At 47.8% G+C, this 70,981-nt stretch overlaps 3 protein-coding genes and 1 long non-coding RNA gene across 8 annotated transcripts; 1 reads left to right on the top strand and 3 right to left on the bottom strand.

Annotated features, from left to right (window-relative positions):
- Positions 1–18,807: 18,807 nt before the first annotated feature.
- Positions 18,808–37,825, bottom strand: LOC120692205 (insulin-degrading enzyme-like 1, peroxisomal). The gene is made up of 26 exons (XM_039975450.1): positions 37,451–37,825; positions 37,277–37,352; positions 35,058–35,125; positions 34,052–34,143; positions 33,895–33,968; positions 33,769–33,812; positions 33,607–33,658; positions 32,932–33,054; positions 32,724–32,836; positions 32,479–32,641; positions 31,601–31,693; positions 31,433–31,518; positions 30,781–30,867; positions 30,197–30,300; positions 29,965–30,067; positions 29,793–29,888; positions 29,530–29,719; positions 23,307–23,368; positions 22,522–22,626; positions 21,433–21,634; positions 21,073–21,281; positions 20,585–20,709; positions 20,424–20,475; positions 20,208–20,294; positions 19,281–19,403; positions 18,808–19,218 (listed from the first exon to the last, which is right to left on the bottom strand). Exons 1-26 carry the CDS (start codon positions 37,649–37,651, stop codon positions 18,967–18,969), a joined length of 2,982 nt encoding a protein of 993 aa, XP_039831384.1. The 5' UTR covers positions 37,652–37,825; the 3' UTR covers positions 18,808–18,966.
- Positions 37,826–40,191: 2,366 nt separating this feature from the next.
- On the bottom strand, positions 40,192–45,106 carry LOC120692212 (mavicyanin-like). Its single transcript, XM_039975456.1, has 2 exons — positions 44,749–45,106; positions 40,192–40,806 (listed from the first exon to the last, which is right to left on the bottom strand). The coding sequence occupies exons 1-2, from the start codon at positions 44,924–44,926 to the stop codon at positions 40,412–40,414; spliced, it is 573 nt and encodes a 190-aa protein (XP_039831390.1). The 5' UTR covers positions 44,927–45,106; the 3' UTR covers positions 40,192–40,411.
- A 12,026-nt stretch (positions 45,107–57,132) lies between these two features.
- Positions 57,133–67,771, bottom strand: LOC120692223. Of its 5 annotated transcripts, none has more exons than XR_005682556.1 (5): positions 67,604–67,771; positions 66,577–66,684; positions 62,271–62,318; positions 57,788–57,879; positions 57,133–57,313 (listed from the first exon to the last, which is right to left on the bottom strand). It is a non-coding gene; the product is annotated as an uncharacterized LOC120692223 (long non-coding RNA). The 5 variants fall into 5 exon arrangements; XR_005682541.1 differs by having other exon boundaries at positions 66,907–67,769; XR_005682542.1 differs by lacking the exon at positions 67,604–67,771 and adding an exon at positions 66,907–67,597 and having other exon boundaries at positions 66,577–66,723.
- Positions 59,016–62,115, top strand: LOC120692221 (zinc finger MYM-type protein 1-like). The gene is made up of 4 exons (XM_039975469.1): positions 59,016–59,163; positions 59,346–60,259; positions 60,352–61,825; positions 61,906–62,115. Exons 2-4 carry the CDS (start codon positions 59,355–59,357, stop codon positions 61,927–61,929), a joined length of 2,403 nt encoding a protein of 800 aa, XP_039831403.1. The 5' UTR covers positions 59,016–59,163; positions 59,346–59,354; the 3' UTR covers positions 61,930–62,115.
- Positions 67,772–70,981: the final 3,210 nt, after the last annotated feature.

Genomic DNA, 70,981 nt, shown 5'->3' on the forward strand with positions numbered 1-70,981 from the left:
GGTTTCGTGTAAAGATTCCTTCAGGATTATAATGGCATTGGTGGCACATTATGACTTAGAGTTACATCAGATGGATGTAAAGACGACATTCCTTAACGGGGATTTGTATGAAAATGTTTACATGTCACAACCAAAAGGATTTGTCGTGAAAGGAAAAGAACATATGGGGTGTCGCTTAAAGAAATCCATTTATGGATTAAAGCAAGCCTCTAGTCAGTGGTATTTAAAGTTTGATGAAACCATAAGAAAATTTGGGTTTAAAGAAAATGAGGAGGACAATTGCATTTATGCAAAGTTCAGAAGTGGAAAATTTATTTTCCTGATTCTATATGTGGATGACATTCTACTTGCTAGTAGTGATGTTGGTCTGCTACTAGAGACAGAAATTCTTGTCCTCAAACTTTGATATGAAAGATCTTGGTGAAGCTTCATTTGTTTTGGGAATTGAAATTCACCGAGATAGAACAAAGGGGGTATTAGGACTGTCACAAAAGGCATACTTAGAAAAAGTTCTAAAGAAATACAGTATGCATATGTGCAAGCCTTCACCTGCTCCAATAGTCAAGGGCGATAGATTTGGGAAGTTTCAATGTCCCAGGAACCAGTATGAGATCGATCAAATGAAAGCGGTTCCATATGCTTCAGCTGTCGGAAGCCTACAGTATGCTCAAGTTTGTACACGCCCTGACTTAGCATTTGTTACCGGGATACTTGGTAGATATCAAAGTAATCCAGGACAGGCACACTGGATCATGGTAAAGAAAGCATTACGTTATGTGCAAGGCACAAAAGGCCTCATGCTAATATACAGAAAATCCGATTCCCTAGAGATAGAAGGGTACTCAGATGCGGATTTTGCGGGGGGCATCTGTTGTCGGTCGAAACCCACCGGCGAGCAGCGACGGGCAACACGAAGAGCCGGGAGGTTGCTGGGGCGCTGGCAGGCACTGCTCCCTCGTCGACGTCCCGCAAATCCGTCACGCGCCCGGAGGTTTTGTGGAAAACCGGGCGTGCCACCTGACCTATACCCGATCAGGAGGGTGTAGACATGCTCCGAACAGTTTCCTGCATACAAAGACACGTGTAAACGTAAGTCCGAGCTGTGGTCGGCTCCCCGGGACGACTCTTGCATCGGCTTTAAAGAGCCGATCGAGTCCCGGTGTCAGATTGGATCTGTAACCATCCAGATGTCGACGAATAAAGCGAATGATTGTAAAGCTGCTTCAATTAAATCTAGCTAATCTAATCCACGATGGTAAAAGCTTCACTGCTAGATCGGAACATCCTACATGTGACTAGGCCTAATAAACGTAACAGATAACTAAACCATAACCCAAAACAGAGGCCTAAGAACTAGCAAGAGCCGATTCCCGGAACAATCCCCATCAAGGTCAAGATAAAGCATCTACTGCGCCACCGGATCGTCCAATCCGTTTGCAAGGCCTAACCTAGCAGATATTACGCCAACTCCTAAGATAAGAGCAAACCATAACAGATCGGATCTACTAAACATAAAAGAAGCAGGGTGTTGCCTCTGTGCGACTAATTCTATGCGACAAGAACTAGCATAAGATTGAAACGTGACTGCACAGAGACAACATGATATTCGTAGATGATAAGCAACGAAGCATAACGGATCTACTAAAAGTCATGCTACGAACATCAGGATAACTAGCACTACTCGCCATAAAAAACGCTTCAGTACGAGTAATACCAAGGTAAAAGCAAGAACTACGCTGCCCTGATCGCAGGAAGCGATCAGGGCAGCATGGCACTTACTTGGATGAAATCCTAGGATTAGGGGTGGCGATGCGCCGAGAGTTGTTGTTGTGAGACGTGATGACGCTCTCCTTCATGAATAACAAAGGATACATATTTATAGTCCGGAGACTTGGGAAACAATCTAAACTAATCTTGTCCCAATTGGACTCTATCTCTAATCTTAAACTAAATCTAAGGATACACGGCCAATGTGGCCCATATGCTCACGCAGGAGCCGATTTAGAAGCCTTCCTCAATCTTCTGCTTTAGAATCCCTGTTAATTTATGGCGATAACACATGCCCCCTGGTTTTGGCAATGATAATTCCAAAACCAATCCGTCGCTTCATCTTCCCGTTAATGCTCATTAACCATACTGCAACTACCAAAGAAGATGCAAGGTCTCTGCAACTGGCTCCTCGTAGAATGTGAAACTGCCGATCCATCTTCTACCTTTTCACTATTTAATCTCCCTCTGCATCGGCTCTTCTTCACAGCAAAAGTCCATCTTCTTCCCAAAGCCAGTAGCACAGAAACCACCCCAATCCTCCAACAGCCATGGCCATCTCTTCCTCCTCCGGCTCCAACTCATTCGGAGACTCTTCTTCTTCTTCCTCTTCCCCTTCTTCTTCTTCTTCCTCCCTCTCGGCTTCCTCCATCGACTCTATCCCAGAGAGCCGAGAGCCGACCCCCGAGTGGGACCCAACAGCAGCCTACGAGGCGCTGGCTCCTCTGCACTGGGACGCAGAGGAGTTCGACTTCGGGGTCGCCTCCGAGGAGGACGAGCCCACAACTGAAGGAGAAGACCTCCGGCTTCTGTTCTAAGAGGAGTCGGAGAAGGACGAAGAAGAAGACCCCTCGTCGGACGGAGTCGACTCTTCCTCGGAAGAGGAGATCGACTCCCCCTCCGATGACGATGAGCCGATGGGCGGAAAGCCCTTCGGGTTCCTCGGGTCCTCCGAGGATGACAGTGAGGAGGAGATCAGCGGCGATGACGACGGCTGAAGCCACTCCGGGTCTGAAGGCGGCAGCAGCGCCTTCAGCAGCGATGACGACGACGGCAGCGAGACGACAGCAGCGGGAATATGCCGGCCCGAAGCCCCAAGCGTCGTAGGTACTAGGTACCTACGAACAGTAGTAGTAGTATCGTAGGAGTAGGATCAAAAAGCCGAAGGATTGATTCCTTTGTAAAATCGGCTTTCCTTGTAATGAACTTTCCTTTAATGAAATCGAGTTCCTTCAATTTTGTGTGCCTTTGTTTACCCTCCAAAAAGCCAATGGCAACGCATCAGGCTTCCATAAATATCCAAGAGCCGACAAAATTCAAACTAGAAGCAACCCGCAGAAGAATAATACTTCCAGCCTGAACCGAACTCGACGAACTCTCGAATCCGAACGCAATTCGAAAACTAAGCTCTACAAATCCGAGCAAGAACTCTCCAAGCAGCCGGAATTCGAATCAGAGCCCACAGCAAGCAAACCCTAAGCCAACAGATCTGTACCATGGCAGATTCTGCAACTCGGACGACAAGCTCTGCAACCAATGATACGGCAATTTGCGGCCTGAAGGTAATATTCGGTCTAAACCTTTAATTTTCTTCAGCTTACCAAATTTCTGAAACTGAAACTCTGAAACATGACACCATACGTATATTTCTGAACTTCTGAACTTCAGGTGTCAGACATCCTTTCGCCGCATCCCTCTAATCCAAAATCTTTCTGTCTTGGCCCCCAAACCCATGAAAACCCCATAGATTTGATCTCTTGTGAAGCAAATAGAATTCCTTTTGTGAGCCAAAACATCGACTTGAACCTCTGGGCCGACTGCTTAAGAGCCTGGCCTAATCCACCTGAGAGCTGGACTACATGGTACAACAGAGTAGCAAAAGCTCACATGCCCTTATGGCAAGATTTGAACATAGCCGATGCACTTAGTTTATCACTGTCACCCCTTGACAAAGAAAAAAATCTTCTGAAAACCATCTGCTATTTCTGGTCCGATGCTCTGAATTGTTTTCTCCTTGGTCATGGACCCATGACTCCTACTCTGCTAGATGTTACTATGATCACTGGACTAGATATTAGCTCTCCTAATCCTGCTGCTCACAAAATGGCAGAAGTCCCCTTCAAGCTTTCTTCCAAAGTTAACTGCACAAACTGGGGTACTTACATGAGTCAGCACATGAAAACAAAAGGTCCAGTGACTGAGAAGGAACACACAGCCTTCTTAAATCTTTGGCTAGAACACTTCATCTTCTGTGGTCCTTCTTTAGCTCCAACTAAGAACTATCTCCCTTGGCCTATCACCTGGCCCATGGTAATCACACCAGCCTAGGCAAACTTTTTCTTGGAGAAACATACAGATATCTCCATCTGATGACATCTAACTTGCTCAACCACAAGAAACTGAGAACTGGAGGCCCTTGGTGGTTTATCCAGTTGTGGGCACAACTGTACTTCCAGCACCATATTCCCAACTTCCAAAGCCTAACCAAGAACTCCTTTCCCGATGAAAATGGCAAACCAATCAGATGTACTAGTTATGGCCAAGCTTTATTCAGTCTCCCTGGCAGTAAACTGAATTCAGCAGATGCATCAAACTGGTTCAGAGTCTTCTACAAAGGACTAGATAATCCCCTCTACTTCCCTTTTACTGAATCTGAATCCTTCAAGAACCCAACCGCCTTTAGATTAGATAACTTTGCCGATGACGACAGCACTCGGCATCTATATTCTTTGATGATTCGACCTAGCTTCCTTCTTATTGGCATCAGCACTTCTAATAGAATCATCAAACCAGGCTATGAATCTTACCAGCCAGTCATAGCAGCTCGGCAATTTGGCCTAGGACAGGTCCCTCCCCACTTCCATATTCACCACTTGGTGGAGAGCAGAGCCGATCTGCCTGATGGTCTCACCAGCTCGAGATGTTACAGCATGTTTGACAATCTCCACATCCCAATACCAACCGATTTGTCTTTCACCTCCTCATCAATCGGCTTTGATACTTGGTGGAACATGTGGAAAACTCATGTCTTCAGAAAAGCTCTAGGTCCTCGACTGCAGCAAATCGATCCTGAATACGTAATCCTCGAGTAAGAGGTACTGAATTTATGCATTTTATTCCTCCTAAGTCCTCTATCCCTTTCTCTTGGCTAAACCTGCTCATCCTGTTAGCAGCAACAAGATGGTCCAGAACCCATGACCAGCACTGGGGAGCCATTTCACTTCCTTCCAGCTGCTCCTGATGTACTCTTCTGCAAAGGATCACCACCAATGAAGAAAGTGATAATGACTGTTCAGCCAGACTTACTCTAGTCGGCTTCCAAGCGAAGACAAACTTCTGCAAGCATTGCCCCCCGAGTCTTGACCAAGAAAAGGAAGATGATCACGAAGCGAGTGATCAAGAAACTAGTGCCAGCTTCCCCAAGTCCATCAGAGTCCAACACCAACCAGGTAACTCATCATTCAAGAACTTATATCATACGTATGTATCTTGGTTGATTATAATTCTATTTCCAGGATGCAGCTGAAGAAACCTCCAATGTAGAAGGCCTGAATCAACATGAGACGACTGCAACTCCTGATGCACTGATGGATACAAACGAAGAACAAGCTGATACAGTCGATGCTCTTGACGCTAACACCAGCCCTGATAGGACGATTGCTCCCGAACCGACCAACACTTCTTCTCCAGAACAGGTGACATTACAAAACCAATTCTGAACCAGCCGATAGCTTTGTAAATGCATCTTGTTCTAACTCCAGATATGTCCATAGAGCTTTGACATTTCAGGTTTACTTTCTTTCGACCCAGCATCAATGGGTCTGATTGTCCCTAGAGCAGAAACATTATCTCTGCAGCAATCGGCTAACTTGACACATCAGCTTCAACTCATCAAGGATCTTCTATCCGCTCCAATCACCGCTCTGGTTGACGATTCCAGCAAAATAAAGAACATCTTCGAGCAAATAGAACCCCAACTTCCAGAGCTATTGCAAATCAAGCTCTGGTCAGCCAGCAACCTCCCATTCTTTCAGATAGAAGTCAATAAAGCACAACATAGGATGGAAGCACGTCGCTCTCAAGCTTCTCTGAAAGCTGACATTACCCAGAAATGCAAGGTCCTCAACCAGAAGAAGGCAATTCTAGACATCAAAGCTGACGTGTCTGCCAACATGAACCGACTCGACCTCCTGAAGAAAGAACTGGCGGAACTCGAAGAAAAGGTCCGCACCACCAAAGAACTCATCCAGGCCGAGGAAACCTCCATCGCAAACTCAAAGCAAGAAACCCAGGAAATAGCCAAGCAGATACAAGCAGAGTTTGCAGAAATCAGCACCTTGAGTCGGCAGATAGTCACAGGCGACGACAAGGATGACGAAGCAATTATAGCACGAGCAGACACTGTCCGAACTGAAGCCATCCATGCCATAGAAGAGTTCCTGAACCAGTAGATAGGCTCAAGAGAGAATCAGTACTGCCTGTTAACTTTGAGACTTGTAACTGTTCTTTAAAAACATCTTAAGTCTATGGTCGCACATCGGCTGTTCGCTTTTCACATATTTCACTAGCCAACTCAAAGTGTTGGCCTGTCATGATTTTCTTTTTTTTCTTTTTTCTTTTTTTTTGCTGGCCAACTCAACGTGTTGGTCTTTCATGACTCTTTTTTGCACAGCCAACTCAACGTGTTGGCCTGTCGTGATATAGCCAGATGGACGTCATCGGCTTTTATTACTCGCCTTCCCACATGCTCGGGAAATACCTCTTGAGATGCTGACCATTGACAGCAACAGGAAACTTGACGCCATCCAATTCCTTGAGCATGTATGCGTTCCCAGGTAAAACCTAATCAACCTTGTACGGCCCATGCCAAGTTGGAGACCATTTACCAAACTTTTTATCTTTAGTTCCCAATGGCAATACCGCCTCCCAAACCAAATCTCCAACTTGGAAATCCTTAGGCTTGACGTTCTTGTTGTATGCACGGGCAACTTTAGTTTTGTTCTCTTTTATTTTTTCCTGCGACCAAAGCCTTAGCTCTGTCAGGTCCTCCACATTATCATTCATCAGGGCTGCATACTGTTCGGCAGATAGATCATTCTGAAACTCAACACGCCTTGATCCAGCCGTGATTTCCCATGGTAGCACAGCGTCCTGGCCGTAGACTAGATGGTACGGCGACGTCTTGGTGGACCCATGACACGAAATACGATATGCCCACAAAGCTTCTGATAACACCTCATGCCAGCGCCTAGGGTATTCATCGATCTTTCTCTTTATGAGCTTGATAAGGCTCTGGTTGGATGCTTCAGCCTGTCCATTAGCTTGGGCATAATACGGAGATGATCTGATCAGTTTAATCCCCATGTCGTCAGCGAACTTTCTGAACTCCTCTGATATAAAGACCGATCCTCCATCGGTCGTAATGGTCTGAGGTATCCCAAATCTGTGGATGATGTGTTCTTTGACAAAGCTGATCACATCCCTCGATGCTACTGATCTCATGGGCACTGCCTCTACCCACTTTGTGAAATAATCTGTGGCAGCTAAGACCCATTGGTGACCCTTGCTAGACGACGGATTGATCTGTCCAATCATGTCCATGCCCCAACCTCTGAATGGCCAGAGTTTGATGATAGGATTCATCACTGATGCTGGCACTATCTGAATTTTGCCAAACCTCTGACATGCTTGACATCCCTTGTAATATTTGAAGCAATCTTCAAGCATAGTGGGCCAGTAATAACCCGATCGCCTAATCAGCCATTTCATCTTATGAGCCGATTGGTGAGTACCGCAGGCTCCTTCATGAACCTCATGCAAGAGCCGATTTGACTCTGAAGGCCCCAGACATTTGAGCAGTAGTCCTTCCAAGGTCCTGTAGAACATGTCATCCCCTATCAGAACGTACTTCATGGCCTTGAGTCTTATCCTTCTGGGTGCCCCCCGAGCCGAATCCTTCAAGTAATTGAAGATATCGGCTCTCCAGTCTCCAGATTCCAGAAACTGAACCTCTACATCGACTCCATCGGCTCTTTCCTTGTAGCCAGAAGCCATCTATGCCAAATCATTGGCTTCATTATTCAGAGTCCTGCGTATCCAGTGGAAATTAATGTACCTGAATCGTGACACCAACTCACGGCACTGCACCCATATCGGGAAAAGAGCCTCGCTCTCACATCTATATTCCTCCGTGAGCTGAGAAATCACCAATTTTGAGTCCCCAAAAATTTCCACCGCCTCTGCTCCAGCTTCAAGGAGTAGTTCCATCCCTTTGCGAACGGCTTCATATTCCACCAAATTATTGGTGCATGAGGCAGTCATTCTGATGGAAAAGGAATAAGTCGCCCCACGAGGCGACACCAACAGAATTCCCACACCGCACCCATCATCACAAGCCGATCCGTCAAAGAACATAGCCCAAGCACGGATAAATACCGCAGCAATATCGGTGCTGATTCTGCCCGCAACAAGATCCGCCAGTGCTTGTCCCTTGACTACTTTTGCAGGCTGGTATCGGATATCAAACTCTGACAATGCAAACATCCATTTTCCAAGTCGGCCTTTCAGGACAGGAGCCGACAGCATGTGCTTTATGACATCTGATTTGCATATAACAATTGTTTCCGCCGAGAGCAAAATATGACGAAGCTTTGTACATGTAAAGTATAAGCAAAGGCAAAGCTTCTCGATTTCAGGGTACCTGGTCTCTGCGTCTAACATGCGTCTGCTGAGGTAGAAAACCACCCTCTCCTGGCTGTCATGCTTCTGAACCAACATTGAAGCAATAGAAGTGTCACCCACGGATAGGTACACATAAAACGGCCTATCATGCTGAGGAGGAACCAACACTGGAGGCTTTGACAAGTATTCTTTGATTTCATCGAAAGCTTGCTGTTGTTCTGCCCCCAGCGAAACTCATCATCAGATTTGATCTTCACCAAACCAATGAACGGCTCAATGCGCCCAGACAGATTAGAGATAAACCATCTAACAAAGTTGATTTTACCGATGAGCTTCTGCAATTCTTTCTTCGTAGTAGGTGGCTTCATCGTCTTCACAGCTTCTTGACTCTTTAGGCCGATCTCGATTCCCCGTTCATGCACCAGGAATCCCAGAAATTGACCGGCCGATACACCGAAAGCACACTTCTTTGGGTTCATTTTGAGCCCAAATCTTCGAGTCCGTTCTAAAACTTGGCGCAGATCTTCTAGATGCCCCCAGCCGATTTGGACTTGACCACAACATCGTCAATGTGGATTTCTACCAATCTGCCGATGAGATCATGAAAAATGTAATTCATGGCACGTTGGTACGTTGCACCGGCATTCTTCAGTCCAAAGGTCATAACCAAGTACTCGAACAAGCCAATTGCGCCTGGCACTCTGAACGCGGTCTTGTTCACGTCTTCCGGGGCCATGAAGATCTGGTTGTAACCGGCATTACCGTCCATGAAACTCATCATCTTGTGGCCAGCAGCGGCGTTGATCAATGTTTCTGCAACAGGCATCGGGTATTCATCCTTCGGAGTTGCTCTGTTGAGATCTCTAAAATCGACGCAGACACGCCATCGGCCATCCTTCTTTTGCACCGGCACTACACTGGAGATCCATTCTGCATACCGGCACGGCCTGATGAACCCAGCATCCAACATTTTCTCTATTTCTTTCTTGACTTCCTCTAGGACTTCGGCCTTCATCTGACGTGCTGGTTGCTGAAACGGCCGAAATCCCTTCTTGAGCGAGAGCCGATGCTCGACGATGCTTCTATCCAGACCGGGCATTTCAATGTAGTCCCATGCAAAACAGTCCCAATACTCTTTCAGTAATGCAATCATCTCCTCACGCAAAACCGGATCCAACTTTTTGCTGATAAATGTCGGCCATGGCTTATCCCCAGGACCGATGTCAACTTCTTCCAAATCGTCAGCTGACGTGAACCCGTACCCTAGTTTACCGTCATCTGAAAAACCAGCCGCGAATGCAGGGAGATGACAAGAAAAATTATTTGGCCAACCGCGTGGGCTGGCCGCTTCTACGCTTCCATTATCATTCAAAATCAAATAGTCGATGAATGGCCAACTGCCAGAGCAGGCCATCGTGTGTACATGATGTAACAATTCCGAACCCAAGCAGGATTTTCCTATTTTTTGGGGCCGGTCGCTGGGACCGGCCTCTCTATCAGCATGCCAGGATGCATCTACTCTGTGAGGCCAGTGGATAAGACCAGCCTCAGTCCGTTTTTTGTCGCTTCGATCCGATCACAGTCTTCCAGGGCGATCCCTGAGATCGGCTCTTGTCCTTCCGCATCCCACGCGTTCATGTCTGCGAGGGAAACTTCGCTGGAATCATCTGCAGGGACTACCTCCACTTCATCGCCATCCCATTGAACGAGGTACTGATGCATTGTGGAAGGGATACAACAGTTGGCGTGGATCCAATCCCTCCCGAGCAATACCGTATATGTACTCTTGCTGTTGACGATGAAGAACGAAGTCGGGATCGTCTTGCGGCCAACTGTCAGCTCCACGTTAAGAACCCCCATTGCTTCTGATGGTTGTCCGTTGAAGTCATTGAGCATCACGTTGGTCTTGATCAGATCAGCAGAAGAACGACCCAATCGGCGCAGCACAGAGTACGGCATCAAGTTGACTGCAGTGCCAGTGTCGACCAACATCCTGTTCACAGGCTTGCCGTTGATGAGGCCCTTGAGATACAATCCCTTCAGGTGCTTGTAGCTTTTCTCCTTGGGCTTCTCGAAGATGATTGGCCGCGGGCCGAGATCCAGCTGCGCAATAGCCAATTCTTCCGGTTGGGGTGCCCGAAACTCCGATGGGAGCACGAACACCATATTCACGTCAGCCGATGGCCTCTCATCGGCTTTTGCCTGCTTGGGGCGCCACTCCTTCCTTGGAGAGCGCCTCTCCTCCCTTCGCGGTCGCCTGATTTGCTCCGCGAGATCCGGACGCGCCTTCCTCAGCACGTCGAGGTACTTGGCTTCTGCATCTTCCAGATTGCGCAACCGCTGCACTTTGCGTTTCTGCGAGCGATTCAGCCCGTCAGGACACCACCGTGGGCGATGGCACCTGTCTTCTTCTTCTGGCTCAGAATCACCCCTGGATGGTCGCCTCACATGATTGTCTTGACGTGTTCTGGGCCCCAAGCGCCGAAACACCAACGTCTCATCCTAGTGGCGCCCTCGAGGCCTGCACTCCAAGCAATCATCTATAGTAGGCAATCGGCTCATGCCGGAGTTCCAGCAATACCTGAAGAACGGGCAATGCCAATGGTCGCGTATAGCCTGGCGCCTTCCCAACGTCCTTCCCGTGCGGTGCTCGTACTCGTCTTCTTCCGATTCGCGTCGGCGGCGCAGGTTGTACTGGTACTGATATTTTTCCAGGAGCCGATTAGAAGCTGAGAGCTGGTTGCGGATATGACGTACTTGCTCTTCAGTCACATGTTGCTGTTCCAACTCTCGTTCATCCTGCGGCCGTTTGCCAGAAGCGGCCTCTCTCTTCTGCTTGTCATGGCGGCGCATAGGTCCCGCCATGTTGATCTGGAATGCTAGATCCTGGCCCTCGGATATGAAATCTAACAGCTCCACAACATTAACCTGCGGGAAGGGCTTCGTGTCAACCTTCATTGTGTGTTGAGCCAGGATTAATCGGCCTTGTTCGATAGCCGATTGGATCTGACGACGCAGCTCCTTGCATTCACCCGTGGCATGAGTGAACGAGTGGTGCCATTTGCAGTACAGCCTCCCCTGCAGCTCTTGTGGCGTCGGTGGCTTGTGGTTTTCTAGGAGCTTCAGCTGTTTTTCCTTGAGGAGCAGATCAAATATCGGCTCTGCTTTCGTTACGTCGAAGTCAAAGCCCTTCACAAGCCCCTGCTGTTTGATCCACTTGCACGGAACAGGGTTTGCCCCCCGAGCCCATTCTGCTACGGCCACTTCCTGCTCCTCGCCAGAGTCGTCAGATTCATATGTCTGGGCCACATTTACATGGCGCTTAAACTTGTCTTGGTACAGCTCGGGATGATAATGCTCGTACGCGGTAAGCTTCTGCATCAAGTGCGCCAGAGACGTGAACTCCAACTAAAAAGCTGCATCCTTGATCGGCTTAGCAAGCCCGAGGACAGCCAGATCGACTGCCTCCTTCTCTGTGATGCGCGATGAGTAGCATCGGTTCTTAACTTCTCTGAAGCACTGTATGTACTCCGACACGGTCTCTCCTCGCTTTTGCTTGACCTGGGCGAGGTCGGCAATTCCGGCTTCAGCAGCCTCCGAATGGTACTGGGTATGGAATTGATCTTCAAGCTGCCTCCAAGTCCGAATCGAATCCGGAGCCAGTGATGCATACCATCCAAAAATTGGGCCTGTAAGGGACTGGCCGAAGAACCGGACCCTCAGGGGATCCGACACTGAGATCATCCCAAGCTGCGTTAAGTATCGACTCACATGCTCTATGGAGCTGGCTCCTTCTGACCCGTTGAACTTAGTGAACTCAGGAAGCCGATACTTGGGCGGCAACGGGATCAAGTCATAATCAGTTGGGTACGGCTTGGAATAGCCGACCGCTTTCCTCTTGGGCAGGATACCAAACTGATCTCTCAGTATTGCACTGACCTGCTCCACACTAAGAACTCCTGGGGCCGATGGCTCAGCACTCGGCCCAGTAGCGTACTTTGCCAGCCATGCTTGTTTCTCTGCGTCTGCTCCAGAAGCTCCTTGGTTCACCATCTGTATCGAACGTGTTGGACTGACGCTGTCAGGGATGTAGGCGCACGTGTAGCCGTGCGGGATCTCCTTGGGTGGCTCGGTGAGGAATTGGCCTTCTCCAGGATCGCCGCCGATCTTGTGGACGACGTAGATCGGCGAATTTTGTGGTCTTGGGGCCGCAGACGAGAACGGCAACACTGGTCTGGAATGCAGTGTAGCTTCCTCTGTGTGACTCCCCAGGGTTGGCCCCGATGGAGAGTACTGGTTCTTGATTATCTCCTGGATGACGCGGTGCGCCATGCGCTCAAGCTCGTTCATCAGGCTCTGAGAGTGCCGATGAAGTGCATGGGCCACCATGTAGTTCATCTCCTGACGCAGGGCCCTGGTGTGCTCCTCTGATGGTACGGAGAGGTCCACATTGTCGAGAGCGCCTTCAGGCGAGAACCCCTTCCACCTGATGCCGTGGTTGCGGGTCCTCTCGAAAGAGCCGATGAGATCGGCTTCCAGCAGAGCTTTGATCTCATCATATTTCTTCTTGCGTTCAAGAGAGAGCTCTTCATACATGACGGGCTTGGGAGCAGATTCTTGATCTTGAGCTCCGGTCATTGTTGCAGTGGACGTTGTTGCCGAGAAGAGTTGTCCCACCAGGCGTGCCAGAATGTGTTGTCGGTCGAAACCCACCGGCGAGCAGCGACGGGCAACACGAAGAGCCGGGAGGTTGCTGGGGCGCTGGCAGGCACTGCTCCCTCGTCGACGGCCCGCAAATCTGTCACGCGCCCGGAGGTTTTGTGGAAAACCGGGCGTGCCACCTGACCTATACCCGATCAGGAGGGTGTAGACGTGCTCCGAACATTTTCCTGTATACAAAGACACATGTAAACGTAAGTCCGAGCCGTGGTCGGCTCCCCGGGACGACTCTTGCATCGGCTTTAAAGAGTCGATCGAGTCCCGGTGTCAGATTGGATCTGTAACCATCCAGATGTCGACGAATAAAGCGAATGATTGTAAAGCTGCTTCAATTAAATCTAGCTAATCTAATCCACGATGGTAAAAGCTTCACTGCTAGATCGGAACATCCTACACGTGACTAGGCCTAATAAACGTAACAGATAACTACACCATAACCCAAAACAGAGGGCTAAGAACTAGCAAGAGCCGATTCCCGGAACAATCCCCATCAAGGTCAAGATAAAGCATCTACTGCGCCACCGGATCGTCCAATCCGTTTGCAAGGCCTAACCTAACAGATATTACGCCAACTCCTAAGATAAGAGCAAACCATAACAGATCGGATCTACTAAATATAAAAGAAGCAGGGTGTTGCCTCTGTGCGACTAATTCTATGCGACAAGAACTAGCATAAGATTGAAACGTGACTGCACAGAGACAACATGATATTCGTAGATGATAAGCAACGAAGCATAACGGATCTACTAAAAGCCATGCTACGAACATCAGGATAACTAGCACTACTCGCCATCAAAAACACTTCAGTACGAGTAATACCAAGGTAAAAGCAAGAACTACGCGGCCCTGATCGCAGGAAGCGATCAGGGCAGCATGGCACTTACTTGGATGAAACCCTAGGATTAGGGGTGGCGATGCGCCGAGAGTTGTTGTTGTGAGACGTGATGACGCTCTCCTTCATGAATAACAAAGGATACATATTTATAGTCCGGAGACTTGGGAAACAATCTAAACTAATTTTGTCCCAATTGGACTCTATCTCTAATCTTAAACTAAATCTAAGGATACACGGCCAATGTGGCCCATATGCTCACGCAGGAGCCGATTTACAAGCCTTCCTCAATCTTCTGCTTTAAGCCCATCTTGCTTTCGGCCCATAAATTAACCCTGTTAATTTATGGCGATAACAACATAGATGACCGAAAGTCCACGTCCGGTTATGTGTTCACACTCGCAGGGGGAGCTATATCGTGGAAAAGCTCCAAACAAAGCGTCACTGCATCATCGACGATGTACGCTGAATTTGTGGCATGTTATGAGGCCTCGGGGCAGGTTGAATGGTTAAAGAAATTTATACCCAGTTTAAGAGTGGTAGACAGTATTCATAGACCACTCAGAATGTACTGCGATAATGAACCAGCAGTGTTTTATGCTCACAACAATAAGTCAAGTGGTGCTGCCAAACACATTGACATAAAGTTTTATGTTGTGAAGGAGAAAATCCAGAATCACTCTATTACACTCGAGCATATAAGCACAAAGAAAATGCTTGCGGATCCGCTCACTAAAGGCTTACCACCCAATGTGTTCATGGAACACATAGCCGGCATGAGTTTAAGGGAAAGCCTGTGATTTCTGGAGAATTAAAATGGCCCAAAAGATAAAGAATTTGTTTCAAAAACAGTGATGTGTGTGGTAGCTGTTGAGTCTATCGGCTTTGGACCGTGATGATAAAGTATGCTCTATTCATTAATCTGTGATGGAACAACTAAAGGAAAAGTTTCTGGTTAGAGTATAAAGTTAAAGTACAAAGTGAGATCAAATGGGAGAATGTTGGATTGATCTCTTTCCTAATAGACCCAACGGTCTATTAGGCCCTTGATCTGCGCCCTGATCGGGGGCGTCCAACCCTTAATGGTTGGTGGGCCCCCGCTGTACAGCGCTAGATTAAAAGGGGGTGAGGGGCCGGGCACACGATACAAGGTTGGTCGCGCCGCCAGTACCCTCTCCCACATCCTAAACCCTAGCCGATCTAGAGGGGGCGCTGGAGCAGCGGGAAACACCGCCACCGCCATCAACGCTGATCCATCGGCGTCGCTGTCACCGTCCTCGACTCCGACGCTACGCCCACGACGCCTCTGCACTGCTCGTCGCCGCCTTTGAGCGGATCTCCATCAACGAACATGTGATGGCCAGACCAAGTTCTGCTGTAGGCACTGAAGGTCCTCAATCTCGCTCCTCTCTCTCTTTTCTCTGTGTTATCGTTATAGATCTAGTATTTTGTTGTACTCAAATCAAGGAAAGAGAGATAAATCCTACTCGATCCGTGCACTAGGCGTCTATCACGGAGGCCGTGCTGTGCAACACGCCAGGCATGAACTTCAGAGGGGTTTGCTGGCGGAATATGAGTTGCGCCACCTTCTGCGTCTCGGAGGGCAGAACCGGCGGATACTGTAAAGGACCTCCGATGCTCAAGCACTGTATGTGCACTTTTGACTGCACCATCGGCGGCGGCGGCGCCGGCGGCGGTGGCATTGGTGGTGGCGGCAGTCGAGCGCCGGTGCCACCAGGGCTGCTAGCGTTGACGGCGAGGGCTCGAAGGGCCGGATGCCCTGCATGAGGAGCAGCTAGACTCCGGTCGCCAGGCCTCTGATCTGATTGTGTGTATGCGTACCACAGGCAGGGCGACTCTCTCATGCTAACTCGTGTTCGGAGTTGATGACAATAATGATAAAAGAAAATGTTTTTTTCTACCTGGCAGTCAAATGATTCGGTGTATCGCTTATGTCAAACCTGTCGATTGAGATGATAGTTTCTGAAATTCCCCTACGCCGTTCTACTTCCTGAATTCGACTCGCCCGGCTTCCGGTGCGGCCAGCAGAGGAGTGGATGGACGGTGGCCGCTGGAACAGATAGACTCACGCCGCGTCCCAGCATAATCACTGCGTGTAGTGTAACACAGACTCTCTTTAATTTTGTTGTAGGACATGCCATCACAGCAGTTTACATCTCAATGGTCACTATGCAGGGTATGCGCAGCTGTCAGTAAAGATGATGCCATTCGTATATCTCTGCTAATTAAAGTGACAAACAACAAAATGCCCAAAAACATTTTATACATTTTCCTCTAACTTGCGAGCATCTAGGTTCAGGATACGCAAATCCAAGATGCAGGGTGGCGATCAGCGCTCCATCTACAAGCACATTAATACATTTTGCTCTAATTGATAACTTGCTGATAGTCCCTCAAAAAAAAAAAACTTACTGATAGTATCCACGACCAGGAGATATGCGGCACATCCATTTTCAGATACCGGCCCGGTGGAGCACTGCACTCAGAGTTGAATAAAAAGGACCTTGTGCTCTTCCTTTCCTCTTCACCCAACGACGCAAAGCCCTTTTTTTTTTTTTGAGCACAACGACGCAAAGCCCTGTTCAGTTTCTAGTGCAGCCATGAAGGGCAAGATCGCAGCGACGATTGCCTGCTTGGTCCTGCTCCTCCTGAGCTTGGGTGGGTGATCGAGTTCATCCAAACTCCACAGCAAGAAACAGAATGAATCCTCTCATCACTTGGGAGCTGATGAATTGAGCGGTATCTGTATCAATTTTGGGTACTAACACGGTTCGCTATCGATTGGTTGGTTCTTGATTAAGCAGGCGCCGAGGCTGAGCTGTGTGAAAAGGTCAAGAAGAGCCCTTTTTTGGAGTGCTACAAACAGTACTGCATCGATGCTTGTGTAAGCGATGGATACACTGACGGCCATTGTCGCGGCTTGGTCACCTCATTTTGCGTGTGCACTAAGGACTGTGCAGATGGAGGTAAAGCCCCGCCGCCAGAGGATGAGCCGGGCAGCAGCATCGGTGTTGAGGGCTCGGAGAGGTGGAGGCCATGCATGAAGATAGATCTGATAGAGTTGTAGCTCACTGCTGTGATGTGCTCCCGCTTTCAGCTTTGGTTATTATGGCCGTGTTTCGATGTTTTGAAAAAAAAAATTTGCGATGGAATCTTGCTAATTTGAAATACTAAATGAAGTCTATTTACAAAACTTTTTGCACAGATGAGTTGTAAATCGCGAGACGAATCTAATGATGCTAATTAATCTATAATTAATTAATAATTAGTAGATGATTACTATAGCATCACTGTTGCAAATCATGGATTAAGTAGGCTCATTAGATTCGTCTCGCGATTTACAGCCCATCCATGCAAAAAAATTTATAAATAGACTTCATTTAGTATTCCATGTATGTGTCGAAATATTCGATGTGATGTTTTTTTTTTTTGCGTTTACGGGATTTATGAGGTGGAAACTAAACAGGCCTATGAATCACAGAGTGACACTCTTCAGCTTGTTCTTGAGGTCGGAATAATAATGAAAAGAGACAACTACATGAAAAAACCTCTCCATCTAGTGTTAAAGGTGGAGAGCTCCTCTCCTCCACGTATTTCCACGTGGGCCTCATGCTATCTTCTTCCTCCCTCTCCCCACTGCCCGCGTACCACCCCCACTGTATTTCGTCAAGAGACTAAGTTGATGAATGATGATGATACTAATAAAAGAAAAATGTTTTTTTTACTTGATCGTAGTAAAGTGATTCATTGTTTTTCTTATCAAACAACGAATCATTTTACTACGATCAAATTATGCACAAGCACGAATGATTAACATTTAGATGTCCTCTATGACTATCCAAAATTAAAGAAGCTAGGAACAAGAATTGTAATGCTCAAGGGCGATGGCTTCTGTGAATGCTCGCAATGCATGCTATAGTTTACAAATATTTAAGGCCGACACATCTATCTCTAGAACCTTTTTTTTGTTGTTGAAACGATCTCTAGAACTAGTATACAATATATGTTGGTTCTTAGAAAAAGATATAATATATGTTCGTTATTACTAGTTAACAACAGTACGTGAGATATAAAGTGAATATACGTATATCTTTATATCCCTAACATATCTCTACATGGCCTACATGAAGATATACATCATATATGTAGGCCCTAAATTATTGTTTTCTATTTAACGTTTGCAAAAATAGGCAATTCAGAATCATATATTGGTGTATATTGGATATTTTTATAGACATACGTAGGTACTCCCCCCGTTCCAAAAATATAGGTCATTTTGACTTTTCTAAATTCATAATGTTTGTTATGCACCTAGATATAATATATGTCTAAATACATAACAAAATATATGGGCCTGGTGCAGCGGTAGAGCCTACCGTCTGTAACCGGAAGGTCCCGGGTTCGAGCCCCAGCCTCTGCACATTTGTGTGGGTAAGGCTTGGGACTTAAAAACAACCCTTCCCCAGACCCCGCACAGTGCGGGAAGCCTACGACACTGGGTACGCCCTAAATACATAACAAAATATATGAATCTAGAAAAATAAAACAACCTATATTTTGGAATGGAGGGAGTAATTTAGACACACTTAGGGATTTACCTTAGTTTTTTTAGTAACAGTATATGTGGACAATTTAGGATGTTAAATTTGGAAAGACAGGGTTTGCTTTTACAAATCGAACTCCTGCAATTGTACTTACCAGATATGCCGCCTTTAATAATCCAAGCTGTCACAACTTGGCTGACGCAATGCAACTCAGGCGGCCTACTTCCTCTTTACCTGTCGGTGTGAAAACTCACTAGATCTTGGAGTACTATCCTTAATCAAATAAACCGCCAAAATACATGCAAGCCAACCTAGTCCAAATGAAAAAAAACATTCTTTTACAAATAAGGCAATCACACAGATTATTTGTCAGATTTTTGCAAAAGAAAAGAAAAGGTTGTCTTATAACTTCATCTGGCCAAAACCTCCCCTGAACGATCCATACAAAGGCCGTGACCTCCTGAAGCTGTATATATCAGTTATCTCACACGATTGCGGTGGTGGAGCATTTTGCACTATCGTTTGGTACTCGGCAGTATGGAGACCACCGTACACTTGTATACTAAGAATCTTCTTTTGTGGTGCATTGACTTTCACATGATCATTGAAGAAGTCTATCAACTCTTCCTTCTTGAGCTCCCTCAGTGCAGCAACCTGCAATCATAAAACTGTGAGTTCGCAAACAATACACATGGGCAAAATCAAGGAATACATACCTCCGCTTCTTTTCTATCAAATTTAAGGGTTCCTTCAGAAATCTCTCCCCAGAAGAATGCTGATTCCTCGCGTATGTTTTTGTATTTCTCCAGTTTCATATCAATAAGAGCTCTGACATTACTCTGCAGGAGAGGCCATACAATGCTTATAAGGTAGATAACCATCTAATGCTGTAAGAGAAGAAATGGTTTTGTTCCCTTCCCTTGTTTTCCTTTGTTTTGAGTTTGTGTTTTTGTTGTTTTTTCACTTTTGTTATCTCCTTCAGGAGTGTTTCAGGGCCAGCTTTCCTGTGCAGTTTGAGGGAAAAAAAGGCAAACGGTTCTCCTAATGAAAAATGTCACTCTATGTATGTGCAGTGTACAATATCCAACCCAATATTATAACCTCCCCTGGAGGCATATGCTGCTCGGGATGCTAATGTTTGGTGCAAGTACCAAAAGGAGACACCAAAATCTCAGAAAATCCATAGCATGGTGAAAGTTGCACCAACAATAATGCAGTCAAACATCTTGGGAATAAGATAACATGGATCACTTATTCGCGCAACCCTTGTTCATCACTAAGGTGCGGTGAAGAGTTTCTCCATGACTAATGGAGGTATAGGTGGTTGGGAATGCAACTTTCTTTCCCATTCTCTTAGCACAAAACTAGAGAAACTCTTAACGGAATAGGTTTGCAATAGTAATTGTTCCTTGTCAGTAAAGATAATTGAATTGATATGCGGAGCCAGACAGCATAGGGTTTTCAACTTTAATTACCAAGCATGTGATTTTTCACTATTAATTAAGCACTTCATGTATGGGTTAAGCATTAATATTAAACATCCTGTAATCACCAGGCAACAGGCATCATCACTAAGACTGAAACATTATATGCAAAAGAGCTAGGTCAAACAGTAAGTATGTGGAAAGAGAAGCACATCGAACCTTGAATTCTGCATCAGACATCTGGTAAAGGGTGCTTTCAAACATCTTAAGAAAATTTTCAACTCTAGCATCCAGATTGGCAGGATCCTGTTGAAATTGAACCAAACTTATTAGAGTTGGCGGGTAATTACACGTGTACAGAAGTACTAAAATTGGGAAGAGGAAAGAATTAAAAACTAAGAAGATGACAGAAATGGATAAAATGGGTATATTTACCTTCACAGTTGACTGGATTATAAATTGCAACCCCCGGACACCTGAATCATTTCTGGGTAAACGCAGGAGCACATTTTATTTCCAGATGCATTTGATGCAGAAAAGAAAAGACAGGATAAATTCTCATATTGATAAAAATAATAGACAAGGGTCCACCATACCTTTGCCTAAGCAGCGCTATGTAGCCAAGTTGCTCAACTGATCGCAATTGATGGAAAGCTGGCTGCTTGCCAATAAGTGCAAGTAGATGAAGTAGAACATTTTGCTTGACATTATCCTGATGAGTCTGCACAGATGAAGATATTGTTCTAGCATTACACTGTGTACTATACTAGTTAAACAATAGAATAAAGAGTTCAAAGAGGAACTGGAAGTTCAGGACTTCAGGGTCAAACTGCAAAAAAAAACACTAATTTATGCTATGGCAGGTGGCAATCCTGAGTCCCCCAGTGGAATTGATGCATGTGTCCACAAAATAAAAGACAAGACTGCATGGGCATATAGTACTCCCACAGTCAACAGGCTGATGCATTGTGATAACTCATTAAGTTAACCACCTAAATTTGCTTCTATATGAGTAGCACATTTTTTTAATTAATTGGTATTACTTAAAGGTATTTTCACTTAGGAACAAGTATAAAAGGCGTGCCTGAATATAGTGCAGAAGAGCAGAATTTTCATCTTGGTGATTCAAGCACATTGCTGGATAATAGTATCTCAAACCCTTTTCAAGCTTTACAATCCGCCTTGCAAGATGCTGTGATGGGGATAATGGCTTGCAAACGCTAATGGGTGCATTGAACAAGACATCTTCGACATGCTGGATGACACTCTTTGCTTCATTGGGTTCAATGTTACCTGAAATTGATACCTGTAATTAGTAAGAAGGATGCGCAGACCATTTCACTTAAGAAAGCAATATGCAGGAAAAAAATAAAAAAGCAGGCTTATCGAATTAAATTTCTTTTGAGCAAGTATCAAATATACAAGTCAACTAAATAGGATGAACCTGCAAAATAACACTCAATGAAAGTCTTTGCCAGCAAATGAGGCAAAAAATTTCCCAGATCACTAGCTTCAAGGTGAGAAAGTGCAGAAAATTCCTCATCCCATGGCCATGCTTGTTCATCTAGCATCAGCGAACAATAATACAAGACTTGCTGATATGGCTGCCGAAATTTGAAATTCTCATACTCCTTTGTCATAGCTTCCTGATGAAAAAACGAAAAAGCCTTTTAGTTCATAAGAAGTGGACATAAAAAAGGCACAGTATGTTGCAAGGAAATAACAGAATGCATGACCAGATGCACTTTTTGATATTCTAGAATACCTAGGGTAACAGAAACTATCAACTCAGTTAGAAAATAAAAATTCACAATTCAGATGTGCATTTAATAAGCGACAACTCTGTCATTTGAGTTGCCCATAGCAATTCCGATCAATTTTCTTTGCATGGAAACATACTACTTCCTCTAATCAATCCTAAATAAGTACAGTAGGACATTGATGCTGTCTACAATGTGGCACCTTGACTAGCAATATCTGTAAAAAATATGTTATTTCCAATACAAAGGGTTATGTATTACGAAAGTATTTTTCATGATTAATCTAGTAGCCTCAACCTTATTTTTCCATCTATATGAATTTTTAGTTTTAGCAATGGATGTTCAAACTACAAATATTTGACTTAGTACAAATATCGGACTGGTGACAGTAGAACAGAGTAAGGGCGTACCCAGTGCCGTAGGCTTCCCGCACTGTGCGGGGTCTGGGGAAATACAGTAAGTGGACATAAACGATGTACAGTAGAACAGAGTGGAAATACAAAAATAATGGCACATTATTGCACATGTATCAAATCACAACCACTAATTTTATCACATTTTCCATTTATAAAACAACGTAGAATAGCATCCTTGTATCAAAATGAGCCGTTGAGGAACAATAAATTCTGAGGGTTGAATTGGATTCCGAATTGTATATTTGAACGTATACCCATTCCCAACTCAGGCTCCTCCAAAGTTCTAGGCATGTCGACAACAGGTGAAAAAGAAACACAAAAAAACATGCAATTTTGCAAGGAACTATTGTCAACTACCTTTATCACAGAAAAACGGTCAACCCTAACTTCAAACTCTGCAATTTTGCCAATAACAGTCTCCAGAAGGGTTCTCATTTTGTCATTGTATCCAACCATAGTTACCTACAGGACAGCACCAACATTGCATGATAATGGAATTTAGTTCTCAATAAATAGTACAAGACAAATATTTGGTAATCAAGTTGTGAATTCTGTCTATATATATAGTAGTAATGCACTGATTTAAGTAGAAAAAGGCATCTGTCATCAGGAAACATCAGGTTGGCACTCTGATGCCGTGCAGTTTTATGTGAGCATATCAGCATTGCAAGAGGCATTAGAACTTGTACATCGTAAAAGCAAGCCAAACATCAAAGAAATCATAGGAAGGGTTGGTACGAGTTATGAGTAATGAAAAATTCAAAATTAAGAGTGTGCATATTGTACATTAAGGTCAAATGCTCGAGTAAGATCCGACATTATTGAGGATCCGAGGTCTTGATAAAGCAGTCCAAAGTACTATACTTTTACAAATAGTTTACAAATAACCAGATTATATGACCATTAGGTTTTTCTGAAAAAAAAAAACTCCATCCATGAAGTTTTAGTTGATGTTTTAGACATGCAAATAAAATTACATGCAAGCCAAAATCACTGTATGAAACGTCAAATTAAAGTGACCAGAGGTTCAAGAACTGTTTGGACAATTAAACAAAGAACATTAGTATGCATCATTATTTTCAATCCGGATTAGTAATGATGCGAAAGGAAGTCGATTACTCAAAATGAAATATAAAACAAACCTGAAAACCAGTATCATTTGGCTTAACAGCGTAATAAAGGCCAGCAACTTGAGCGTCATAAGCTGAAAGCAAAAGGAAAATTGGAGTGTCGTAACAAAAGATTGGGTGAAACTGTTGGAGTATATTGAGCCCATGTGTATAGAGGCCCATCTAGAGGCCCATGTATTGGATCTATATATACCCACCCATCTAGGGTTGGAAGAATAGAGAAATTATTCCCATCTAACATGGTATCAGTAGATTAGGTTTCCACCACTCCTCTGTTCCAGCCGCCAGGGAGCAGACTCCCTGTTGCGCCGCCGCCGCCGGCCACCATGGCCGGCCGCCGGCCGCCGGCTCCTCCTCCCCCTCCTCTCTCCTCCTTCCCTCCCCTCACCTCCTCGTCCTCTGCTGCTGGCGCTCCGTCCTCTGCAGGCGCATGGCCGGTCGATCCGTCCTCTGCAGGTGCCGCCGGGACCCGATCCGTCGCCACCTGGTGCTCTGCTCCACCCGGATCCGCCGCCAGCGCCTCTGCTCCACCCGGATCCGCCGCCAGGACATCTCCTCCGCCTGGATTCGCCGCCGGCGGGACTCCTGCTGCGGCCGGCGCCGCCCTGGTGGCCTCTGCGCCCCTGCTCGTCCCCGCCGCCGCCGCTGCTGGTGGTGCGGGCGTTGGGGCTGCAGGAGCGGATGCGGAGGACGCGGGAGGCGCGCACCCTCCTGGGACCCTGCCCCAGGCGCCGCCCGGGCAGCTACCGCAGCTGCTGGAGCCGCCTGGGCCGCTGCCTGGGCCTCTGCCAGCGCCCCCTGGAATGCTGGCGCCCGCTGGGGCCGCCGCGGCCGTCGCAGCAGCCACCGCCGCCGCCTATCGCGCCACTGTCGCGGCCGGCAAGCAGCTCGCCGTCGACGCCGCCCTTCCTGAGGCTTCCTCTGCGTGGCCCGGGCCCGGTATGCCGCCCGAGGATGCGCCGCTCGCCGCCGCCACACTCCGTGGGCAGCAGGCCGACGCCGCTCTCGCCGCGGCCCTCCTCGCCGCCAAGTCAGAGGCTTCGGCGGCCCAGGAGCGGGTCCGCGTGGCTGCCCTCGCCTGGGAGCGCGAGCGTGCCACGGCCGACGCCCTCGCCCTCCGGGTCGCCGAGGCGGAGCGCTTTCTCCACATCTCCTCCGGCCAGTTGCCCGTCGACCCCGAGCCCGGCAGCTCCTCCTTCCGCCGTGCCCCGCCTGCTGGATCTGGAGCCCGGTACGACACGACGGACCCCATGGTCGCCCGGCTCCACCTCCAGGCCGCCGGCGTCCAGAACATCAGGGCTCTGGTCTCCGTCCTCCTCGACCCTGCGTCCTCCTCCTACGGCCGCTGGCGGGACCAGGTCCTCCTCACCCTCCGCCGCTACGCCCTCGACGACCACGTCCTCGTCGACTCGCCGATCGAGGTGCGGGACATGACGTGGCTGCGCCTCGACAACGTCGCCCTGTTCTGGATCTTCGGGACCATCTCCCTGGATCTTCAGGACCTCGTCAGGACACACGGCGGCACCGCGCGGCAGGCCTGGGTGGCGCTCGAGGGGCAGTTCCTCGGCAACGCCGAGTACCGCGCTCTTCAGCTCGACGCCACCTTCCGCACCTTCGTGCAGGGGGACCTCTCCGTCGGTGAGTACTGCCGGCGGATGAAGAGCATGGCCGATGCTCTTCACGACCTCGGGGATCCGGTGTCCGATCGGGTCTTGGTGCTCAATGTCCTACGGGGACTGAGCAGCACCTACGACCACCTGAAGGGCTGGATCGCCCGCCAGAGGCCCTTCCCCACCTTCCTGCAGGTCCGGGACGACCTCGCCCTCGAGGAGTTCACCAGGGGTCTCGCGCCCGGATCGCCCTCGCCCACCCCCGCCGCGCTCGTTGCTACTCCACCGGCCTCCTCCGCTGCTCCTGCCACCTCCCTCCTTAGTGCTGCTTCCGCCGGGCAGACCGGAGGAGGGGGGGCCGTGGACGTCGCCGGCGACGTGGTGGTGGTGGTGGCACTGGTGGCCCTGCTTCTGGGAACACCGGTACCAGTGGGGGCCGTCGGGGCGGCGCGCCGCCACCGGCTCCGGCTCCCGCCCCTGCCACTGGAGGTACGCCCTGGCCATCCTTCAGCAACCCATGGTCAGGGCGCATCTCGATGTGGCCGTTCCAGGGTCCGGGAGGGGGGCCTCGTCCTCAGCTCCAGCCGGCGGCCATGTTCACTGGCGCTGCTCCACTCTTCGCGCCTTCCTGGACCCCGCCCGCTCAGCCCAGCCAGCAGCCGACCTGGCCTGGGGGGTGGGACCAGGCCGCTCTGGCGCAGTCCTTCAGCACCATGGGACTGACGCCGCCGACCAGCACCGAGTGGATCGCCGACTCGGGCGCCTCGTTCCACACCACTCCTGATGCTGGTATCCTCTCTTCTGTCCGACCCCCACACCCCTCTTGTCCTTCTTCTATCATGGTTGGTGATGGATCTTGCCTTCCTGTCACCGCCGTGGGTTCTGCTCCTCGTCTTCCTCATGTTCTTGTTGCTCCTCAAATGGTTCACAAACTTCTTTCTATTCGCCAGTTTACTGCTGACAACTCTTGTTCTATCGAATTTGACTCATCTGGTCTTACTGTGAAGGATTCGGCTTCCCGGCGTCCACTTCTCCGATGTGACAGCCCGGGGCCCCTTTACACTCTTCGGCTTCCTGCTTCCGCTACCTCGCCTTCGGCTTCTTCGTCTTCTGCTTTTGCCGTGACGCCTTCTTCCACCACCTGGCACCGCCGGCTTGGTCACCCCGGCCGCGACGTTTTGGCTCAGCTCCGCCGTAGTACCGATGTTCCATGTACTAGGGCTCCTGCTGAGCACCTCTGTCATGCGTGCCAGTTAGGTCGTCATGTTAGACTTCCTTTTTCTTTTTCTTCCTCGCATGCTGCGCATGTTTTTGATCTCATTCACTGTGACCTGTGGACATCTCCTGTACTCAGCATGTCTGGCTATAAATATTATCTGGTCATTGTTGATGATTTTTCTCATTACTCTTGGACTTTCCCTTTGCGCGCTAAGTCTGAGACCTTCCCCACCCTCCTCCACTTCTTTGCCTGGGTGTCCACTCAGTTCGGCCTCACCGTTAAGGCCGTCCAGTGTGACAACGGGCGGGAGTTCGATAACTCCACCTCCCGGTCTTTCTTCCTGTCTCGGGGTGTTCAGCTGCGTATGTCTTGTCCGTATACCTCTCCTCAGAACGGCAAGGCTGAGCGGATGATTCGCACGACGAACGACGTCGTACGCACCCTTCTGATCCAGGCTTCTCTCCCCCCGCGCTTCTGGGCTGAGAGCCTCCACACCGCCACCTACCTGCTCAACCGCCTTCCGTCCACTGCTTCTCCTGCTCCCACTCCACACCACGCTCTCTTCGGTACCCCTCCTCGCTACGACCACCTTTGGGTCTTCGGGTGTGCGTGTTACCCTAACACCTCCGCCACCGCTTCTCACAAGCTGGCGCCCCGCTCGACTCGTTGTGTGTTCCTTGGGTACTCCCCTGACCACAAGGGGTACCGATGCTTTGACCTCACCTCTCGCCGCGTTCTGATCTCCCGACACGTCGTTTTCGACGAGTCGGATTTCCCCTACTCCACCTCCTCCACACCTTCTGCTGATCCCGAGCTCGCGTCTCTGTTTCCGGCTGACCCGGTGGTTCAGCCACCGTTACCTGTCTGTCCTTTTCCTGCAGGTTTTCCCGGCGCACCGGCACCACTTCCGGTGATCCCTGCTGCGCCGCGCGCGGCCCCGGTGCCCGCGGTCGCGCCACGCACGGCCCCCGGACCTCCGGTCGTGCCACGCACGGACCCGGTGTCTCCCGCTGCGCCACGCGCGGCCCCGGTGCCTTCCACTGCACCTGAGCGGTACGCTCAGCCGGTGCAGGTGTACCGGCGTCGTCCGGCGCCGAACCCGGTGCCGCAGCGGTACGCTGAGCCGGTGCAGGTGTACCGGCGTCGTTCGGCGTCGACACCGGCGCCGCCTCCTGCCCCGGAGGCTCCTGCGACGCCGACACCGGAGCCGTCGCCGCTGCCGCCAGCTCCGGCTTCCTCTCGAGCCGAGCCGGAGGTGTACCACCCCCGGTCCTCCATCGGGATCCTCGGCATATCCATCCCATGGTGACTCGGCGGATGGCGTCCCAGGCCGCGACTCTCTCCGCCACCGAGGGAGAGCCGCGGGTCTCTCCGGTACCCTCCTCTGTCCGCGATGCCTTGGCGGATCCTCACTGGCGTCGCGCGATGGAAGAGGAGTACGCGGCTCTTCTTGCCAACCAGACGTGGGACCTCGTGCCGCGTCCGTCTGGTTGCAATGTGGTGACTGGCAAGTGGATCTGGACGCATAAGCGTCGGGCTGACGGCACACTGGAGCGTTACAAGGCTCGCTGGGTTCTCCGGGGGTTCACTCAGCGGCCTGGTGTGGATTATGATGAGACTTTCAGCCCGGTTGTGAAGCCCGCTACGGTGCGTACGGTCCTCTCACTTGCGCTCTCGCGCACTTGGCCTGTGCATCAGCTGGACGTGAAGAATGCATTTCTTCATGGCACCTTGTCAGAGACTGTTTACTGCTCTCAGCCTGCGGGATTTGTGGACTCGAGTCGTCCGGATATGGTCTGCCGGCTCAACAAGTCTCTCTATGGACTGAAGCAGGCTCCACGGGCTTGGTACTCTCGGTTCGCCACGTTCTTGCTGACACTGGGGTTCACCGAGGCCAAGTCTGACACGTCTCTCTTCATCTACCGCCGTGGGGATGAGACGGCATATCTGCTGCTATATGTCGATGATATTGTGCTCACAGCTTCCAGTCAGCAGTTGCTTCAGAGTGTCATCTCCTCTCTGCAGCAGGAGTTCGCTATGAAGGATCTTGGTCAGCTCCACCACTTCTTGGGCGTCACTGTTGAGCCTCGCCCGTCTGGTCTCCTTCTGCACCAGCGGCAGTACGCCCTCGATATTCTGGAGCGGGCTGGGATGACTGATTGCAAGCCCTGCTCCACTCCAGTCGACACTCAGGCGAAGCTGTCTGCTGATCTGGGTGATCCGGTGGCTGACCCTACAGCCTACCGGAGTCTAGCCGGCGCTTTGCAGTACCTCACCTTCACCAGGCCGGACCTCACCTACGCTGTTCAGCAGGTCTGTCTCCACATGCATGATCCCCGGGAGTCACACCTTGCTGCGCTGAAGCGTCTCCTCCGGTACGTTCGTGGCACTGTGGACCTCGGCCTGGTACTTCACCGCTCGTCCTCTGCTGAGCTGGTGGTCTACACCGACGCTGACTGGGCTGGCTGCCCGGACACTCGTCGCTCCACCTCTGGCTACGCCGTCTTCCTGGGCGGCAACCTGGTCTCCTGGTCGTCCAAGCGGCAGCCGGTTGTCTCCCGCTCCAGTGCCGAGGCGGAGTACCGGGCTGTCGCTAACGGCGTGGCGGAGGCGTCCTGGTTGCGACAGCTCTTAGCGGAGCTCCACAGCCCGCTCGCCAAGAGCACGCTCGTCTACTGCGACAACGTCAGCGCCGTGTATCTCTCCAGCAACCCCGTCCAGCATCAGCGGACGAAGCACGTGGAGATCGACCTACACTTCGTGCGCGACAGAGTCGCCATCGGCGATGTTCGGGTACTCCATGTCCCGACTACCTCTCAGTTTGCTGACATCTTCACGAAGGGGCTGCCCTCGTCGACCTTCTCGGAGTTTCGATCCAGCCTCAACGTAGCCGGTGGCTAGTTGTGGCTGCGGGGGGGGTATTAGTCCTTTTGTGATCCCCTTGTACTCTCATCTTGTTGTCCAGTCTTGAACACCGCTGCGCCGGTAGTTCAGACTGCGGGGGGGTGTTGGAGTATATTGAGCCCATGTGTATAGAGGCCCATCTAGAGGCCCATGTATTGGATCTATATATACCCACCCATCTAGGGTTGGAAGAATAGAGAAATTATTCCCATCTAACAGAAACACTTTAATAAGCTACCCTAAAAAACAGTTGCAACCTTCCCTGATACAATCTTGACTCATGATTGCATGTCTCTCATAAAGTTTAGGCTTGAGACTCTAAACACATAGACTCTAAACACAATCTGGTAATCCCATTTCTATAATTTTAATATATGATGTTAACATTATTAGCTCTATCCATATCAAAACATAGAGAAACATGAGAAAGAATGAGAAAAAAAAAATAGAACAGCCTTGGTTGCAAGAAGCATAGAAAAAAATCAAAGGAAGTGCTACATACCATAATCATTTAAATAATCCATTAGCAACCTTGTGAATACATCGGTAAGAACTGCTGACTCGGGTGAGCTTTGGGACAGTGGACAGTGAAAATCCATCTTGATATAAGCTTTGGGTGTGAAAAACATTGTATCGGGCTTGTACCACAATCTGGAGAGCGGTGTCTTCCTCAGCATGAAAGGAACACTTACCTGGATGTGCCAGAGGGATAGAGCTAAGTATACCAAAAACAATGTTAATCAGGCAAGTTTTTCAAAGTGTTACCTTTTCCTCTACATTTTTTAATGAGAGATCACGTGGAATGAAGATGTTAGGTTTTGGCAGGTGTAAATCTTCCTCAGGGGCTTCCGCTACCCATTTCTGTAAAATAATTCTAAACGTAAGACACATATATATCCTGGAACCCCATGACTGTAAGTAATGTCCAAAAGTGTACCTGTATAATGGATGGAGGGACAGCTTCAACAGAATACGATGTACCATACCATGGCTCTGTTAAGTTTGTCTGTCCTTCAAACCTTTTCGATTCCCAGAATATCCTAAACAGAAATATATAGAGAAAATAGATAAACTTAAACATGGGAGCAAAAGAAATGGTAAGACAAAGAAAATAAATGCTCAGGAGTCAGTTCATTTAAAAAATTCTAGTGTAATGCCCTGAGAATTACCTTACATTCCCAGGAGTCAATTCATTTAAAATATTCTGAATAGCATCTGGCGAAAACTTTGATGGCATAGATGATGCAATCAACCAATCTTCTGGTGGAAAAATCTGCGATAGGATAAAAGACAGGCATAATTTTTCATTATAAAAAAAACATTTGGCATAGCTTATTACATGAATCTATGGAACTACGATATTTCACTATTCAATATAACCTCATTATTGTGCGCATATGTATATTTCGTGCAAATTTTCCTGCATACAGATCAAAATACAACATACTAAAATTGCTACTTGCCTAGACATATGCCTACCATAACCATGGAAATCACAGGTACGACAAGACATTATTTCTACATATTACCTCCAATGCCATGCAAGTTCAAAAGAAATGATGAAATCAATAAACTTAGTCATTACAGGGAGCAAGTAAATAGAAAGCTCTTCACTGTAACAACATGTTGACAAGTTCTAGTTTCCAACAGGCATATGGAAATAAAACCATTATACATGAGGCCAGCAGCTGTGAACATAAAATTTAAGATAAGTGTGCATGTAATGCCCAAGGTGTATGGGTATGACTAATACCTGCATGTTTGAAGAAATATTTACAACATAATGGATAGGGGGGCCCTTGTCTCGGTAGTGGAATCCTGTCTCACAGATAGTTTGAAGCTTCACAGTCCCACCAAGAAAGTAATATACAATCCATTAGTACAGGAAAAAGAGGAAATGTAAAATCTAAAGCTGAGAGAGAGAGAGAGATCAAAATCGTTTCAGTGTTCAACAATGCATTTGTATGACTTGGGCATTCTATTTTGCAAGTCAAAGAAGTACTTTCAATTTCATTTTAGTTACACAAGTGCTTGTGACAAAAAGAAAAGAATGATCTTTCAAGCCAGTACCCATGTTTAACTGGGTGATAAAAAAACAGACACACTACAAGTATGGGTCAAAATCAGAAGACAGTCTTGTAGGGTTAAATGCTAATATCTATCAGACAACTAACTATGTAAATAAGAACTACAAGAATTGAACAAATCATAATATGGTTGCATAGTTACATCCCATAAAAAACCAAGATTTTACATGCAAGTTTTTCTCATATTACAGTGGTATAAGCTAGTATTCAGGGATCGAAATAATCTCTGTGCATGCAAAATGAATGATTACTGGTTTTGGTGATGTATAGCATTTATTCATTTTTTATTTAAAAAGACATATTCCAGACTAAACTTACCTCATCAAAGATCCACTTCGGAGTTCCAGATGTCTGCAGCAGAGTTATATATCTGAATAGTAGTCCGACAGCATCCTCCATGTGCTCTATCACCAGTAATAAGATATGTAATTTTCACTTATATTTCAAAACTTTTTTGGAAATAGCCGTTCAAAAATGAGAACTAACCCTGGCCTTCATCTGTGAGCCGTATAACAACAGAGAAGAAAGAAAAATCATAACTCCAATCCCCTTCACCAGCTTCCAAACTTATAGCCCATCCTGAATATTTGACCAGAATTAGAAAATAATAATTGTGCCTAATTAGAAGCTAATCACGACTACCAACTAAAGAGGATAAAAATAGAGTTTTCAAGGTGAGGAATGAACATGTCAGCAAAGAAGTTTTATATACATGAAAAAGGAGTAAATCGCAACAGTATAAAGACAAAAAAAAGAAACATGAAGAAAGAAATTATACAAAATTGGCACAGAACACTGTGGTTACTTTTCTTTGCTTGTAGGGAGTTGCTATCTTTTCACTCATGTCAGTTCATTCAGTATTTTTCAACCCTGAAGACCTAAGCTACCATGGTTACTCCTCCCAGTCCCAAGTGATTCCTAACTAACATGGCAGAAGCACAAAGGTTTACAAAAGATTTCACATAGCTACTTATTTATATACTTAACAGTTTAGTATGTAAAACTCCCTTATTAATATATGCATACAGAAGTAGGGGACATGAACATGGTAGTACCGAAAAGGGCGTACCCAGTGCCTTAGGCTTCCCGCACTGTGCGGGGTCTGGGGAAGGGTTGTTTTTAAGCCCCAAGCCTTACCCACACAAATGTGCAGAGGCTGGGGCTCGAACCCGGGACCTTCCGGTTACAGACGGTAGGCTCTACCGCTGCACCAGGCCCGCCCTTCATGAACATGGTAGTACCGAAATATGAGAAAATTATAATCCTCCGCCCCCTCCCCAAAGCTCCCAACACATGCCTCCTACTCTGCTGGCATGTAGTAAAGGTTCCTAGATTGCAGGAAAGAACACCGACACATAACATACCTAACTTTTTAAGTATGTAAAAAAGAGACCCTTCTCCTTCATGGCCAATTAGATGGCTAATGTACTTGCAAGGGCCTTCTTTGTAACACCGGACATTGGGAGTGATTGGCCACAGGATTCTCAACGTGTGACCTTGTTTTATGGGAACTGCTTTGACAAGGATCTGCAAGTGAACAGCTCACATAAACAAGCGCACAAGCATCTGCAAGTCTGAATTGTCAAGTCATATTGTGTAAATAGTAAACCTGGAGATGTTCACTTGAACATGGATGACCAGGAAATGAAAATGGCTTCCTCCCGATGTCTCTAATATCACAGAACTTATTTTCAACAAGGTTCTGCAAGTTATCGAGACTATCTGCAAATACAAAAGATGTGAGAAGGAAAAGAACAGAAAAAGATTTTTTTATGAAGATAAACTGAAAGGAAATGCAGAACAGTTTGATGGAAAACCTTTTCCATAAACAACAAGTTTCATCAAGTTGGCAGAGTAGTGTGAATCATAGAATTTAATAAGCTCAAGCCTTGTGTCTAATCCTTTCTCCTTTGCTTTAACTTCAAGAGTATCCCAATTCCCTAAATCAACAAGAGTTCTGAAAATTAGTTCAAGAATCGTCCAGTATTTCCAGAAAACAGCGAAGCATATCATTACCCCATTGCATTAAAACTTGGTTCGTTTTGAAGCAAAGAGAAAACATCAAAGGTGTTTGCAACTGTTGATTAACTGATACATAGCATGAAATATATTAAACTTAGAGGGTCAGTGTTGTTCATGCAAAGCAAAGTTAGCCATTCAGTTATTCTCAAAATATAAGTGTTTTATATCATGAACTATGTTGATTTTAATACCAACAGCAAGAAACGCACATCTACTGGGAGTATTTGTTGTCACATTTCAAGATTTTAGCGCGCAAGCAAAAGCTGAAATCATAAGGTATCTGGAATTAACAGGTCATGCAATGCTCACGAATGCAAAAACAAAGAGAGATATCATGTTATTCAAAGAAATGTAAACTTAGGTAGCAAGAGAGTGGCGTATACTTAGTTGCATTGATGACATGCCAGATCAGGAAGGAAAGGAAAGGAATCGAAAGAAAAGGCAAGGAAAAAAATCGTTCAGATACCAACCAGTGCCAAACTTATGATAAGGGTGATTCTCATCGCAAAGATGGTTCTGAAGCTGAAAACAAGAAAGGGAAAATTGTTAAGAATCTAAAACAAATAAAAATAAATCAGATTGTCATGACTAAGTTGTTTATCTATTTAACGTGAGCTTGAAAATGCAAGTACCTGACTCATTCGCCAAGGATCTGATAAAAGGTTTTTCTGATTTTCTAAGAGCGGAGAAAACAGGAAAATGGAAGTTAGAATTTAAAAGGTGATTCTGGCACAGAAAAGAGAAAAAGTAGCACATACCAGAGTCAACAGCTTTTATTTCCCTATGTACAGCATCTGGAGACATCAATGGCTTGATAAAGAATTGTGCAAACCTAGGATTAGACGACAGAAGCATAAGTGAAATTTTGCACGAAGAAAATGAAGGTAAAAAATAAAGAAAAGAAACAGACGGTACCTATCTAAAGCATCATGAAGGCTATCACTGTTCACATCAAAATAAAAATTTGTGCGTTCAGTACTTGTGAACGCATTGGTTGAACCACCATGCTACAAGAAAACAACCGTTATCAAATGTCCTCTTGAAAGATAAATAGAACGTATCTGTGGTGTATGCTCCTTGCCAAGAGATCAAACAAAGACTAAAGTGGTAATTTGGATCGCAGGTTTTGATCATAAGGACTTGTTTTGTTTTTGCCCAAATTTGCCTAACAAATTTTGGCTAGCCCCATTACTTCGGAACTCATTTGGATTGTTGCCAAAATGTTCCCAAGCCTTGCAAGTTGCAAGTGTTATCACAAGTATTTCTTGCCAATCTTTGGTGAAATAGCGGGGATGGCAAAACCTTGACCTTGCACATTTGGGCACAAACTAAACATGCCCAATTCACGGAATCATTTTTTGTAATTTTAGTAATATTGATTATAGGTTGTTGTTAGTTTAGGATTCAGGATTGCATCGAGTGAAAATTTTCCTTTACCTATAACTGGGATTCAATTATTTTCTTTTCCTATTTTGAACTTTGTGGAAAAAGAAACGTTGAAGTAGTTTTCCTAAGCTCACTATTGAGTTATGGGGTGTTGTACGCGGGTATGGCCTGGGCTTTCAGGTCTAAAAACAAGTAAAACAAAACCTAGCTTTAGTAAGGCTCAGTGTCCAAACTACACTTAAATATTCTGTGATGGTTGCCCTACTCTAGAGTTCAGCTTATGCCCACCATGTTCTAAGCACTTCCACTGTGTCAACAAACCTTCTAAAGAAAGAATTCAGTCACTACTAACGACTTGAGGAAATGCATCCAGGAGCCAACAGAGAAAGCTAAGGAGTTATTTGGAAATGCGAGCTCAATCCAGTAACAAATACAATTGAACATGTACGGACCTTTACAGGGATCTAACTGTTAGTAACATAAACAAGACAAAACAAGAAAAGGAAAATTTTCGACCTGGCAAAATAAGGCATACCTCTGCAATGTACTTTGAGTAACTATCTTCTATTGGATATTTTTTGCTAGCATAGAAAAGCATGTGCTCTGTAAAATTGAAACCAAGCATAAAGACAAGCGAAAAATACACAGCAGCCCACATAGTATACAATTTCATCAAGTTGCTGCTAAAATATAACAATGCAACCAAACCAATATAGAAGGAGCACAATAAGTGTTACCATATACGTCATTTGTATGTATCAAAGCCATAAATATTTGATTATCACCTCAAAAGATACTAGCAATTAAGTAAAGAATCCAACAAAGCTAAAAAATGTATAGCTACAATTCAGAAATTTTAAGAGAATGTCATAAACCCCTAGAGTCCATCGCCTACACCGCAATAAAAGTAGTGAGCTTGCCATCCGTTTAAGTATCGAAGCAATGTAATGGCGTTCTTCAAGCATGAATCTCATTACTGATATTTATTTTTGTTGTCATGCATATACAATTTCACAAAAGCTAAAAGGCAAATTCTATAGGACAACAATTCGTCCGGCGATGTTATACGGTGCTGAATGTTGGCCAACAAAAAGGCGACATGTGCAGCAACTGAGTGTAGCAGAGATGCGGATGTTGCGGTGGTTTTGCGGGCACACAAGGAGGGATAGAGTCCGGAACGAAGTTATTCGGAATAGGGTCGGGGTGGCACCAATTGAGGAGAAACTTACTCAGCATCGGCTGAGATGGTTTGGACATGTCCAACGAAAGCCTCCTGAGGCGCCGGTGCGTAATGGGGTTCTTGAGCGGGTCGATAATGTAAAGAGGGGTAGAGGTAGACCTAAACTGACGTGGGATGAGTTGGTTAAGAGAGACCTTAAGGATTGGAATATCTCTAAAGAGATAGCTTTGGATAGGAACGCTTGGAGACTAGCTATCAATGTGCCTGAACCTTGAACTTATTTCTTTCGGATTTCATCTCTAGCCTACCCCAACTTGCTTGGGAAAAAAGGCTATGTTGTTGTTGTTGTTGTTGCATATACAATTTCAGATGGGTAGGCTATCTGGACGTAGCTGTGGAGACGTACGTTAGAGTCGAAAGGGTTCAGGCTTAGTAGGACCAAGACTGAGTACATGATGTGCGATTTCAGCGCGACTATGCATGAGGGTGGAGATGTTAGTCTCGATGGGCAAGTGGTGCCCCAGAAGGATACTTTTCGGTATTTAGAATCGATACTACAAAAGGACGGCGACATTGATGAAGATGTTAGGCATAGAATCTCAGCTGGCTGATTGAAATGGCGTCAAGCTTCTGGCATCCTCTGTGACAGGAGGGTGCCACAAAAGCTAAAAGGCAAGTTCTATAGGACAGCGATTCGCCCGGCGATGTTATATGGTGCTGAATGTTGGCCCACAAAAAGGCGACATGTCCAGCAACTGAGTGTAGCAGAGATGCGGATGTTGCGGTGGTTTTGCGGGCACACAAAAAGGTATAGAGTCCGGAACGAAGTTATTCGGGAAGGGTAGGGGTGGCACCGATTGAGGAGAAACTTACCCAACATCGGTTGAGATGGTTTGGACATATCCAACGGAGGCCTCCTGAGGCGCCGGTGCGTATTGGGGTTCTAAAGCGTGTCGATAAGGTAAAAAGGGGTAGAAGTAGACCTAAACTGACTTGGGACGAGTCGGTTAAGAGAGACCTTAAGGATTGGAATATCTCTGAAGATGTAGCTTTGGATAGGAGCGCTTGGAGACTAGCAATCAGCATGCCTGAACCGTGACCTTTGTGTCTTTTGGGTTTCATCTCTAGCCTACCCCAACTCGCTTGGGACAAAAGGCTATGTTGTTGTTGTTGTTGTTGTTGTTAGCTATCTGGATACTATTTCACCATTGAGGCTTGAGACATTTGCAGATTTGATTTAATTTAATGAGTAAATGCTTGCCTTAGTTGCTCCAAACTAAGTGACCCTATGGCTCATCTTTCAGGACTACTTACAGTGGGGTGGATCTCTGCGACCCCACTTTGAGGCATCTCTGCCAAAAGGACCTAAAGTATCCAGAGAGCACCACGGAAACAGAAAGAAAACATTAGCATTCACGTATTTCTCACGTTGGATTGGAGACATTCACGAACAATCAGGCGAAAATCTAGAAGAAGAAAAAAATCAAAATCAAGCTGAAGCAAAACAACTCCAGCTGCAGTACACTAAGCGAGTAAGCGAGTTGAGATGCAGCAAGCCGAAACAGAGCACTGACCGAGGAAGTGGGCGAGCCCCTCCAGACCATCGGGGTCGCAGAAGTACCCCACCGAAACACTCATCGACGCCGCCGCCTGGAAAAACAAATCGAAATTCACGGCCCCGAACCAAAATCCAGAACCCATCGCCAAACCCCGCCGAGTCCATCCTAGCCCGATCGAGAGTAGCAGACCTTGTCGGTGTCGGGGTCGCTGATGAGCAGGCACTCGAGCGCGTTGGGGAGCACCACGCGGCGGTACCCGCGCTTGTCGTTGCGGGGCTTGGTGATCTCGACGCCCCCCGTCGCAGCAGCCGCCACCGCCGCGGCCGGCGGAGGGGCGGCGCCGTTGGCCGGGTCGCCGGGGGCGTCGGTCTCGCGGGGCCTCGAGTCCATCGCGGCTTAGTCGCCGCCGCCGGCCCCCCGATGAGAGGAGTCCGCGAGAGCGAGGCTTGGAGAGGAAGTTGGCACCTGGCAGTGGAGCAGCGGGTTTGGTTTGGTTTGGCTTGGCTTTGGCTCGCCGCGGTTGGATTTGAGGGGAGGGACGAAGTGCCGGAGTGGTGGGCGCTGACGACGACCTGCGGGGCGGGTCAAGTTGGCTGGCCGGTCGCTCCACGGCTTCAGGGGAGAAATGGGCTGGTGGGCGCTGACGACGACCTGCGGGGCGGGTCAAGTTGGCTGGCCGGTCGCTCCACGGCTTCAGGGGAGAAATGGGCTGGGCCGATTTGGGTGAGCCAATCGGGAGGCGGCACCGATCCGATCCACGGCGCCTTTGTTCAAAGTTCAATCCACAGGGGAAGAGAATTCGTGGCCGGTTGCAAAGATATTTTCCGAATAGAAATTACTTGCGCAAGGGCGGCCTGTATCCTAGTGTTATAGGAGTCTCGGTAACATTTGAGATCCTGGATTCGATTCCCTATATGAGAGAATATTTTGAGATTTAAACGGCGTTGTGCATTAAATTGTAGACGATGTTCCCGTCGACAGCGAGGCGCTTGTGGTGACTTCGTCAATCTCGAGGATTTGCCGGCACGGTCTTCGAAGATGCTCATAGGGGTAGGGTTTGCTTACGTGTGTTCATAGGGGTGTGAATATGCGTGCGTAGTAAGTGTCTAAGTTGTACTGTGTAATCTAAAAAAAGAAATTACTTTGCTACTTCCTCCGTTTCAAAATGTATGTCGTTTTGAGTTTTCTAAATTCATAGCATTTGCTATGCACCTAGATATAACATATGTCTATATATATAATAAAATATATAAATCTAGAAAAATTAAAACGATCTACATTTTGGAACGGAAGGAGTATTGCACGGAGCAAAAAGAGTTTATTCCCGGGCATTGAAACATAGATAGGTCTTCTTTGTATTTTTCTGTTGTTGTTCCTCTTTTTTTTTTACACAACCAGGAGGTAGAGCTTTATTGATCAAGAACAGTTACATCATTAGATAAAAGATCAACACTAAAGCTGTGGTGTGGGGGAGGGAGGGTCATCGTTCCAAATACAATAAATCTTTGAGGTCATAACTTGCTTTGCTAATTCATTTGTATTTTTTTGTTGTTGTTTCTTTATTTGATCTTTTTCCACCTTGTAACGGTTTATATATATTTCATAATATAAGCAGTATGGGGGTAGCCCCTCGTGATTGCTAAAAAAATCTATACACAACCCGTCTTGACACAGGTAACTATCATCATTAAGTCAAGTCAATGACGCATGACACAGGTACACCGACGGCCCACCCTGCTCGCCGCCCTGGGCCAAAGTGCGCCTGCTTGCGTTGCATATGGGCATATGGCCATCTTCATGCAGTTGACGGGGTTTCAAGATGGTGGCTACAGCCTACGGGCCCAAGCCTGGAGTCGGCGGACTTGCTGGGCAGAAGCAGCAACAGCCAAGCCAGCACTGGTCACCGAAGTTGCGCCACCACATGCGTATGCAGATCAGACAACTTGCGAAGAATCTGTCCAAGAACAAGAAGCTCCAAACACTACCCTCATCCTGCTACATGGAGTGTATTTTCAAAAAAAATCCTGCTACATGGAGTAGCACTTCTTATCTGTTACGCACAATTGAGCATGTACTATACGTAGCCAGATCAGGGTATGCAGTGAAACTGCAGTCCGGACATCACATAAGCGTTCGCAGCACGGGACCGCCCCAAGATCAGGTCAGGACTCACGAGCACCACACCTGCCATGTCAAGTAAGTACGGCGCTAGTCACATTATCGCCGTCCTGGGGTGCTGCTGGGGTCACGCAGTTGACCCAATAGACTTGTCACCCACTACAGATTTTATGTTGTTAGGTCTAAATTGATCCAACAAACTGACTATTTTATTCTGGAATAATTTTTTTAATTATTCTAGCAATACAAAAAAATTCGGGAATTTTTTTTGTTCCGAAATAAAAAGTAGTTATTAGGCATTGTGCGACAGTTTGACTGTCAGTGAATTTTTTTTGTTCCGAAATAAAAAGTAGTTATTAGGCATTGTGCGACAGTTTGACTGTCAGTAGCCCGATCAACTCCTAACATTTGCACGTGCTTCTCGTGGGGACCAAGCCCACATCTTTCCGGCAGCCTCTCTCTTAAAACATCCCCTCCGGCGCTTATTCTACATCTTTCAGGAATGCACGTCGTCCCCCCCCCCCCCCCCCCCCCCCCCAATCACATGCAATTATTCAGAGCATGGCTGAAACCTGAAGCGCTCCAGTTGCCGTAATACGACCATACCAAAACCCAGTGGCAATGACTTTCAAAAAAAAAAGTGACAATGATGCCAGTGAGGCAATGTGATGCTATCATGCTAACAATTTCTTGCTCGAGGAACTCTCACCGGCACCGCGGCGGCAAACGACTCCTTGAAAATGGTGTCACGCTGACAGAAAAGGCCACTGCAGCAGAACAGATAGTTCTCAAACGATACCACTGCACTGAGATGAACGAAGAGCTCAAAGCATGAAAGCATGAGGAAATTAATTGACAACAGGAAGAAATCCCCAAGGCAGGCCAGGATCCACAGAACCACAAGGGCAAAACAGCAAAACGAACGCAGGTCCAGGCGCTCCTGCTCAAACGGCAACAGACACAGCAGAGCTCTCAATTCAATTCACAATGGCGCCAACCCCCTAACCGACACTACGGAGCCCCTGGTCACGCTCAGGCCAGCACGGCCGCGGCCAGGGAGAGCAGCGACGCGGCGACGGTGGCGGCGACGGAGCTGCCTGCGGGGAGGGCCTGGGGCGCGGCGTTGGGGTGCGGCGCCGGCGCGGCCGTGGCGCCACTGGAGGGCTTGGAGCCGCCGCCGGCTGCGGGCTCGGGGGTGGGCGCCGCGGAAGGGGCATCAGAGGAGGCGGCGATGCGGATGTCCACCTTCTGGCCGGCGGCGCAGTGGCCCGGGAAGCCGCAGAGGAAGTAGTGGTGGCCCGCGGTCTTGAGGACGACGGAGTCGTTGCCCGTAGACCAGGTGGCGATCGGCTTGCTGGCATCGCAGTTCTTGTAATCCGCCTTGCTCGCCGCCACCACGTTGTGGAACTGCTTGTTGTACGTGAACACTGCAACCAAAAAGCGTCAAGACACATCGTCGATCATCAGACATGCCCAGTAACAGCAGTTAGCGGCAGAAAGAAACAAGAGAACATCATGCAGTGCAAGATCAGCAAGTTTATTTGCTGAAGGAGAGCTAGCGCAGCATTGATGAAAATAACAGAGGAATTACGCGAGTTAGAGACCAACCTGACATCACCATGTTTTTCTCAAATTATGAAACTTTGAAAAGGATATTAGATTCATGAGTTTAATTTGGTGGCCACATGCCCACATTACCAAACTATTCTGCTATGCTGTCTATGCACTTTCATCATGCTATTAGTATCCTAATGTCGAGAGGGTCCCTTATGCACATATAAAACTTCAACGTTCTCACGGGCAGACTTTGGTTGCTGAGGACTGAAAAACATGATGAATCGTCCCCTACCAACCCACTCAAATTCAATCGCAACCAGCGGATCTTTTAAAATAAAAAGAAGCAGGTCGAATTCCACACTAATTATCTGGCAGTACTCTGCGTCCATCCCAACAGGCCGCGAGTTCACTCTCATGAATCCCCCTAAACCTTTCGACCGTAAACAGGACGAAAACCCAGAGCAGCTGATGTTTAGCTCCCACATGAGACTAACCCACAACCACGCAAAGAGCAGGAGCTATAGCCATGTCAAAATCTCGATAACCCAGATTGACTTGTGTCCGGCATCATCTGCAGTACGTGGAGGAGATGAGAGGACCACCATGATGACTTTACAGCTCAAGGGCCTACCCCCATTGTGGCATCCACATTGCAAGCATGACGCTGTGGAAGGTGCCCTATCAACCATCATGCATTATGCACAGTGACAACTATAGATCCCTTTTCTCTGGATGGGGCATCCACATTTCGAGCCATGGCCTCTCGTTACTATAGCTAAAGATGACATGCACGCCCTCATCTCTTTGGACCCGGCCGCAGCTACCAACCAGCCAAGAAAACGTGATCGGACAAAAGAGAGCGGTTCATCGACGAAACGAGCCATACAATGAGAGCGCGTGCATCGGGTGCGTTGGCAACAGGGCCCGGCATTACTCGACAAGTAGCATACAAAAGCCAAAAGGGATTTCAGGCAGATGCGGAGAGGAACACATCGCATCATGGTACCGGACTACCGGAGTAGGTAAGTTTCAGTTATAACAGAAGGGAATGCGTAGCTCACCAAGTAAAATGCCAAATTGGTGCGTGGTATGTATTTGATGTTTGCCGATCTAGCTACTGGTAGGCTTGCCAAAGCTGCAATCTTTCCCGTGCTAATGAAACAGTAGTGTGATCCTGATCCAGGCAGGAGTGAAGGTTTGGGACTTAGGAGCCAGCAGGTACCCACTGCATGATCAATGGTGGCGATGCCACTGTAGGGCAGCCGATCACGCCAGCAGGAAGATATGGTCACCAGCAGCACGCACCAGCATATGCGTCTCGATGCCCTACTGGTGATAAGAGACAGAGTGAGCTCATCTCGGCGCAAAAAGGGGGCTTTGGTGCAGAGATCTGAAGGGTGACGGTTCATTTCTGGCAACCCGATTACCCGAACATGGGCGTGCCGACTTGCCTTCTGATCAAGAAAGGGCAGAGAATGATCTTCTATCTGAAGCCTGCCCACCTTATCTGAACTTACCCTAACTTGGCTGTGGCGGGATTGAGGATCAATGTGAGTAGTTGGGCCAAATGATAAAAGTGCCGTGAATATTCTGTCACGGGGGAACTGTGATGAATGGTCTGCGGCGAATTGAAATCATTTTTATGCCCATCGTGTGTGCTACTCCTATACAGTATGTGTTGGATTTATTTAATTTCCTCTCCTTCCTGTTCGCTGCATACTGCCTCAAAATGGGGGCTTAAATGGATACTAGCACATTCAGTTAGATGGTTGGTGCAATGCACAATGTTATAAGAATCAGTATTCCAGTACCAGACCGCAACTTTCTTCTTCCTTCCTTTCTTTCTTTCTTTCTTTCTTTCTTTCTTTCTTTCAGGATGAAGAAAGTTCCTTCCAACAATCAGCAGCAGGCATGTATAATTGCTGCTTTTCCTAAAAGCAAGAAAGGCATTTTCTCCACCAAAAAAAAAGCAAGAAAAGCCTGCCTGATGAGAGGACTAAGCAACAGATGCCAGCATTATGGGTCGGCCAAGCGTGCCCAGCTAATTCCGGCGGTGGCGTCATAGAATCACACCGCACCGATCCCCGCTTTCTCCGGCCGGTTCAGGCCCAGGCAAAAAAAGCATGTTGACCCCTCGATCGTTCTGCTTCTGGAGCAGAGCGGAGCTGAGCGCACGTTCTCTCGTCCTTTAGCCAGCAAAGGCAGTGCTTGAGTGAGTGTGACTGTCTGTGACTGCGCGGTGACAGTGTGACGCACCTGCCCCGAGCCTCTTGTCTCTGCTGGGTCTGCTCGGGTCAAGGCAGGATGCAGGCCGAGATGAGATGGGGGCGCAAAAGCTGGCGGGGCGGAGGACGAGTGCGTCGGACCGCCAGGTGCGCGCGACCCCACCACGGCGAGGCTACAGCAGGCAGGCAGTGCTGCGGAGGAGGGAGGGCCTGTGCCGCGCTGCCGTGGGTGCCCGGCCGGCGTGAGCTCTCCAGCTGGTTGTGGCAGCGCCAGCGCGTGCGCACCCCGCACCCGCGAAAAGGCGCCGGGAGCCCGGGACGGTGGGCACGCCCACAGGCCACACAGCACATGGCGATGGCGGGCGCGGCCGGGCGCCCAACACCACCAGCAGCTGCCACCGAGCTCGCTACACCTCCCGTCCCGATCGTCTTCCGGAAACCCGCTGGGCTGCTGGCTACCGTTTCCCCTTGCCATCGCCATCCATCTCCTTCCTGCCCCCCACCACTGGGCTGCGGCAACGGCAACGAGGCGCGCGAGCCCAGGTCGATCTGTTCGCGAGCGTTCCGTCACATCGGCCGTTGCTTGACATTAACCCTCGGTAGGACCATCAACTTGATGGCGGTACTCACATGCAACCGCGGGGATTTTGCAGGTACCGCTAGCCACTAGTGCGACCGTACGTGCGAGACATTAAAGCCAGGCGTAGCCCGGCGCCGCACGGCGGCACGGGGTTGTACCTTGTAATGAGGCCCCGGCTCCAGTCAGTCACTCACCGCTCAACGCGCCGCGCGTACTCGTCAATCGTCATGGCATGGCATGGCATGGCATGGCGTATGGCAAGCCGATTTTGCGGACGCTTTCACGGGTAAAAGGAGAAACAAGTAAAGAGGCCGCCGGTAGATGCCAAGGTTCTATGGATAGCGACGCGCCTCTGCCGCCTGCGTTCGGTGCCGCGCCACGCACGCACGGTGAGTGCGCGCGGCCTTTCTTTAGCTGCTGCCCGCTGGCACTCACTGGGTGGGACGCCGAGCGTCCACACGGCGAAGCCTGTTTTTTTGCTCGGAATTGGGGTGTGGGGCCCGCTTCCACATTCCGAGCAGGTAGGTTTTACTCGATTACTCTCGCTCTCCTGTCTCCTCCATGGCCGCTACCCCGCTACTGGAAGCCGCAAACTGACAGGACGGAGAGGAAACACGCCCGTTCGGTCCTGCTCCGACTCCGAGAACACGGTGGAGATGACACCATGACTCGGAAGAGGATAGCGAAATTATGCTAGAGCCATGTCGCGCTGGCCTGGACCGTGCAAGCACAACTGCAGCAGCACTCGGCGGCACTACTCCGTAAGGGGAGGGATTTTTTTTCGCATGGGAACTCGTTGGCCATTTCAGCGGCGCAAGCAACAAGGAGCGTGTTCGTTGTTGTCAACTTCGAAATTTTTCGGTTCTCCTCTAATGGAACGCGCCCTAGTAGAGATTCTGAAGGGGAAAACAGAATCAAGCTAGCGAGAGAACACAGGGTGCTCGCCTCGTGCGCCAACTCGCCCGACAGAGAGACAGGAAGGGAGGGGGGGATCGATCGAGACGCACCGACGACGTCGTTGACATGGAACTTCTTGGAGCTGGCCCAGGCGGCGTAGTTGGGGTTGCCCATGACGGTCCACCCGGCCTTGTCGCCCACCTCGTACACGGCCGCCGACGCCACGCCGACCAGCACCGCCACCGCCAGCGCCGCCACGGCCACCCTCCTCGCCGCGCCACCACCCATGGCCACTAGCTGCAGCTTGCCGAGGCGCGCAGCGGCAAGGAAACGAGGCACCGGCCGGAGAGAGCGAGCAGGCTGGAGCTCACTTCCTCTCCCCTCGACGCTGCTGTGCGCTGCTGCTCGGTGCTCGCTCTCGCAGTGGAAGAGCGCTAGCTGGCAGTGTGCGGGTACTGACTGACTCACCAACCGGCCGGTTAAATAAAGCCCCGCGGCTTTAATGCCCGGCCGGCCCGCAGCAAAAAAGGTTCCCGGAAATGCCCCCTGGCCCAAGCGTCTGGTGCGCCGGGTTTTACGTGCGCGGGGTGGTAATTGTTAGATTCACGGGATTGGCCCATATAAATAATTCTAATAAATCTCAAAGAACCATTAGTGCTAAGAGGAGGTACACCATCTATTAGTCCCGTATTGCTGATGGACGAGGGTGTAAGGTGTTTTTCTCCATTTAAATACAGACCATCTCCCTCATGGAAAAAGTGAACCATAGATCGCTATATGTGGAGTCCATAAGGTTTGGGAATTCATAAGAAGATCTAATCTGAGTTAGGTTTTGCCTCCTCTCGTTGCTGCGCCGCCACCGTAGTCTTCTCCATCCCGAGGGCCGGCGTGCACCGGCGAACGAGAGAGCAGGTCTCCGAAACCGCTTGCTCTTGTGATCCTGCACCGGGAGAGGGCGAATAAGGTTTTCGGGAAGCGCTAAGCGCGACTGCTCATTTTTTTCGCCACGGCTCGTCCTCCGTCCAAGTCAGGAGCTGCGGCGTACCGTCGTCTGCAACGCCGGTTGCTGCGCTCCGTTCGAAGGACCGTCTTCGTCTCGTCTGCGCCTTTCGTCTTCCCGGCGGCTCCCGCACAGTACGTATTTTGTGATCAGATCTATTTCATAATCATGTTTTCTGAGATCGTGTTTATAATATACGTACTGTCTAGTATATTAGGTCATGTATGCTAGGTTTAATTCTCGTCATGATAAATCTAGTTCGGAACTTAAACTTACAGTTGTTTATTTTTCCAACAATCCAAAAATCTTATTATAGGCAATCTGTTGATTTAACAATGGCTAGTTTCGCTGAGTCACTGAGGCCAGAAAAGTTTACTGGCATAAACTTTAAAATCTAGAAGTCCAAGGTTCGCCTCTGGTTTACTGCTATGCACATCTGGGACATGAGACTTGGCAAGCCTGAGGGCGTACTTACTGCTGAAGAGCAGAAGAAGTACGATGAGGCCAATAATCGCTTTGTCGGATGTGTCATAAGCAATCTGTCAGACGGATTAGTCCGTGTGTACATTGATTAGACAGAGGCGAAGACGCTGTGGGATGCTCTGGTTGCTAAGTATGATACAACAGATGCGGGCAATGAACTGTACCTCATGGAGAGTTTCCATGACTACAGGATGGTGAATAACCATTATGTGGTGGAACTTGATCTCCTAAAGTGTCATATTCCCGATAAGTTTGTGGCTGGATGCATTATTGCAAAGTTGCCTTCCCAGTGGAGAAACTTCGCCACAACTCTGAAACACAAGAGACAGGAGATATCAGTTGAAAATCTGATAGCGACTCTTAATGTTGAGGAGAAGGCTCAGAAGAAGGACGTGCCTGAGAAAGGTGATCAAGGCCAGTCCAGCGCCAACCTGGTCCAAAAGTTCCCACATGGTAAGAACAAAGGGAACAACAAGCCTAACAACACCACTACCTTCAAGAAGAAGAAGAACAAGGTTTTGGAAAAGTGCTATGCATGTGGTAAGCTTGGACACTTCTCCAAGGGGTGCCCAGATCGGGCAGACCGCAGGGCCAAGAAATCAAATGAGTCCAAGGATGTCAACATGGTGACCATAAGCAACACTGGAGATGGGTACGGTAATTTACCTACAGTTCTTTCAGTTTTTAAATCCACGAGTTGGTGGCTAGATACGGGTGCTAATGTTCATGTGTGTGCTGACATCTCTATGTTTTCTTCTTACTAGACCGTCCAGGACTTCTCCGTGCTGATGGGAAACGGTTCACATGCTTCTATTCATGGTGTTGGCACGGTAGATGAAGCGTCCCCTCATAAGAGAAGACTTAAATGTGATACAAACATCAGTCCCAAGAGGCTGATGACACATTTATTACATCAGATGGTTCATCACCGTACAACTCTACGCAGTAATGGGCAGAGAAGCGCCACTACCGCGAGGATTACAACCCACACCCACACAACGATATTAATTATAAAAAGGGGGTCATCAGAGTCTTGCGCCATGCGGGATCTCCTGCGGGTGGCCCTAATCCACAGGCAAGGCTGGGTGCAGGACGGTACCCTACTCGACGTCCTTGGAAACGAAGTCTGGGTCTTCCTCTATAAAAATTAATAAGGGGGTGAGTACAAACGTACTCAGCAAGTCCAACCACATCCACGGAGGGGGAATAAACAGAATATAATACACAGGGTAATTCAAGGATAAGGTTAAGGTTTACTTTTGCGGAAAGCAATATTTTATGCAAGGGTTCATTTGAAAGAAAGCATTTCCAAAACCAGTTCTCTTGTACCGATTAACACGAAGGGTTGATCCACACAGGATCCAAGTTTTAAGCTGATACCGGACTCCTCATCCGCCGTAGCACACGGCACAACTGCCGGACATTTTTCCAAAACCACTCACGCCAACCCATCCCAAAATAAACACTAGTTATGTGACCACACCGTAACTCGCCCAGTACCGTGGGCACGACTATTCGAATAGGTTTTTAACTCTGCAGAGGTGTGCAACTTTACCCACAAGCGGGGTACCGCAACACGATCACCTTAGTGTCGGTGCAGATCCCAACAAAGCCATTACCCACCTTAGCTAGACCTGACTAGCCATCACGGGATCCACCAAGGGGTCATTGACCTATCACAGAGGTTTTAACCGGGGCATAAGTCACATAGAGTTAACCCCTTCTTCTTGATCACCCTTTGCTCTCAGCTCTCCTGATGGCTATCAGACTAATTAGTGGGGTTTATGCTAAGCCGCTGCCCATTCAACGTTCGAGTGGTTTGCACGATAGTGGAGTCAGGTGAGATGACACACCAACTCGGTCCTTAGTTGTGACAAGATGGATATCTCCCTTCCTTGCTCTGCCACACAGGCACGAGCACACCAATCGGCAAATCACACAGAAATGTCATCCATCCCGTCTAAACTTATCTTTCGAAATTCCACATTTCTCCCTCACCACACACGCACACATTTTCTTTATAAAACAAGTTGTATTGTATATAAGGTCCTAAGCGTTCTAGCAGTGATTAACGTCCAAACAAGACACATTCAGACATTAATCTAGGTGGTTAAGGAATGGTTATAACAAATTAAGGGGTGGCTATCCAACCGTGTTTTCAGCAGTCAAAACATATGCAATTTTGTAAAACAGGCCAATAGGTTGTATTTATAAAAACTAGGACAAAACATGCATCAAAGGATGGGATTGAACTTGCCGTCTTCGAATCCTTCCGGGAGGTCCTGATCGAAGCACTGTCCTTCGGGTTTGAGGTCGCGAAACTGGTCCTCGTTCGACTGCTCGCAGTACTGCTCGTCGACGGGTTCGTTCACACCGTGATCTACGACGCATACAAAAAACACACAATCAAGAAAAAGAAATAAAAGTTTTATCGTTGAGCTTGAATCGGAAATAATTAAGATATAAAGATAGAGGTAATATTTTTGGGCGGTTTCCTAATGGCATGACCAAAACTATGTTATGAGAGGCATGGTAAAGTTTCAGGTCGATCCGAGATCGTTTGGCGCATGAAATGATAGGTTATATAAAGGTTTAGGGGCTAAATCATAGTCAGGGACCTGTTTGTAATTATTTCTAAGACTGAAAAGGTGTAGGGGTTTATTTATAAATGTGTTATATAGTGGAAGGGTCTGTTTTGAAATATAATGAAAGGGAGGGTTTCTTTTGTAAAAGGACTTGAGAGGTGAGGGGGTTCTTTAGTAAATAGAGGAAAGGTGGGGGGTTTTGGGCAAAAAGCCCTTCCCTTTCCCATCCCCACGCTGGAAAACATGGGAGGGGGCGGCGCATCACTGGCAGCGCCTGAGCGGCGGCCCTGGGGCTCGGCGGCGGCCATGATGAGGGGGAAAAGGGAGAGAAGGCCTCGGGGAACCTGTTCCCCACCTTGATTTGGGCCGGGGCGCAGCGAGGAGGTCGGTCCACGGCGGCGGGCGGCGATGGCCACGGCGGCTCTAGGCGGCGGCGCTGCAAGACCGGAGAGGAGGCGTGCGGGGCTGGGCGGGTTCGTGGAGGAGTGGAGGTGAGGCAGGGGTCCCTTTATAGCCGCGGGAAGGTGGTGGAGAGGGCGAGGCGGTGGTGGCGGCCGGCGAGCCTCGCGGGCGCCATTAATGGCGTTCGGGGTCGGCTCAGCGCTGCGCTGCTCGAGCGTCGAGGCGAGCAGTGGGGTGCGGTGGCGCGTAGCGGGGATGGGGCGTCTCGGGAGCAGGGGGGAGCGGGACCGGGGCGGGCGGCGTCGAGCTGCAAACGGCGAGCGTGCGTGCGCGCGCGTGCGCTCGGGCGGCCAGTGGCGGCGCGGCGAGCTGGCCGCTCTGCAACGCGCGGGAGGGGAGAGGGGGAAGCCGGGCCGGGCTGCGCGTGCGGGTGTTCGTGAGGAGCGGTGTGCGCGCACAGGTGCGCGAGCGTGGTCAGGGCGCCGGGCCGGCGTGAGCGCGGGCCGAGCGGCGTTCGTGCGGGAGCGGGGCAGAGGAGGGAGAAGGAGAAGGGAGGAGGGAGGAGAAAGAAAAAGAAAAGAGAAAGAGAAAATGTGAAAAGAAAAGGAAAAAGAAAAAGGGAAAGAGAGAGAGAAGAGAGAGAGGGAGATTCGCGCCGCGCTGATCGCGGCGTCGATCTCGGGGCCGGTCGACCGCGCTCAGCGATCGCGTGTGCGCGCTGACGAGGCCACAGGGAAAAGGGGTCGGGGGTGTTGGAGATTGGACATTTGGAACATAGAAAGATTAGGGTTCAGGGTTTGAGCTCAACAATGAAAAGTTTTTGGAAAAATTATTTTAGCGTGTGATTTAATTTTGATGGATTTTCGAGATGTCACAGTAGATCTGAAGTTTACTTCGGGGAAGATCGTGCAGCTGAGGAACATACAGCATGTGCCCACTATCAACAAGAATCTGGTCAGCGGGTCAGTCCTATGCAAGGATGGGTTTAAGGTAGTTTTAGAGTACAATAAATTTGTCGTGTCGAAACATGGACAATTCGTTGGTAAAGGCTATGATTGCGGAGGCTTGTTCCGCTTTTCTCTTGCTGAATTTTGTAATAAGTCGGTGAACCATATTTGTGGCAACGTTAGCGATGATGCGAGTATTTGGCATTCACGTTTATGTCATGTTAATTTTGGTTTGATGTCTCGGCTTTCCAGCATATGTTTAATTCCGAAATTCACCATTGCTAAAGGTTCTAAGTGCCATAGTTGTGTGCAATCAAAGCAACCTCGGAAGCCTCACAAGGCTGCTGAGGAGAGACACTTGGCACCTCTAGAACTCATACATTCTGATCTATGTGAGATGAATGGTGTGTTGACAAAAGGTGGGAAAAGATACTTTATGACGTTAATTGACGATGCGACTAGATTTTGCTATGTTTATTTGTTGTGAACTAAGGACGAAGCGTTAGACTACTTTAAAATCTATAAAGCTGAAGTTGAGAATCAACTAGAGAGAAAGATCAAGCGTCTAAGGTCAGATCGTGGTGGCGAGTATTTTTCCCAAAATATTTGATGAATTCTGTGAGGAGCATGTAATTATTCATGAGAGGACGCCTCCCTATTCTCCCAAATCAAACGGGATTGCCGAGAGAAAAAACCGCACGGTGACTGACTTGGTTAACTCCATATTAGACACAGCTGGTCTTTCTAAGGCATGGTGGGGGGAGGCTGTATTGATTTCGTGTCATGTCTTGAATAAAGTTCCAAACAAGAATCAAGATCAAACTCCATATGAGATGTGGAATGGGAGAAAACCATCACTTTCTTATCTGCGCACGTGGGGGTGCTTAGCGAAAGTTAATGTGCCTATTCTAAAGAAGCGTAAGTTGGGGCCTAAGACAGTGAATTGTGTCTTTTTAGAAAATGCTCAGAGGAGCATTGCATATATATTCTTAGTGGTTAAATCTGAGATACCAGATGTGCATGTTGATACTATTATGGAATCTCGTGATGCAATATTTTTTGAGAATATTTTTCCTATGAAAGATATGCATAGCAATTCTAAATTTTCGACAGAGATAATTCCTCAACCTGCAGTACCTATCGAGTCTTCTGAACAATCCGATGAACATGAGCATGTCCTAGAGAAGGATGACAGTGAAGCTCCTAGAAGGAGCAAGAGACAAAGGATTGGAAAATCCTTTGGTGACGATTTCACTGTGTACCTTGTGGACAATACTCCCACGTCCATTGCAGAGGCATATGCATCTTCAGATGCAGATGATTGGAAAGAAGTAGTCCAAATTGAGATGTACTCAATTCTTTCTAATGGAACATGAGAGCTCACTGAACGACACTATGTCGTGGCTCAAGGAGGAGGGCCATAGCCGAGTGGCGTTATGTACCTACCTAATCCCAGAGGGTGGTTACTCGGGGAAGTCCAAGCGATTCGACAGATCTACTTATCAAGCAAGAACACAAGAACATACGAGGATTTAGAGTGGTTCGGGTCGCCGGAGCGTAATACCCTACGTCCACTGAGAGTTGTATTGCTATTGTGTCTGTGGATGAGTCTATCCTCTGTCTCTAAGTCCTTTTTTTCTCTAACGGACGTCTCCCTTTTGTAGCGCAAGGAAGACGCGTACACAGGCGTTGGACCCCGACAGATTGGCCCAACAAGGATGTACAGTATACCACGAAAAAGACATTAATAGTGCTACAGTGATTGAGAATCTCTTGCCAGATACGCTTCATCGCCCTGTAGACTCTCCGACCGAGGGGGGCCTTCACTTGTCCCATCGGCGAGGCGCCCGTTGAGGCAATGTAGGTTGCGGCGTAGACTGTTGGGCCTACCGCGTAGGCGTTATGATACTCCGTCGCCGAGCTGTCGTGTCTAACTGGCGTAGCAGACTGACGCGCGTGGCGTGGGCGGCGCCAACGGCTGCTCGGTGCACCTTGGTAATGCGCGATCATCAGTACAGCCTGGCAAAAGTCACCTCGGGCTCTGTTGTGGCAGAGCGCACTTAACGTCTCTCGCATTGAATGCGGTAGGTGGCCGAGTCTTCCCGAGAAAGCTTTGCGGCCGCGCGCGTGCCTGCGCCTACGGACACGTGGCGGCACCGGACCCCCCCAGGCGGGGTGTCTGTTCCCTCCCCGCTGAGGCGTACGGGACCCTGTGGGAGGTTCGGGGGCCCCGGCTGTTTGGCTGAGCGCTCCCTTCTCCGGGACACGTGGTGACACCGGACCCGTCCCCGAGCGGGAAGCAGGTCCGGGACCGTTGGTCCAGTGTGATGGAGTCGGACCCCAGGGGTCCGACTGCTCAGCTCCTCAGGGCGTAGTTACGGATAACTACGCGAGTCTCGACACAGTAAGATGTGGTACCCTAGTCCAGAGGTATCGATATACTATGAGTTATGTGATTCACTATTCTGGGCACCCTGCTGTGCTTGAGGGATATAGTGATTCAAACTGGATATCTGATGCTGATGAGCTATATGCCACGAATGGGTATGTGTTTACCGTTGGAGGTGGTGCGATATCATGGAGGTCTTGCAAACAGACCATTTTGACGCGGTCAACCATGGAAGCAGAACTTACTGCTTTGGACACAGTCACTGTTGAGGCAGAGTGGCTGCGTGAGCTCTTGATGGACTTGCCTGTGGTTGAGAAACCAGTGCCGTCCATCCTTATGAACTGTGACAATCAAACGGTGATAGTCAAAGTGAACAGTGCTAAGAATAATGCAAAGTCATCAAGACATATTAAAAGACGACAAAAGTCTGTCAGGAAGTTGAGAAACTCCGGAGTGATAAGTGTGACTTATATTCAAACAGACAAAAACCTGGCAGATCCCTTTACAAAAGGATTATCACGGAATGTGATAGATAGTGCATCAAGAGGGATGGGTATGAGACCCATATAAGTTGCCACAGTTGTAACCCAATCTATGTAATCGGAGATCCCGTGAATTAGGATTTGGGGAGAACAAATTGATGGTGAACTGAGGAGAGTAATGGTTAAACCCTCTCTGAAAAAAGATGCAATACTCTCAGTTGCTGTAAGGCAGGTTGGCAATTTGCCTTAATATGTTTTTGTTGGGTCTAATGAGCAAAGGTGCTGTCCTACAGAGCATTCTTGAAAGAACACACCTATATGAGTCTGACTGTCTAACGTCGCAGTCTGTAAGATTTGGGTGATCTCTAGTAAACTCATGAAGAGACCAGAAAGTACGACGTATATGCTCCACCCGCGGAGAAGGCTACTGGTAGCCATGTACTGGTTATGACGTTGAGTGAAACTTGTTCGCACCAAACTTGCAATACAAGGCGTAGTCTATTGTTCAAGTTATGGATAAGTGTAGCTTGGAGCTCTAGGTGAAAGTTCAACTTAACAGTCATCACTAAAATACTGGTATATCAAACAGTAGTGAGAAACATGCAAAATCTATAAATTGGTATTTGAGATCTGGTGGGGGATTGTTAGCTTTAGGGGCTTGGCCCATATAAATAATTCTAATAAATCTCAAAGGCCCATTAGCGCTAAGATAAGGTACATCATCTATTAGTCCCGTATTTCTAATGGACGAGGGTGTAAGGGGTTTTTCTCCCGTTAAATACGGACCACCTCCCTCATGGAAAAAGTGAACCATATATCGCTATACGTGGAGTCCCCAAGGTTTGGGAATTCATAAGAAAATCTAATCTGAGTTAGGGTTTTGCCTCCTCTCGTTGCTGCGCCGCCACCGTAGTCTTCTCCATCCCGAGCGCCGGCGTGCACCGGCGAACGGGAGAGCAGGTCTCCGGAACCGCTCGCTCTTGTGATCCTGTACCGGGAGAGGGCGAATGAGGTTTTTGGGAAGCGCTAAGCGCGACTGCTCATCTTGTTCGCCACGGCTCGTCCTCCGTCCAAGTCAGGAGCTGCGGCGTACCGTCGTCTGCAACGCCGGTTGCTGCGCTCCGTTCGAAGGACCGTCTTCGTCTCGTCTGCGCCTTTCGTCTTTCCGGCGGCTCCCGCACAGTACATATTTTGTGATTAGATTTGTTTTATAATTATATTTTCTGATATCATGTTTATGATATACGTACTGTCTAGTATGTTAGAGTCATGCATGTTAGGTTTAATTGTGTTCATGATAAATCTAGTTCGGAATTTAAACTTACAGCTGTCTATTTTTTTCAACAGTAATTTCCTCCCGCTCCGCGCTCGTTGCTCGACCTGGGTCTGCGCCGAGTCGCCGGTACCGTGCACCACCCGCCGGCGTGCGCGGGTCGCTGTCCACGGCCCACGGCTCGCGACCACTGCTGGGGCAGCTGCTCGCTTCATCCGAGCGAAGGGCCAAGCCAACGAGGGGATCAGAAGCGTTTGCCGAGATCTTGCCCGGGTGCCCCCCTCCTTCCGTCGTACGCGTGCCGGAGCAGCCGATCGAGGCGCGATAACCCCGGCAGGCGCATGGCGCGGAGAGTACGGCCGGGGGCGGCGGGGACCCTGGAGCCTTCTTGCCGTCGACGCCAGGCGTGTAGCTACACACGGCGTAGGCGCCGCCCGGGGCCGGGGCTCTTCATCAGCATCCGGACCGGGTCCCCGGCCGACGCGTTTGGCGTGTGCGTCCATGGCTGTCGGTGGTGGGGCACTACAAGAAAAAAGGGGTGCATGCACGAAAGAGATTTCTTTTCCGTGGAAGATGTCAAAACAGCTTGACGGCACGTACGCGGGCAGTGGTACGCGGCACGCAGCTCGCGTGGGTGGCTGGTACAAGGTGCCGCCGTGCAGGCTCTGGTTTGGTTCTGTTTAGGCCTTTGCCTTTTAGGGTGATTCACACGTTCTCCAGTCATTTGGGCCCTGTTTAGTTCTTTGCGTGTAAACGCAAAAAAGTCGTAAACGCATTAAAGTGAAACAGTATCTTGCTAATTTGAAGTACTAAATGAAGTCTATTTACAAAACTTTTTGTATGGATGGGCTGTAAATCGCGAGACGATTCTAATGAGACTACTTAATCCATGATTTGCAACAGTGATGCTACAGTAACTATCCGCTAATTATTGATTAAACATGGATTAATTAGCATCATTAGATTCGTCTCGCGATTTACAACCCATCTATGCAAAAAATTTTGCAAATAGACTTCATTTAATACTTCAAATGCCTTGTTTACATCTTTACACAATTTTGCAAAATGAACTAAACACACCCTTGGTAGAGTGTGGACTCCACTACGCTTTCTAGCACAGGACCTTCTAGCTTGAGCTAGGAGCATCGTTTTCTGTTGGCAGGATGGCTAGCTAGGACCATGGTTCACCAAATCAGTGGGAACCGATCCGGTTTGACCGGTTACCGGTCAAACCAGTCCGGCCCGGTTTCGGTTTGGGTCGGTACCAAACCGGCCCAAATTCAAAATTTAAATTTGAATTCAAAAAAATAAAGAATTCTTAAAAAAATTCCTAAAAATACTTCAAGGTGCGACGAATCTAATGGTGTTAAATTTTTCTCAAAAATTCGTTCATTTAGTATAGTTTGCGGGGATTTGAAGTTAAACAAAAAAAGCATGCATACAAAAATATACAAATACAATGTAAAAAGTAGTACAAAAGAGAGTTGGAAAATTTAAATTTGAATTACAAAAATGAAAAATTCTCAAAAAATTCCTAAAAATACTTCAAGGTGCGACGAATCTAATGGTGTTAAATTTTCTCAAAAATTCGTTCATTTAGTATAGTTTGCGGGGATTTGAAGTTAAACAAAAAAAAGCGTGCATACAAAAATATACAAATACAATGTAAAAGTAGTACAAAAGAGGGTTGGAGGGTTAATTTAGGCTAAAATATGTTATACAAACATTTATTTAGTATACTTTGCGGGCATTTGAATTTAAATCAAAAAAGAAAAAATTTGAATTTGGCCGATTACCAGTTAAACCTACCGGTTACCAGTCAAATCGGTCGGAACCGATTGAACATGCGATTTTGAATTTGATTTTGAATTTGACCGGTTTTCGATCAAACTGGTCCGGTAAACCGCTACCAGACCGCGCCGGTTTGACCAGACCGGTCGGTTTATTTAACCCTGGCTAGGACAGGCGGCGCTGGTGCCGATCTGATCAGGGGTGAGGGGCGCTCGCCGGTCGAAGCTAATGCTACACGTCGCGCACAAGCTTCCGGAGACGGAGGAGAACGGACGGGCGCGTCCGACAAAAAAGCTCCTTCTTGACCCGGCGCAGCTTCATCGGAGTTGCTGACGCAGTGACGCTCGGCGTGATGGCCCCATGAGCTCACGCGGTCATGCCCCGCCGGACGGTCATGCCCCGCCGGACGGTCGCCGGGCGCTAACGGTGATTGTGGACGGACTGGGATATCGCGCGACGGGTCGCGCAGATGGCGATCGCGCGACCTCACTTTTTTTTCTCTCCAATTTTAGCATTTTATACGGTCACGGTCCGCCTCCACATGTCTTTTTCAGCTATATGTGTCTCTCTATTCTACCCACCCGTACAGCATGCAGTGGGAGGCTTTTTCAACATGCAACCTGTTTATAGAAAATATTTTATCTCATCGGTATGATAGTTATTTTGAATACCGATAGCACTATTGTGTTCTACGTGACAAGACGGACAAAACTAGATCTCAGTTGCATATATTTTAAAAACGTTTTCACCTAGTAGCAACTTATGTGAAAATTTAAATATGATATTATTGAAGGAGTTGTCACACTTATAAAATATAAATTGTCACACATATAAGATAGAAGTTGCCACACATATAAGATAAAAGTTGCCACAAAAAATATTTATAAATTTAATAACAAAGTTGCCAAAAAACAAAATTTATAATGAACATAAGTTGTCACAAATAATTTTATAATATATATAAATTGTCACAGATAAAATTTATAATATACATAAGTTGTCACAAATAAAATTCATAATATACATAAGTTGTCACACAATTTATATCTTATTCGTATGACAATTTGTGTGTATTAACCCTTCCGTTTCGTGGCAACTTATTCAATAACGAGTACTTTGCGCGCGCCCTTGCACGCCCAGCGCTAGCGAAATAAAATTTATCCCAATAGCGAAGTAATTGTGCTGTTAAGTTCGGAGCATAAAGTTTCCATTTCTTATTGGAAGATGGATACATATGGGTATATGACGTTAATTCCTAAAAGACAAGATTAAGTGTATTGAGTTTGCTTGTTTGCACGGGAAGTAGTCCTCCGGTTCTGTTTCCTGCGCCAAAAAAATTAATCTATTAAAGCAACCAAAGTTTGCAACTTCACACGATATTATAACATTTATTTATAGGATACTACAATCGCTGAAGAGGGAATATTTATATAGATTCATAACCTGAACCAGCATTGAGATGCCTTTTTGATTGGCTTTAAGTTCACTCTAGTTCTTGATCGCCAAAAAATAAAAAGAGTTCATTCTTGTTCTACATTATTACTATATGATGGGATCTTTTTAGAACTTTTAAGTATTTAAATAGATAATAATATAACTCCACAGTATAAGTATTGCTTAAATTTGAGTAAAACTAATCCTAGACATTGTATGTTCAGATTAGAAGATATGATAAATGAATTGACACACAGCAGGATGAACTATATAGAAATTTCATAAAATAAAAAACAATCAGAAACATATAATACTCTAATATGCAACGTAGTCAAGTGAACGCTAGGAGCAAAAGGACCTTACCATGATGGAGATGTTGTAGCTGGAATCAAATTATTTTTCCCCTCAGCTTCAGTGGCAAGTTAATCAGCCTTTTTTCATTTGCATAAATGCATCTACATAGTTGAAATGTAATCTTAAGATCATAATGAGTAACAAATAAGGTTTGGCGTACTAATAAAATAAGCACATGTGATACAATTAGGCAACAACCAACTCATTAGTTGACCCACCAAGAGCCATGACAATAACCATTGCATTCCGCAATGACTTATTGGTGATAATGTCCCTAGGCTTGAAGTCTATCTTTAGCAATTCTAAAATATACTTCCCAGAAAGGTGGCATTCATCAAGTTTTAGTGGGTCTTCAGCAGGAGTTGAAGAACTTTGGCACATAAAGCACAAAGGAATATTGATTAAGAATAGTTAATCTATGTAAATGACGCAGACTGATGTAATAAAATATTTTTCATTGCTTCACAACAAACACATGAATTGCGGAGCACATTCTTTCTTTGCTCATCACCAGTGGCGGATCTACAGGGGGGCTAGAGGGGCTCGAGCCCCCCTACTGCTTGGGAGCCCATGGATCCCCCCCTCAGCCCCCCCCTCTAATTTTTAGACTCCATGGATGAACAATGGGGGGGCTGGAGAGCTTGCTGGAGGTAGAAGACGATGTGCTCGCGACGTTGGGCCAACTGGCAAGTGAACAGCCCAGCACAACACCAAATTTTTGGAACGGCCCAAAAGGCCACCCGCAAGCCCACTCACAAGGCCACACGCAGGAACGGCCCAAAAGCCCACTCACAAGGCCACACTCCAGTAGTTCCCCAATCGCAGTGCGGCCAGTGCCATCCAAAATTCCAAATCCCTAGCAGGAACCGAGGCACGCAGCAGCTCCCAGCTCGGTCGGGTTGCTCTGCTCGCGTCCGGCGGCGGCGGCGCCCGGCGGTGGACGAGCGGACGGCTCACGGCGGCGGTCGCTGGTGGGAGAGCTACGGCCGGGGGCAACACCGCGGCAGCCGGCAGGGTCTCGCTCTGCGCTCCGCACAGCGCGCACGGCGCATCTGCGCTGCGCCCTGCCCGCGCCGCCGCCCGGACCCGCGGCTGCGGTCCGCCGGTCGCGGTCCACGGAGACGGAGTACGTGAGGAAGCGGCGTGCCGGCGTGGCAGCGAGGCCGCGCGTGCTGCGGGCGGCCGGGCGCGCCGGAGTCCGCCCCGCGCCGCCGCGAGCCCGCGACGCCAGCCGCTCAGAGCCCTGGACCCGCGTTCCGCGGTCCTGATCCACGGAGGAGGCGGCGAGGCCGCCGCGCGGGCGACGGGCCGGCGTGGCCGCGGGCAGCCGAGCGCGACGAAGTCCGCTCAGGTGCACGGCCGGAGAACGCCAGCAGCTCAGAACGGTATGGATTATTGAACTGGTTAAATTTCTGATCCCAATTTCATATATCTTGTAATTTGTCAATAATTTGTAGAATTGTAGTCTTGTCAATAATTTGTAGTCTCATAGAGTTGCAATATGTTGAAGAGAACATTGATACTTCCGGTGGCAACTGCTTCATCAATGTTTATTAATATTTTGTAGAATTGCAAGATGTCGAAGAGAACATTGTTCACCTATTATTCAAGCAGTAGCAGTACTCCTACTCCTCCAGAAACTAATGCAAGGCCCCCAAAAAACCGCAGAGTAGAATTTTGTGCATCAGATATCATTAGTGACCCTGGATTGCGCAAGCCAATTGATGAGTATTCGTTTGAGATTAGAGATCAAGATAAGAGGGCATATGCTTTGAGGGGTCCAACTCAACAACCAGTTGGCTTTACATTTCCTCGCTCATGGAAAAGTGGTGAATGGAGATCTTTTCAGCAGCATTGGTTTGGGACTTATGATTGGCTGGAGTATAGTGAGTCAAAGGATGCAGCATTTTGTTTTTATTGTTATCTTTTCTTTGAGCCAGGAAAGCCCGATAAATGGGGGAGCAGTGTCTTTGCAAAGGTCGGTATAGACAAATGGAAGAAGGCTTTGGAAAAATTTGATAAACATGGTGCTTCACATTCTCATTGTAATGCAAGGCTGAAGTGCGATGATTTTATGAATCAAAGAACAAGTGTCACTCGGAAATTTGAAAAGCAAAGTAAGGAGGAAGATAATCGATACAAAACTCGCTTGTCATCTTCTTTAGATGTTGCAAGGTTCCTCATACAGCAAGGTGATGCTTTCCGTGGACACGATGAGTCCTCTACTTCGCTCAACAAGGGAACATTCAGAGAGATGATTGACTGGTACAAAGACAAGGTCGAAGTGGTTAAGGATGCATATTATAAAGGCTCTAAAAATTGCCAGATGTTGTCTCCTTTTATTCAGAAGGATCTTACAAAAGCTTGTGCAGAAGAAGTCACATCAGTGATTATGGATGAGATTCATGGCAGGCGATTCTCGGTGCTTATTGATGAGTCTCGAGATGTATCTATAAAGGAGCAAATGGCTATGGTTCTGAGGTTTGTAATCTACTAGAGACTCTGCATTGTTTCCTTTCCATTGTATAATTTTATATTCATGCTAAGTTGCTAACATATAACTTGATGTGTAGGTTTGTGAATGATGAAGGAAAGGTGCTAGAGAGATTTCTTGGACTTAAACATATTGATAAATGTACATCTATTGCATTGAAAGAAGCTTTGGTCGGTATGATTTCTAGCCACAAGTTAAGCATGAATATGATTCGTGGACAGGGTTATGATGGAGCTTCCAATATGAGAGGTGAATTTAATGGCGTGCAGAAATTGGTTCGTGATCAAAATCCTTATGCCTTCTATGTGCATTGTTTTGCCCATCAATTGCAATTAGTGGTTGTCGCCGTTTCAACTTCTACTCCAGCTATTGCAGATTTTTTTAACTATGTCCCTTTGATAATCAATACTGTGGGTGCATCTTGTATGAGAAAGGATATCTTGCTTGCAAAACACCATGATAGTTTGTTAGAAAAATTAGAGAATTGTGAGATTGCCACTGGAAGAGGTTTAAACCAAGAAAGTAGCCTTGCTAGGCCTGGAGATACTAGATGGGGCTCCCATCTTAAAACATTGCTTCGTATTTTGGTTATGTGGGAAGCTATATTGGAGGTGCTTGAGATTGTGAAAAAAGATTCCATTAAACCTACATGTACTGGTGGTGCTTTTGGTCTGATTAGTAAAATGGAAAGCTTTGATTTTGTGTTCATCATGCATTTGATGATTGAAATATTGAGCACCACAGATACTTTGTCACGTGCTTTGCAAAGAAAGGATCAAGATATTGTCGAGGCAATGCATTCTATCATGAGTGTGAAAGAGACCTTGCAGGATATGAGGGACAATGGATGGGAGCCGTTATTCAGAAGAGTGAAGTCATTCTGTGATAAAAATGAGATTGAAGTGCCAGATATGGATAAGGAGGTAAATGCTAGAGGGACATCTGTACGTAGAAGGCAAAAGGTAACAAACATGCATTTCTACCATGTTGAGATTTTTCTTGCTGCCATTGATGCCATTTTGACTGAGATGAATCATCGATTTAGTGAAGCTAGTTCAGAGTTGTTAGTATGCATGGCTTCACTTAATCCAAGGAACTCCTTCTCTAATTTTGATGTGGATAAGCTTGTGAAACTTGCTGAAATATATGCTGAAGATTTTGATGTCGGACATCTTGCGGTGTTGCCAAGTCAACTTAAAGCATTCCACCAACGTGCTAAAAGAAATAGAGAGTTTCTTGGGTGCACAGAACTTTCAAAGGTTGCTGAAATTATGGTCAAGACAACCATGAATACCTCTTACCCATTAGTTTATCGGCTCGTTGAGCTCACATTGATACTTCCAGTGGCAACAGCTTCGGTTGAGAGGGTTTTTTCAGCTATGTCTCTTTTAAAGACGGATTTGCGCAGAAAAATAGGAGATGAATGGCTCAATGATTTGATGATATGCTATGTTGAGAAGGAGATATTTAGAAGCATTAGTAGTGACAAAATCATACATCGGTTTGAAGATATGAAAAAACGTCGTAGGCTTGTGCCTAAAGACAATTTAGTGGTATGCTTAAATCTATTTGAATTTCATAATTTCTTGACATTATTATTTGCCCATTCACTTATTTATTTTGTCTTGTGTAGATTGCTCCTCATGGGGAAGATTGAAGAAGAATAACGGGTGTCATTGTCAGCACGCCTCCGCCTCATTATGTTTTGGTTTCATGTTTTTTAATGGGCAAAACTGCATATTCGTCTTTTGCTACTTCTCGTAATGTACTTATCTATGTTTTCATGAACATGTCGTTCTAGTATTGGTCTAGATTGTATGCTGGCAGTTGGCTTCAGCCCCCCCCCTATCATTTTGTCCTGGTTTCGCCCCTGCTCATCACTAATTGATCCACTGACATATTGTCCGTAGCAAAGCATAAAAACTAAATCAAAAGGTAGATTAAGTACATATATATAAGAACTTAAATCGCTAAATAGGTAAAAGGTAGTAAATATACCTGGAAAGCAAATACTATGTCATAAGAATTGCCCTGAAAGTGACCGGGCTACATTGAAAATAAATTTTGTTAGAAAATTACCAATATACGAACAATTTAAAGAAATAAATATATTTAATAGATTATTGTGTCACTGGTTAAGGATCCAAAATACAGATGGTGCCAGCCACATTAACCTAAATTTTTAGTACAAATAGTTCTACATGCAACTATCAGCCATTAAGCTATAATGGTGCCTATCATGATTCTAAGTTCCGGACAGTGGTTCAGTCCATGAAAATTATCATTCAGTCATTGAAATAGTCAAACCAATAGAACAATTTAGGGGAAAAGGTTGAGAACTAATCGACCCCTTCTCCAAAGCTTCAAAGTTTATCCTGTTCTCTCATTTAAGTGTTAAAAATCGGAGCTTTCAGAATCAACTCTGGAAGACAACATCACAAGCACATTGCAAAAACTGCCAGCAAAAATATGCAAGAGTATGTAGCTAGGAGAGCATTTATATCAGCATCAGCTATAGAAGAATGAAGCACAAGCAGCATTTACAGTGGCAAGCTATATCTGTTTCATAGTACCAAAGAAGTCATTAACTGAACATAATGTGATATGTTTATGTGAAGTAGAATCAATCACACACAGGACTCCAACCCTTGAGAGTAAATAGCAAGCTAATCTCTAAACTAACAGGTCTTCTTAACATAAGTCATACAATACAGTGTGAGTTACCTGTACCTGTGAAGCGTCCCCTCATAAGAGAGAACTTAAATGTGATACAAAGCATCAGTCCCAGGAGGCTGATGCCACATTTATTACATCAGATGGTTCAAAACCGTACAAACCTTGGAGGACACTCGATACAGATAATGATGATAACTAACCAAGCTACGACATAACACCAGACCGCAAACCACATGGGGTCTACCACGGGCTCAGAGTACTGCGACAGCGGAGGCATCTCGACAGGGCCGGTTCCACAGGCAAGGTTGGGTGTAGAACGATAACCCTACTCGGCGTCGTCTGGCACGAAATCTGGATCTTCTTCTGTAAAAAGTAAGAGTGGGGTGAGTACAAGCGTACTCAGCAAGTCCAATCACACCCACGGAGGGGGGTTATATCAGAATAATATGCATAGGTAAAACAAGGATAAGGTTATGGTTTAATTTACAGAAAACAATATTTTATGCAGGGGTTTATTTTAAGGAAAGCCTTTTTGAAAATCAGTTTCTGGAGTAACACGGAGTTTCAAATTTTAAACTGCTACCGGACTCCCCGTCCGTCGTAGCACACGGCACAACTGCCGGACACAATTCCAAAACAACTCACACCAGCCCATCCCAAGAAACACTAGTTATGTGACCACACCGTAACTCGCCCAATACCGTGGGCACGGACTATTCGAATAGATTCTTAACTCTGCAGAGGTGTGCAACTTTACCCACAAGTAGGATACCACAACTCGAACACCGTCGTGTCGGTGTAGATCCCAACATAGCCATTACCCACCATAGCTAAGCCTGACTAGCCATCACGGGATGCACCAAGGGGTCATTGACCGTTCACTCAGGTATAACCGGGCATAAGTCACTCGGGGCTTATCCCTTTTCCTTAGTCACCCGTTGCTCTCAGCTCTCCTGATGGCTATCACACCAACTAGTGGGATTTATGCTACGCCGTTGCCCATACAACGGTCGAGTGGTTTGCACGATAGTGGAGTTAGGTGAGATGACACACCAACTCGGTCCTTAAACGCGACAAGATGGATAACTCCCTTCTTTGCCCTGCCACACAGGCATAAGCACACCAATCGGCAATTCACACAGAAATGCCGTCCATCCCGTCCATACTCATCTTTCGAAAATCCACATTTTATCCCTTCCCATGCGCACACATTTTCTTTATAAAATAAAGCATATTATGAGTAAAGTCCTGAGCGTTCTAATATCGATTAACGTCCAAGCAAAATCAGACATTAATCTAGGTGGTCAAGGAATGGTCATCACAAATCAAGGGGTGGCTATCCAACCGTGTTTTCATGCAAGCAAAACATATGCAATTTATAAAACAGGCCATTGGGTTGTGTTTATAAAACTAGGACAGAAACATGCGTCAAAGGATGGGATTGAACTTGCCGTCTTCAAAGCCTTCGGGGAAGTCCTGTCCTTCGGGCTCGGGGTCGCGGAACGGGTCCTCGTTCACCTGCTCACAGCACTGCTCGTCAACGGGTTCTCCTTCGTTCACTCCGTGGTCTACAGCGCACACAAACAAACATACAATCAAAACAAAGATTTGTCGTCGAGCTCGAAACGGGAACACATGAAATATAGAGCATAGAGTATTATTTTTGGATGGTTTCTGAATGGTATGGCCAAAACTGAGTTAGGAGAGGCGGGGTAAAATTTTAGGTTAAACCGGGGTCGTTAGGCACATAAAATGATAGGTCAGGGGAGCGTTTAGGCCCTAAACAGGGGTCTAGGGACCTAATTGTAATTAAGATTAAGTAGGCAGGGGCTTGGTTTATATTTTAAAAGTTTCTTGGGTTAATTAAAAAAAAGGTCAGGGTTTTATTTGTAATTAAGTTTATAAGGCGGGGGGGTTTGTTTTGGAAATATAATAAAGGATAGGGCTTTATGTGCAAAAGGCCCTAAATGTGGAAGGATTCTTAAACAATTAGGAGGGAAGGGGAGGGCCTAGGGGCAAATGTGCCCCTTCTTCCTCCTCCCTCCACGCTGGGAGACAGGGGAGGCCGTCAGGGGGCGTCGGCGGCGCTCAACCGGCGGCCCTGGCCCTCGGGAACGGCCAGAGTAGAGGGGGAGAGGGGGAGGGTGACACTGGGGTTTGATTCCCCTCCCCAATTTCAGAGGAGGGGGCCCGTGGGGGAAGTGCGGCGGCCATGGCCGTGGTGGGTCGGCGGTGGCCGTGGGCGGCGCGGTAGGGGCGGCCAGAGGCGGGTGTCGGTGGGGTAAAAGGGAGAGGGTGGTGCGGGGGTTGGTTTACCCACCTTGGCTCGGGCTAGGAAGGAGTGAGGGGGCGGCTCTGCGCTACCGGCGGCGCTAGGAGGGCAAAGGGGCGGTGGGCGGTGGCACTGCGGTTCGTGGGAGCGCCGGGGGTGCTCCTTGGCCCCCTTTATAGGCGGCCAAGGCGGTGGCGGTGGGAGCAGGGTGGTGGCCGGCGGGGCAGGCTTGTCGGCGGCGTTAATGGCGCGGCGAGGCTCACCATTGTGATGCGACGGCACGGCGCGGGGGGGGGGGGGCACTGGTGGGGCGTCAACGGGGCGCGGAAACGGAGCGGCGAGGCGAAGTGACACCACGGCCAGGCGGCGACCGCTGCAGGCGGCTCTGTGCCGCGGTCGACGCTGCTGTGCAGCGTCAACGGCGGTCGGCCGTGGCGTGACGCGCACGGGCTGGCGGCGCGTCCGCGTGCGTGCGCGTGCGCGTGCGCACGACGTTGCGGCGGCGCTGGAGCGGCTCGGGTGCAGCAGGGCGCAGGCGAGAGCGGGGTCCCGGGGGCGTGCACGCGCACAGGCGTTCGCGTGGGCACGGCCCGGGGGCGGTGTTCGCGGCGAGCAGCGGGCGGCCGGGGCGCGGGTCGGTGAGCGCCAAGCAGCTGTAGGGCGGCGCGCGCGCGGAGGGGGAACAGGGCCGGGCCGGCGTGCTGCGTGGCCGGAGCGGGGTCCAAGGTGGCGTTTCCCGGTGGAGGGCGCGGCCGGGTGGAGCAGGGGGCAGGACGGCCGGTTCACGCGCGCGGCAGAGAAGAAAGGAAGAAGAGAGAGGGAGAGGGAAGGAGAGGGAAAAGGAAAAGAAAAGAAAATGGGAAAAAGAAAAAGGAGAGAGAGAGGGAAATGGAAAGAGAGAGAAAGGGCGGGATTCGCGCCGTGATCGCGGCGCCCGGTCGGCCACGCGCGGCGCCTGGGCGTGCGTGAGCGCGATGCGCGGGACGAGAGGGAAAATCAGGGTGCTGGATACGGGTGTCGGGACAAGTTGTTCGGGAATCGGAAGATCGGAACAGGGAGGTTCCGGAAAACTGGGGTTAGGGTTTTAAGGAGAGATCGAGCTCAACGACGAGAAACAAAATTTTAGCGCACGATTTATTTTAGGTAATTTTCGGGATGTTACAACCTGCAATTTCACATTCACACAGACCTGCAGCTAGCTAGAACATGTATTGGAAGAAAGGACAGCTAGCTAGAATGAGAAAAATGAAAGAAGCTACCTGCTATCAATAGCTCTCTAGTCAATACACAAATACCATGCATTAAAGTAAAACACGGAAAAAAACACAAATTCTGAAGCTGAGGAACAAAACCTACACTTGCAACATGATGCGGCAACAACTTCACATCCTACTTAGCAGCACATAGAACCAACGGATCCTTTACCTTGCACCTAGAAGTGACCTTAAAATTAGTAATTGCAGCCTGCAAAACCCAAGTAAGAAAGTTTTCAGCCGCAGAAGGCTGCAGCGTCAAACTAATTGCTCATTAGTCTAGAAAAATATATTAACCTACACTCCAAGATACCAATTCATGGAACATAATTAAGTGAGCAATACAGATAGCAGATTTCATAGCGCCTGTGAGAGAAGAAGCACAAATAGATACGGATGGATCTAGGAAGGAAGGGGAAGGAAGCAAACGTACCGTACGAAGGGAAGAAGGGGACCAGCGTGCGTGCAAAGGAAGCCGTAGGGTGGTAGGAGCTCGCCGGGCAGGAGGGCGTGGAGCAGCGTGCGACGAAGCGGAAGCGTCGTAGGGAAGCAAGGAGCTCACCGGGCAGAGATGCGAGGAGCAGCAAAGGAAGCGAGAGGAAGAGAAGCAAAAAAAAGAAAGGATAAGGCTGTGGGGGTGACTGGAGAAGACTCAGGAGCGACGGCACAAGCTGAGCAGCCCAGTGAGTCGCCATACCAGGTGCGGCGCATGTTGTGACGAGCACGGCCGCGGCAGCCCAGCGATTGATTATCTGGAGGCGGCGCCTGGGCGTCGTTGGGCGCTCTGGTGGAGGCGGCGGTGGAAGAAGAGGTGTCGAGGTCGGGCCCAGGGGGTCAGGCGGCCCCTGACCAGATCAAGGCGCGGCCAAGGAGCACGGCCACGGCTCGGCCGTAGTGGTGGTGGCGAGGCAGGCAAGCAAGCAGGGATTGGGCCAGCGCGTGCGTGAGGAAGATGGTGGCGCGACTAGGCTCACCCAAGGATCGTACGGCTGGAGCGGCGGTTTAGAGGTGGCCCGACAGAGGACGGTAGCGACGGGCGGGGGTGGTCGTCGGGAGCCCCGGGTGTTGGCCCAATGGAACCGAGGAGGGCGAGGGGAAGGCGTTGGCAATGAATCGGAAGGGAGACTCACTAGAGACGACAAATCTTGACGGCGGCCAGCGGCGACGGAAGGAGGTGGCGTGGCGGCTCCTGCAGGCCAGCCGGTGGGGATTGGTGGCAGCGCCACGGTAGCCGCCGCAACTAGGAGCTCGAGCAGAGGAGGGACAGTCCTGGTGCTGTCGGATGCTTCGCGAAGGGATTTTTTTTTTCAACCGGTGAGGCTGTGCCACAGGCCATTGGATAGGAATCGCGCGGATGAAATTATTTTGGCTATCGTGGCCCAATGAGGTGTCGAGGAAGGGTGGGTCTTTAACATATAGAAATATCAAACTTAAATTTATACATAAGTTACTACTAATGCAAAATATTATCAAAACATATGCAAGGGGGGTCTAGTTTTATTCGTCTCATCGTGTAGAATATACTGGTATAATTGGTTTTCAAAACGGAGCTAATATAAATGAGATAAAATATTTTTTTATAGAAGCTTCATACCAAAATAAAGTTCATTTCCTCAACCTACCAGTAAACCAGGTGATGGCGTGAACATGCAGCTACGCACGCAGGCACATGGGCCAAAAATGTGGGCTGGTCTGGTGCGTGGGACGTTGGGCCGCGACGTGCAGAAAGGCCGAGGCCGGGCTTACGAGGGGACGCGCGCTAGTGCGCCAGCGCGACCAGTCGTAGGATAGCATTTGACCAACCCAGAATGCTCGGAATTGGAGCGGCCTGTATCCTTCGGCCCGGCCCATGCCGTGCGACCCTTGGATTGTCATCCGCCTGTCCGTCAACCCACATTCGCCACCAATCCAGCAGCACTCTGACCTGGCCCAGGCCTAAGTTTCGGTGACCAACTAGGCCTGGCCCAGAACTGGACGGCCTATAGATTGCACTGATGGGATTTTGGGTTTTGAAAAAAAAAACGAGATGGATCTAAATGGTTTAATGCCATTTTCAACCTCAACAAGTACGGACGGAGCGGTAAACATTGCAGGTCTTGCGCCAAAGTTCTTATCATATTGTTACCCTTCTGAAATTCTTAGACTTTTCTGCATGAGTTAGCAAGAACATAAGACGATATGCAACAATCTGCACTTATCAATCGCGGCACTAGTTTATGGGGGGCTTATGTAGCTTTGCCGTGAAATGCATACAGTGCATCTCCTTCCTTTTGTAGGGAAAGAAGCTTTCTGAAGACAACGTGAAAGATTTATCATCAGCTGATCTGCAAGTGAGGATATTTTCTCCTTTTTCTTCCCTGTAGCTGTACTGATGTGTCGAGGTGTCCGTTGGAAAGCTTTTTGTGTTAGATGCCGTGGGGGACTAACATCTCGCGTAATTTTTGTAAATGTCATAGACGTGTGCACAAAAAAGATATCCGCCCAAAAGCAGAAGGAGCAAGCACTTTTTATATATTCGCGAACATTTTCCCGACCGTGGCATCTTGTATGCTTGTTCAATGCTTCCTGCCACATGCAAGATAACTGGGTGATCGTATTTTACTAGGTTCTGTTTAGTTCATGAATTTTTTTGGGTTTTGATATTGTAGTACTTTCGTTGTTATTTAGCAATTAATATCTAATTATGTATTATTAAGCTTAAAAGATTCGTCTCGAGCTAATCAGTTAGACTGTGTAATTAGTTATTTTTTTCAATCACATTTAATGCTCCATTCATGTGTCTAAAAATTCGATATGACGAGTACTATAGAAATTTTTTTGGAACTAAACAAGGCCTAAAGGCCACTAGTATAGTAGTAGTATGTCATATTGAACTGAACTTCTGAATAATAAGTGCACTTGAAACAGGAACACGAACTTGCAAGGTATTCTTGTCTGTTAGTACTACTCAAGAATACTGCAAGTTCGGACAATTGTTGTTTGTGCTTCTCATTTCGTGACGCTCGTAAATAGCAATACTCTAAATCTCTGTGAATTGAAATTGGTCACTGACACTTGGGTCTCCGGAGCCTGGACTGGCACTACTACATGCAACCTGGCCCGGGTTTACGTGTCAGGTCTATTCGCAATCCTCACGGGAAATCTGAGCTTAATAAATGCTTGATATTTTCATCATCATCATCGTGGCTGAAAAGGACCCGCTGTTTGGCACGACCGGGTTCACCGGCTGTGGCCGGTCGCGACGAAAGACACCACACCAACCCACTGCGCGCGCGCCCCCGCGGGGGTCGACACGTCTCGCACCGACAGGGACACTCTGCGACAATTGCGGACGCTGGTGGCCGCCCCAGAGAGGGGCCCATCCTGCCACTGGGGCCGGGATTCTCTGGCTGGAATGGTAGCAGGACGTGGGCCCCGACAGGTCCCGTCTGTCCTCTTCCGTAGCAGCAGTGGGCGAGTCAGTGGGACCGCGGGACAGTGACGGCGATGGCGATGGTGACTCTGATAATTACGAGGCATATCCGTTCTAGGTCATGTTTGGCTAAGGGTTACATCAAAATTTCACAAAAAGACGAATGCCCGCATGTAGTAATAAATGAAGTCTATTTGTAAAATCTTTTTAAGAATGGGTGTAAATTTTCGAGACGAATCTAATGAGCCAAGTTTCATCATGATTAGCTACAGTGATGCTACAGTAACCACACCCAATCATCCTCTAATCGTACGGTCAAAGGCCTCATTAAGTAAAGTAACTGCTACAGTACCATAGTTGTGGAGGTAATTTTATAATTAGACTTTATTTAATACGCATAATTAGTGGTCAACGCATAATTTCTCTCTCATGAAAATATTTTCACGCCTAAACCAAACATGGTCCTACCGGCTCTAGCAGTCGCAGCGGCGTGTAGACTGGTCAGCTTTTTGCTGGGTTCTCGAGCCAGGATTCGCTGCGTAGACTGCGCGATGGTAATAGCAACGTCAAGCATGCAGTCGTTTCATTGACGGCACGATAAGTCTGATTTATTTTGTTAAGAGCGTGGCTTGACTCCTGCTACGGATTCTATGGTGAATCGGCTTCTTTCGTGCACAAGAAGCTTGGAAAAAAATATCTAACGAAGTGGCTTCTTTATATATATTTATATATATATATATATGTGTGTATATGTGTGTGTATGTGTATATAGATTGAAGAAGTAGGTGAGGACGAATATATGAGTCCAGTCTTAGTGGGAGAGTTATAAGAGTGTCATGGACATTAAATTTGATAACATGTACCAATAGTATGAGGAGAGAGAAGAAATGCGTGTCATGAAATATGAGAGGAGAGTCATCACTATAACTTTGCATTGGCACAGTTCTTAAGATTCCAGTCTAGATCCCTATGTCGATGACACTCCCACTGAGACTGGCCTGAGAAACCACAATTTTTAGCTTCTAGGCAAGTAAACCGTTTTGCGGCTTCATCGTGGTGAAACCTTTTTGAAGATGACCTTTTGGTAGTGCTTCAG

This window comes from Panicum virgatum, chromosome 2K, assembly GCF_016808335.1.
Source record: "Panicum virgatum strain AP13 chromosome 2K, P.virgatum_v5, whole genome shotgun sequence".
NCBI classification, from domain to species: Eukaryota; Viridiplantae; Streptophyta; class Magnoliopsida; order Poales; family Poaceae; genus Panicum; species Panicum virgatum.

Excerpts from the sequence above, each read along its gene's own strand:
- LOC120692212 (XM_039975456.1), bottom strand. The coding sequence starts at position 44,926 with ATGGGTGGTGGCGCGGCGAGGAGGGTGGCCGTGGCGGCGCTGGCGGTG. Across the intron at positions 40,807-44,748 it reads CCATGTCAACGACGTCGTCG|TGTTCACGTACAACAAGCAG; the intron begins GTGCGTCTCGAT and ends TTTTGGTTGCAG.
- LOC120692205 (XM_039975450.1), bottom strand. The coding sequence starts at position 37,651 with ATGGACTCGAGGCCCCGCGAGACCGACGCCCCCGGCGACCCGGCCAAC. Across the intron at positions 37,353-37,450 it reads GCGACCCCGACACCGACAAG|GCGGCGGCGTCGATGAGTGT; the intron begins GTCTGCTACTCT and ends TTGTTTTTCCAG. Across the intron at positions 32,642-32,723 it reads GTTCAAGTGAACATCTCCAG|ATCCTTGTCAAAGCAGTTCC; the intron begins GTTTACTATTTA and ends GTTCACTTGCAG.
- LOC120692221 (XM_039975469.1), top strand. The coding sequence starts at position 59,355 with ATGTCGAAGAGAACATTGTTCACCTATTATTCAAGCAGTAGCAGTACT. Across the intron at positions 60,260-60,351 it reads CAAATGGCTATGGTTCTGAG|GTTTGTGAATGATGAAGGAA; the intron begins GTTTGTAATCTA and ends CTTGATGTGTAG. Across the intron at positions 61,826-61,905 it reads TGCCTAAAGACAATTTAGTG|ATTGCTCCTCATGGGGAAGA; the intron begins GTATGCTTAAAT and ends TGTCTTGTGTAG.